Source organism: Pinus tabuliformis, chromosome 1_2 (assembly GCF_031772625.1).
Source record: "Pinus tabuliformis cultivar Carrire ecotype Pingquan chromosome 1_2, CPIR1, whole genome shotgun sequence".
Taxonomy (NCBI): Eukaryota; Viridiplantae; Streptophyta; class Pinopsida; order Pinales; family Pinaceae; genus Pinus; species Pinus tabuliformis.
This window is the reverse complement of record NC_142298.1, coordinates 1,147,190,362-1,147,262,450: the sequence shown is the minus strand read 5'-3', so window position 1 is coordinate 1,147,262,450 and position 72,089 is coordinate 1,147,190,362. Positions and strand designations below refer to the sequence as shown.

The following is a 72,089-nucleotide window of genomic DNA, read 5'->3' as shown; positions in this document are numbered from 1 at the left end:
TACTTTATTCTTCTCTCTACAACAAAATTTAGGTTTGTGTTGTTTTTGTTTGATCTCTTTCTATTTCTTGTGAATTTCAACGTTTCCAAGTTAGGATAACATGTAGGTTTTAACTTTTCATAGCATCTTGCAAGGTTTGACATTGTTGAGTAATATGTTTAAATACTTCATGAACTAAACAATACTACATTTTGTTTCCCAATTCTGAACACACAGTACTATAATTTATTTACCTTGCTTCATGTGCTTCTTCTTACTTCTCCATTTCACCATTTTCCATGCCATTATATTTGATGTTGCAACATTCTCTCTATCATCATCTTCATCTTACTTTTTATTCTTCCTTTCTGAATGATTCTCTTCTGCTACTTCATTCTTTTGCTTTCTCTTGCTTTGGATGCATCAAAATTTCTTCCTTGTATTTGGCCTTTTTACACTTTTCTTTCATAACTAAATTTTTCTTCATTATTTTTGCTTTCTCAAGTCTAGGGGTCCATTCTCTTTGTCATCATCTTTTTCTCACACCATCTTTTTTCTACATCTTTCTTTCACTTTCCTCTATTGTCATATTTTATCATGCAGTTTACTTCTTTATCTCTTCATCTGTCTACTTCATTCAGGGAGTCATCTTCTTCTTTATTTTTCTTTCATCTTCTTTGTTCATGTTTCTTGTGGTTTCTTTGTTATCTTTTCTTCATGGTGTTTGAATCTTTTTCACACTTCTACATCTGCTTTTGCCATCTTCTTGCATAATTCTTCCTTTGAATTATTGTACCAACATAAATTGTTTCTTGTAGAAGGGACATATCGATCCAATAATACACCTGCAATCTTCTTCATACATTTATATGCTTACAAGAAATGTTTCTTGCTAGAGTTTATCAAGGCCCAACAAGACAACTATGACCTTGGTTTGAAAACTTAATTGATGCACCAATGCATGCATTCAACTTCATTTTACTTTATTCCAATCAATATTGTAGATTGACTTAACATTTTTAATGACTCTCCATTCTAACCTACACTTCAACTCTCATGTAATGAATTACATCATTTGTTAGGGTAACACCAATCATGCACCCTTCCTTGTTTTAATGAAATGCAACCAATGATTTTTATTTTAATTGACTTCAATTTACTTAACTAAACTTTAAACTGAATTGGGTTTTCACTCCTTAATTTCATATTTCCACCTTCACTTGAACTTCAAAGAACATGAAACTCTCATCACAAATTTTGATAATCTAGAAATATTTATGACACGACATAATTTAGACTTTAATGACTTTCATATGGCCAACTTGAGCACAAATAATCAAATCTCCATACGTTATTGATTATTTATAAATATAAGCCTTATGTACTTCCAAAACCATCATGATTATTAAAAAGATCTACTTTATGAAACTAAAAGATAAGTACCTTTATCTATGCTTTCTTTTCAACTAGGAGTAGTTGATTCCTATGACGTCTCTCCTTTTCATTATGGAACCTCCTCCTTTGACAAGATGGAATGCCTCAAAGTGAAGGCAGAATTGTTGACCAAAACAATTTAATACCATCAACATCCATGTTGCATTCTTAAATTATCTCAAAACCTTGAGGCAAACATCTTCATTCAATCATTGTCCATCTAGTGGTCCATCTCTTCAACCAAAAGTAAGCACATGCCTCCTAATCATCATATTCTGATGGAATATATAAATTTCCACACCATTATATGAGGCGATCTATGCTTCTTGATCAGCATGTGTGGCTCCTCCACCATAGTGAGACTCTCATAAATGTTGGCATTATGACAAATGTGTTGTTCTTGATGGAAACCTTCTTAATAAAGATCTCACCATGATAAGTAGTTAGGACAGATTGGAAGGTATATCAGTTCAGAGACAAAGAAATGATAAAGATGACATTGTAAGAAGTATATGTGGGTCCTGTGAAAAAAGTCTGCATACATACGCAGGTATGGTGAAGAAAATTCGCGTACATTTTCCACACCATGGTATTCTAAATACCAGGGATATTTACCATGGTATTGGCCCATAACAATGAGCGCAACAACAGATATTTAATCCTGTCAAAGAATACCATTGACATAACTACATAATTGGCCTAAGGTATTGGCTAAGGCCTAAGCTATATAAGGAGAAGGAGATCAAAGTGTTAAGTGTGCATGAATTTGGTTTTTGATGATTGGTTTGATCTGAAATAAGTATCCACCAAGGAGTATGATGATGGATCAAATCTATTAGATCTGAAATGAATATACATAATGAGTAATCTGCTTATGGTTTGATAGATCTGTGATGATGATTTTATCATATATGTATGTTATGGTGTGTGCCGAGATTTAGGTTTGATAGGTGTTTTGATGTGCATCGAAGGTTTGACTCAGTAATTACAGATATGTATGCAGGTTTGCTTCAGAAAAATCGCGTACATATGCAGATCTAATTATGGATAGTCTTGTATAAATTATGCAAAATAGACAGTTTTGTACATGGATGTCAAGTATAAAGGGCGTGTACATATGTGGAAATTATTTATAAGAGTCGTGTATATCTTCTAGGGTTTTGTAGTATGAGCTTATGATAATGGCTTATATATTCTATTATGTTTGTTGTTTTTCTCAATGAAGTCTCTTATAATTATCTATATTTGATAATATTGTTTGGCCTGAATTGATAAGTAAAGTATTGACTTGTGATGATGCTGCTAGATGATAATTTGTACTTGGTTCAGCGATTTATGATTGGATTTTTTATCTACTTGGGTGATTGATTCAATGGTACAGTGATACCGATTTAACTATCAATATTTTGAGATCTGTATGCGGGTATTCTTAAGGGGAAATGCGTACATACGCAGTATGAGTAATAATAATAGCGTATAAATTCTGACATGTGTTTAGACAGAGTTTGTAGTGACAGAATTTGGTTTCAGTGATGAACAATATATGGTCTGGTATTTTGATGAATGGGTATACAGTGATATAAGTTGGTTTGGTTGTTTGAACAAGTTATTTCTATGTTTGACATGGTCATATAGTTGATTCAATGATTAAGTGACTTGGTACAATGTTGGTTTTAGTATTTTTGTTTGATATTTGGAATGGATCCAATTTGAAACATTCTCAAAAGTGATCCACAAAGAACAAAGAACAAGGGGGTTGTAGCTCCCTTCCAGTAGAAGCTGGAAAATGAGAGAAGGTTTTAGCCTTCTGCAGGTGGGTTCCTGCATACTAGTATGAGTCTATGCCAATAAAAGTTTGTAAGAAAAATCTCTTTATAATAAAAGAAGAAGACAAAGACAACATCTGCTATGGTTTTTTCCCACATTGGGTTTCCACTTAAAATTTTGGTGTTCATGTGTTGTTAGTGTGTGATGACTTATTTTGTTCTTATTGCACATGATTATTGTTTAACTAATGTTTAATGAAGTACTAATATACTGATTCAAGTTAAAAAAATGATGAATTACTGGAAAAAGTTTGTGAACTGGATATATGCTACTTGTCTTCATCACAGATGTGTACATACATAGGTTTACTTCATAAAAATCGCGTAAATAAATCTGAATAAGAAAAGAAAAGTTTAAGTAGTTTAAAATATTAATTCACCCCCCCCCCCAAGTATTTTTCTAATAATTGGTATCAGAACAGGTCCTTCAAAAGAATCTTGATCGCTTGAAGGCAGATTCATCAAGATGAGCAACCAAGAGGGAGCAACATCAATCAGGCCACCATTATCCATCCTCCATTCCCACAGATGAAGCAAAAAAGAAAAAGTATGAGGCCAATGCAAAGGCAATCAATGCTCTATTAGGAAGCTCGACAGAATTAGAATTTGTCAAATTCATGCAACTAAATACCGCAAAGGCTATATGGGACAAGATCATCCAAAGTTATGAAGGCGACACAAAGGTAAAAAGTGCCAAACTTCAAACTCTTAAAATTCAATATGAAACTCTCATAATGCATAATGATGAAAGTATTGCAAGTTTCTTTCTTAGGGTAGATGAGATTGTTAATTCAATGAGAAATCTTGGTGACGAAATAAAAGAATCATCACTGGTTGAGAAAAACTTAAGATCTCTAACCCCAATATTCAATTCAAAATTCTCTTCCATTGAAGAAATGCAGGATTTGAAGAACCTTACTATTGAACAACTTCATGGTATTTTAACAACCTATGAAATGAGAAAAGGGGGTCCCTCAGATATCAGAGAAGTTGCATTCAAAGCCACTTCCAAAGGAAAGTAAAAGGAGGAGATCAAAGAATCAGGGTATGTATTAGATGAAGAAGAGGCAAACTTCATAAAGAAACTCCAAGTAGGCACTGGCAGATTCAGAGGTAACATTCCTTTCAAATGTTTTTCTTATGGAAGATTTGGTCACTATGCTGCTAAATGCCCTTATAAAGAAAACCATGAGAAAGGGAAAAATTCAGCAAAAGTAAATTTTAGAGGAAGGTTCGAAAACAAGAGAAGCTTCTACACACACAAAGATAGTGATGGTATTTCAAATGGCGAAGAAGGTGATTCTGATCAAGAATATCAATTACTTATGGCATTTGAAGATAAATGTATTGATGAATTTGATGATGTATTTATGGATGCCCTAGAAGAAAAGGATAATCTCATAGAAGAAATAACTCTACTTAAAATTCGTTTAGAAGAAGCTAAATTAGCATAAGATGCTTTGAAGAAACAAATCTTAGAAAAGGAGGTGCATAATGAAAAGTTAGAACTAGAAGTTGTAAGTCTAAGGAAGGAACTTGAGAAAGAAAAAAGTCTAAACCTTAGATTTGTTAAGGATCTGATACCTTAAAAGAAATCATCAAAGTACAACATTCTCCTATTAAAAACAGGTCTCGGATACAATGGAGAATCATCAAAGACTATAAAATCATCTGAAACAGGTACATGAAGCTATCTCAATGCAGTAAAACGAAGCATTCAGCAAAATTCCAGCTCTCAGAAAAGGAATAAGGGATCAAATGTTTCTCAGGTGAATCGCCCTTATCACAATCAAAGGGAAATCTACACAAGAAGGTACTTCACTCCCAGGAACTTTTACTTTAATGGTCAATGATTCGCTTGTCATAATTCTGGTCATAAGGTTTCCTAGTGTGTTGCTTATAAAACTATCACGACTAAAGAAGCTAGAAAACAAAATAATGAGAATGTGTTAATGAAATACTCTTACAATACCTTCTCGCCTCTTCAATATTAATCTGAATGTTCTCTTTGCAATAACTTGGGCGCAGAGAAACTGAATGTAGAAGAAAATACAATCTACTCCTCAAAATGAACAAAAAGCAACAACATCTATGGTATGGAAAAAGAAAACCATAGAATCTAAGAATTGTGGTTTAGATTTATATGCAGGAGATCAAGAAAATTTGTGGTACATTGACAGTGGATGTTCAAAACATATCATAGGTGATAAAGATAAGTTTATGCCCTTTAATGAAATAAACAAGGAAAATAATGTAACATTTGGAAATAATTCACCTGCTGCTATCAAAGGAAAATGAATTGTTTTGCTAAAAGAAAAGGTTAAAGATGGAAATGTTTTGTTTTTTGATGGATTAAAACATAACTTATTGAGTGTTAGTTAGATGTGTGATCAAGGGCATGAGGTGGTTTTCAGATCAAAGAATTGTGTGGCACGAAATCTCGATATAGGTAAGATCAAAATAAAGGGAACGAGAACTCCAGGTAATGTCTATCTCTTGGAAGGCAATTTAGAACATTGTTACTTTAGAAAATCAGAAGAAATTTGGCTCTGGCACAAAATATTGGGACACCTAAGCTTTAGTCAACTACATAAGTCAAGCAGAATGGGCGCAGTTCGTGACTTGCCTAACATCTCTCTACCAGAAAGTACCATATCAAAATCATGTCAATTTGGTAAGCAAACCAGGGTGCAGTTTAATTCTAAATAAGGTACTTCAAGTAAGTCACTTGAACTTATTCATATTGATTTATGTGATCCTATGAGAAAGAAGTCTCCTCGGGGGGAACAATACTGCATATTATTCATTGATGATTTTACTCATATGTGTTGGATTGGCTTATTAAAAAATAAATATGAAGCATTTGATAAATTTAAAGTCTTCAAAGCTCTAGTATAAAATGAGTTAGATTTGAAAATAAAATGTCTTAGATCTGATAGAGGAGAATTTACATCATATGATTTTTTCGACTTTTGTGAACAACTTGGCATCAAGAAGTAGTTTTCTATTGCTAAAGTTCTTCAACAAAATGGAGTGGTAGAAAGAATGAAAAGAACAATCCAACAAAGGGCATGTGCCATGCTTGATGATTCCGGAACACCTCATACCTTCTGGGGGGAAGCAGCACATACAACAATAAATATCCTCAACAAAGCTCATATTCGGGTAAACAATGACAAAAATCCTCATGAACTATGGTTTGGTAAACCTCCAACTGTCAAGCATTTTAGAGTCTTTGGAAGCAAATGTTACATAAAGAATAATGATGATAAACTTGGAAATTTTGAAGCTAGAGCTGATGAAGGAATTCTCCTTGGATACTCCTCTAGAAGCAAAGGATATAAATGCTACAATAAAAGACTTCAAAATATTGTTGAATGCATTGATGTTGTGATTGATGAAGCATCCACAGGTACCAAAAAGGAAGCACCAATAGATGACGAAGATACTCCTACAACAAGCCAAAAGGATGTTGGAGAAGGAATCAATGAAGCATTAGAAGAAGGAATTGACAATACAAAAGCATAAGAAAAGACTCCATCAAGGTATGTTCAGAAAAATCATCCAGAATCTCAAATTCTAGGTGATAAGGAAGCTGGAGTACAAACTAGAAGAACTCTTGTTGGAACTTCTAGTTATCTAGCCTTATTATCCACAATTGAACCACACAATTTAAATCAAACTAGCAAAGATGAATTTTGGGTTAAGGATATGGATGAAGAACTTGACCAAATAGAAAAGAACCATACATGGGAATTAGTATCAAGACCTCATGATAAAAATTTTATTGGGACAAAATGGGTATTCAAAAACAAACTAAATGAAAATGGAGAGGTAATTAGAAACAAAGAAAGACTTGTATGCAAAGGCTATGCCCAACAAGAAGGAATAGACTTTGAAGAAATATTTTCACCTGTAGCCAAGCTTGAAGCCATAAGAATGTTGCTTTCATTTTCAAGCTTTCATAAATTCAAAGTATATCAAATGGATGTTAAATCTGCATTTTTGAATGGGGACCTAGAAGAAGAAGTTTATATTGAGCAACATGAAGTGTTCATTCTAGGAAATGACAAAAACCTTGTTTCCAAACTCAAGAAGGAATTATATGGGCTAAAACAAGCTCCTCGTGCATGGTATTATTGCCTTAACAAATATCTTCAATAACAAGGTTTCACTAAGGGATCTGCAGATAACAATCTATATATAAAGATGGATGGTGGTAAACTTTTAATAGTTGTTTTTTTACGTAGCTGACATCATATTTGGAAGCAATGAAGATTCTACGAGCAAAATATTTTCCTCAGTCATGCAAAAATAATTTGAAATGCCATTACTTGGTGAACTAACATACTTTCTTGGTCTTCAAGTTCAGCAAGCAAAGAATGGGACCTTTCTCTCTCAGACTAAGTACCTCAAGCAAATTTTAAAGAAGTATGGAATGGAAAACTATAAACCTGTATGCACACCAATGGTAATAGGTTGTAACCTTAGTTCACATGATGATTATCCTTTAGTAAATCAACCATAATATAGATCTATGATCGAAAGCTTGCTCTACCTTACAGGGACAAGACCAGACACCATGCATGCAATTGGGATTGTTGGACGGTTTCAAATAAATCCTAAAGAAACTCATCTCCATGCAGCCAAAAGAATATTTAAGTACCTACAAGGAACTCAAGCTTATTGTCTATGGTATCCCAAAAATGCATATTTTTCTCTTCATGCTTACACTGATGCATATTGGGCAGGTAATGTTGGGTACTGGAAAAGTACTAGTGGAGGAGCATTCTACCCACTTGGTATCATGGTTCAGCGAAAAACAAAGCTACATTTCTTTATCTACTACTGAAGCATAATATGTTGTTGTTGCATCTTATTGTACTCAACTTCTATGGTTGATGCAAAAATTACAAGATCTTCAAATCACTTGTCCTCAACCTATACCTATTTTGTGTGATAACACTAGTGCCATAAATATTTCTAAAAATCTTGTCATGCACTCAAAAACCAAGCATATTGCAATCAAATATCACTTTCTAAGAGAACAGGTACATGAATAAAAGGTCAAACTGGAGTATGTTCCCTCAAAGGAACAAGTTGCAGATATATTTACAAAGCCTCTTCCACATGATTCCTTTGAATATCTTAGACAAAAACTAGGAGTGGTCTCTGCTTCATCACTTCATTAATTATTTTGATAGATCTTTCATATTTAGGGGGGAATACATATGTTGTTTTGATGTTTTCTCCCATGGTTGTTTTGATATTTATGTTTCTTATATTACTGATAGTACATATGATGTAGTAACAGTGAATAAGTACAGACATTACAGGCTCAGAGGGAGTTATGGTTATGAAAAATTCAACATTTTTATTTTTGTACACAAATATTATGAAGGATAGTCACGTATATACACAAGTTCTAATCTAAACAGTAATGTATATTTCTCTATGATGAAGAAACAGTGGAACAAATTGAGGGAAAGGCTCTGATATGCTTTAGACAGTTATTATTTGGCATTTTGGTCCTGATGTTGATTGGTGCTACTTAGAAGTGGTGTTGTCTTATGATGGTTTATGATTTTTTGCAATGTGACATTGATGCTTTGATGAACTTACTTATTGACGAAGACACTTTGATGGCCTACGTTAATGTGATCAGATTTGACAGTGAACGGTTGACACAAGTTCAGGGGGAGCTATGCTTCTAATATTGCATTGTTGGCATTATGATTTCTTTAGCATTCTGGATAGGTATATATCATGGATGATGCTAAAGATGCATATGTTGCTGAATTATTTTCACACTTAATACTTATGGTGCGAACCCTATATGGTGTATGATAGTTCCTGATGACTATAATGGCCTTATTGAGGTCTTTTGTTTTGGTTATAAATTCCATATATGTCTCTTTGATATAAAGTTCATGTAAAGACATAAGTTATAAATCATTTTAAAATTCAGTCATGTATGGACTATTATGGTCAGCTCAAGTAATCCCATCATTTTGGGGATGTGATGTAATGTTGAGCCAAATATGTAACCCCACTGTGTTGGGTGATCAATGTAAACATGAGTCATTGGTGATAGGAAATTTCATGTTGGTTGAGTCATAGAGTCATGTACTTCTTTGTGTATCTTCAGAAATTTCTGTGCTCAGGGGGAGCATGGTCAATATTCAGTGTTCATACTCAGCAGATCATATCTAAAATGCTCATGTCAACAAAGGGAGAGAAGCCTTCATTCAACATTGGTCATCCCTTTTCCCTTGATGTCAAAGGGGGAGAGAAGCTTGGTGTTTGGAGAATGATTGGTGACTTGGGAGAGAAACTTGGTATATCTACATATGTGTTTACAAGTATCTACGGGTGGTGGTGACCAAACACCAAACTGGTTTCCATCAAGTCCAAAGGGGGAGATTGTTGGAATTATGAAAAATGTGTTGTCCTTGATGGCAACCTAATTAATAAAGATTTCAACATGATAAGTAGTCAGGCCAAATTGGAAGAAATATCAGTTTAGAGATAGAGGAATGATAAAGATGATGTTTTAAGAAGTATACGTGGGTCACGTGAATAAAGGTTGCGTACATACGCAGGTATGGTGAATAAAATTCATGTACAGTTTCCGTACCATTTTATTCTAAATACCAAGGGTCTTTACCATGGTATTAGCCCCTAGTAATGAGTGTGACAACGAATATTTGATCCCGTCAAAGAATACCATTGACATAACTACAGAACTGGCCTAAGGTATTGGCTAAGGCCTAAGCTATATAAGGAGATGGATATCAAAGTGCTAAGTGTGCATGAATTGGGTTTATGATGATTGGTTTGATCTAAAATAAGTATGCACCAAGGAGTATAATGATGGATCAAATCTATAAGATCTAAAATGAATATATATAATGAATAAGTTTCTTATGGTTTGATAGCTCTGTGATGATGCTTTTATGATATATGTATGCTATGGTGTGTGCCGAGATTTGGATTTGATAGGGGTTCTGATGTGCATCGAAGGTTTAACTCAATAATTATAGATATGCACACAGGTGTGCTTCATAAAAATCGTGTACATATGCGGATCTGATTATGGATAGTCGCATATACATTCTACAGAATAAATAGTTATGTACGCGTATGTCAAGTATAAAAGGCGCGTTCATACGTGGAAATGATTTATAAGAGTTGCGTGTATATGCTAGGGTTTTGCAGTATGAGCTGATGATAATGGTTGATCCATTTTTTTATGTTTGTTGTTATTTGTCGATGAAGTCTCTTATAATTATATGTATTTGATAGTATTGTTTGGCCTGAATTGATTATGAAGTAAAGTATTGACTTATGATGATGTTGCTAGATGATAATATGTACTTGGTTCAGTGATTTATGATTGGCTTCGTATCTCCTTGGGTAATTGATTCAATGGTACGGTGATACAGATTTAGCTATCAATATTTTGAGATTTGTACGCGGGTATGCTTGAGGGGAAACGCGCACATACGTAGGTATGAGTAAGAATAGTAGCATATAAATTCTGACATGTGTTTAAACAAAGTTTTCACTGACAAAATTTGGTTTCAGTGATGAACAGTATGTGGTCTGGTATTCTGATGAATGGGTATAAAGTGAAATAAGTTGGTTTGGTTGTTTGAACGAGTTATTTCTATGCTTGACCTGGTGATATAGTTGATTCAGTGATTAAGTGACTAATTGGTACAATGTTGGTTTCAATATTGTTGTCTGATATTTGGAATGTGTCTAGTTTGAAACATTCTAAAAAGTGATCCACAAAGAATAAAGAATAAGGTGTTGTAGCTCCCTTCTAGTAGAAGATGGAAAATCAGAGAAGGTTGTAGCCTTCTGTAGGTGGGTGCCTGCGCACTGATATGAGTCTGTGTTAGTACAAGTTTGTAAGAAATTTATCTTTATAATAAAAGAAGAAGACAGAGATGAAAACATCAGTGGTTTTTTCCCACATTGGGTTTCCACCTAAAATTATGGTGTTTATGTGTTGCTTGTGTGTGATGACTTATTCTATTCTTACTACACATGATTATTGTTTAATGAACATTTAATGAAGTACTGATGTATTGGTTCAAGTTAAACAGATGATGAATTAATTGAAAAGGTTAGTGAACTGGATATATGCTACTTGTCTTCATCACAGATGTGAACATACATAGGTTTACTTCATAGCAGTTGCAAACATAAATCTGAATAAGAAAAGAAAAGTTTAAGTAGTTTAAAATATTGATGCCCCCCCCCCCCTCCAGTATTTTTCTAACAATATGTATTTTCATGTTGTCTCTAGCGATATAAAATTCCTCATTAAATCTATGGTTTGGGAGATTCTATCAAGAAGAATCATATGCACACCATGCAAAGAGTTAACTCTTCCTTCTTTCATTCTATTGGAAAGTTGCAATGCACCTTGGATTCTCCCAGCATGAATCATTATATCATATGTAATTATATTAAGTTTGTAGCCCATCTTAGTCATATTATCAAGGAGTTTGATTATCTGTGCAAATTGTTTCGCCTTACAAAGTACACTTAAAACAAAATTAAATCCCTTGGGACCAGGAGGGAAGTTGTTCATCTTCATCATCTAAAAAAACAATGCATCTTATCAATTTAGTATTTCTAATAGAAAAATATTTTTTGTGGATGAAATGTGAATGTTTTAGAGCGCAATCAATGCTCATCATATTTTATAATACAACTTCAGTTGCATTGACATGATTCTCTTTAAAAAGAGAAGTAACAAGATTTTCATAATCTCTTAGTTTAAAACTATTCATGGCAAAGATTTAAACTCCAAACTCTCCAAGGATAACACTAATAATCCTATTACACATTGACCTTTTCCTTTGCATAAAAAAAAACATGTATGAACCTCATGTGACCTTTTCTTTATGAGTTACCATAAATTTCACAACACTACATCACTTGTCAACTGGCCATAAACAAGTTTTCATCACCATATCATTGGCCACTTCTGGGTACAAGGGATAAGTTGCTAATGTTGTGTACATGAGATCATTTTATTTAAAAATACAATTTATGTAGGAACGACGTTCCCATCTCATGCCTCGATGCTATCTTTATTAGTGACTCCAGGATCCCTATCGGTCTCCAGTACTTTATTGATCTCCAACAATTAATTAAATAAAGAATTTTTCATAAAAAAAATATAAAAAAAAACCTTCTTCTTCTTCTAGTTTTGATATTGTTTGTGGGTTATTATGGTCAATCATGTAAAAATGGAAAATTATATTAGATAAACATTTCCATGTGTTTTTATTTTACAAATGGCCATAATATATAATGATAGGTATTATATGTCCATGGTTGAATACATTGAGCATTGAATGTCTCAATTTAGTGTTGATTTGGCTCTTCCTTTTTTTACATTATGGGGTATATGGAAAGGCATAAATGTTGTCATCTTTGAGGGATGTAATTATGACATTGGAAACATTTTTGCATCAATTTTTTCCTCATATAAACAATATGGGAGGAAGGTTCATAGTGCAAAGCCTCAGAGAAATATCATAATACCACATTATGCTCAATATATGGTTGGTTTCTTCAATAGGCTACACAATAGGGATGTCATGGTTGTGGTGCCCACATTGATGTCTCAAATACTATGAGGTATACTTTTTACTGTAGTTGTGGTGTGGGTTCTAATACAAGGGATGAGGTGGTTGCGCTATGGGGACTGTTATACTGTATGAGGAGGATTTATCTAGCTACTATCAGCATTTATGGTGACACCAGGGTGATTATCGATTGGATTAGAGGTCGAGCTACTTTAGCTCCACCTCTAATACAAAACTAGATGAGGCGAATACGGTGTTGAAAGACACTTTTCATAGGATCTTGTTTGCACATGCATATCGGGAATATAACACTACTGTCGATTCCCTTTCAAAGAGGGGCCTCACGCCTCCTCTTGGATGCATACACTATGAGATTATTCGCCAGGGCGAGCGAAGGAAAACTGGCACCATTCCCTTGGTATGACTATGTAATGGTTTTTTTGAACAACTCTCAGGTGATGGATGTGTTGTTTGGGTCTTTACTTATGACTAATATGTTTTTCATGATGATGGTGATATCAATTTTCTGTTAGGGTAAAACTTACAATGTTCCATCATCGCTCACAATATTTTTTAGTGTTTTAGTTACTGTATGTTTTTTGAAAGACTTTGATAGATGATGGTGAAAGGTCTGTAACAAAATTTTTTTTATGATACTTTCAATGTTGATATATCCGGTGATTGGATAGACAAGGAAATTTTGGAACTTTCAACTATGTAATGGGTTATTTATTTTTAATAGACAACCTATCAATTTTTCTTTCCCGGGAAAAAAAAGGGTGAGCATAACAATTGTGTCCCAATTAGATTTTTGGTTGAAACAATTTCCTCAACTTCCTCCACAATCTCTCCATAAATATTTTAAGCAATTTTCATCCTTAACACCACTCATTTGGGCATAATCTCTCATTCTTTTCTAGACTAATATGGTTGGTCTACTTCATCATAATCTAGACATTAATTATAATTAACGAGTAGGAGTTATTCCTTCACCCTTGATCACCCCTTATATTTATGTTAATCACTCAATGATTAAACAAGTTATTAAAATGGCACATAAGGAAAAGGTAGTGTTGAAGGGATACCAATAGGAGTATCAAACAATATCACACATTTATTATTTCTAGGTGATATATTGATTTCCTGTGAAGGCACTTGAAGAGTCACTAAAATATTCAAAGATAACATGGATTTATTTTGTAAAGCAATTGATATGGCAATTAATATGTAAAATTTCATGATGACTTTATGGGGGACATCAAAATAGGGAAAGAACCATATTCCTTAGTTATTTTGTTTTAGATGATTGATCTAGGGAAGGGTAAGAAGTATCTATATTTCTTCTTGAATCCAAATCAATATAAAACATGTGAATGGTTTTGGCTAATGACTAAAGTGGAGAAAAATTAAACACTTTGTACAAATGAGGGTTATCTAGGGGAGGTCATTTGGTATTGGTAACAATAGTTCTTGAAGAAATTTCAATGGAGGCTAATTCAAGGAATATGTTTTTTGAGTTGATGTAGTAAGAACTATGTATATAAGCCTAATACTATAGAGGATTAAGTTATAAATTACCTTAGACAACCAAATAATGTCTCAATAATATGGAGAGCTAGTATTAATGTGTCCCCTCTTATTGGTAATTGGTTTATTTGGCAAATTGGAAAAGGTGATAAAGTACAAATTGGTTTTGACCCTTGGGTTGGGAGAAAAGGTATGCACAAATTTCCATTGCATTTTATTAAGGATTTGAGGAAAAAAGGTTATTATAGTCTTTGATAGGTTGCAAACCGGGATAGTACCACAACTTGGCACCGATAGTGATTATCATGAGAAGAGGTTGATTTGGGGGTAGAATATGTTGAGGAATGGAAAAGGTAAATTTTCATCCTTAAAGACTACAATTTTAGACTCAAAGGAGAAGATGTCCAATTGATTCAATCTTTGATTCCTATGGGTGCTTATGTTCTAAAAATAGATTATATAGGACTAGTAGAGGAAGGGAGAGAAGGTCAACAACTTTGGTGGTCGAGAAATCATTTGGAAATCAAAATGATCAACAAAAACAAGATATTCATGTAGTTGAGTTTACACAATAAGGCTTCTATGTGGGAAATTCTTCAAAAAAGGAATTTTATTGGGCCAATATGGTGTTTTCAATGTTTTCTTGCAAAAAAATATTGTGTATCATAAGATTCTATAAAGTCCATATTCCAAAGAGGTTTAGAAAAAGGTGGAAAGGATGATGGGGATAAGGAATCTTCGGGAAGGAGGTAGCCTTGAGGAGGCCTTCATAACTTGGTGTAGGAGAAAGGATACTTCTAAGATTAGATCAATATGCTTTAACATAGCCTAGAGTGTATGACTTATTGGAAACCTAATTTTGTTTAAATAAAAATAAACAATGCTCCTAAAATGTGTATTTTAGGCCATAAATATTTTAGAAGCCTACACACAGGTGTAAGAAAAATCTTTATCTCATTATTAATTTGAAGTGGCAATAAATAAGGAGATTTCATGGGCTTTTATTGGTTGGTGAATCATAGGGGAGCCATACTAGGGGAGGCTCAAGAAGAAATCTATAGCCTTTATTTTAAAACTATAATTGGTCAAGAAACTAACATTTTTTGTTAACTAATGGCTCTAAAGCTAGTCTCGAAATAAGCACGGTGTAACCAAACTACTAGTTTATTGTGACACAATGTTGATTATCTAATGAATGTGCAAATAAATTACTCATAGGATCTTTACGTTATGCTTTTCATATGATGAAGTTCTCAATCTACTCACATATTTTTCACACACATCTCTATCTCATATTTATAGGGACATGGATAGATTTGTAGACATGATTTCAAAAGATTGAGTTGGGTTGGAACAAGGAACTTATACCATTACTTAAATCTAGAATCGTCATTTAATTGAATATAATCATGAAACACAACCTAATTTTCAATTACTTGAGTTTTCTATATTGGACTCTTTTGGATCTTAGGATGAATCACTGATATCATATTTCAAATATAATTTTTGTGTTTTTTGAAGATGACATAGATGTAGTTGTCCAAATACAAACTTCATCCTTTTGTATAAAATGGATTGGACATAAAAATGTCATGATAGGAGTTTAAAAAAACTCTTGAATGCCACAAGCATCTAACTATGTATTTTTTCTATCAGCATAGAAAATTTTAGGAGTGAATGTTCGCCCTTTGGCGAAATTAAGGGGTTTTGAATTTTTAGTGGGCGAATATTTTGTATCATAGTACATTTTTACAAATCAGCTCAAATAGCCCACCTTATTTTAAGGGAGAGGGTAAAAAAAGTAAATTTATCCCTTGAAATTAGGAGTTACAACCTTCCATTCGCCCATTTTCAAGAATAAGTTTTATTTAAGTGAATCCATTCTCCCATTTTCAAGAATAGGTTTTATTTAAGTGAATCCTATGGGTCAAAGGCCCAAATACCATATTTATAAAAGAGGTATGGTAAATTAATAAAAATATAAGTAAATGAGAGGTATGGTAAATAAATAAAACATTTTTTATATTTACTCCATAAGTCACCTTATATACATGCAAGGGTGTAAACAAATAAAAATATAAGTAAAGTGGAGGTATGGTAAATAAATAAAACGTCTTTTTATACTTACTCAAAAGGTATGGTAAATAAATAAAAATATAAATAAGCATGGTAAATAAATAAAACCTCTTTTAATATTTAGTCCATAACCCTCGTTCTATTTATGAAGGCTCAAGAAAGAGGTTTTATTTAAGTGAATCCTATGGGCCAAATACCATATTTGTAAAAGAGGTATGGTAAATTAATTAAAATATAAATAAACGTGGTAAACAAATAAAACATTTTTTTATATTTACTCCATAAGTCACCTTATATTTAAGGACACTCAAAAAATGCGTTATATTTAGATGAAACCTATGGGCAAAATACTATGGGACAAATACCATGGACTAGAATGTTATTAATACCATGCAAAGAAACATTATTAAACCTAATATTAGTATTAATAAAAATAAAAATGGCACATGGTATTGACCCACGGTATTCACTAAAATGGCACATGGTATTGACCCATGGTATTCACCTGGAATGTAGCCTATTTAAATGGGGGAATTAAACCAGCATAGATCCATCTTTACTCTGGATCTACTAACCCCCGAGGGGTATCAAATATCGTGATATGCAAACTAGCATAGAGTGAAAAAATATTTGATCCGATCTAGAGTAAAAATGGATGTTGTAATTTAATGTATGTTAAACATTTTAGCTTGGTTAAAATATAAAATAAAATAAAAATCAACTATTAATTTTATTAATTTTTATAAATTACTAATAGTAATTTTTAAGCTCCAGGTTTATGATAACCCATGGTATTGACCTATGGTAATACCATGGTATTCATGTGAGCATAGACTATTTAAAGGGGAAATTCTATCATCTTAGATCCATCTTAATTCTGGGTCTACCAAGTGCTCAGAGGGATAAATAGATTTCATCCCCCTAAGAGTGGTAGATGTGGAGTTAAGATGGATATAGGTTGGTGTTTATGATAATGAAGATATTAAATAGACTTAGGAAATTATATTGTAAAAACATTTAAGGTGAATGGTTAAAGCATAGACATTGGACAAGTATATTTGTATACTTCTGTTTTAAACTGAAACAAATCCAGGGCTAAAAGGAATGGATTGATTGCACTAGTCATCCTTCTATAACTTTCCAACATATGCTGGAGTAAACAGATTGTAATTTGGGTAATTTTTCTAATTGCAAACAGGAACATACTTGTGTATTGGCAGGGTGGTTACGAGGTCCCTAGAAGTGATGAATTTGAATGTTTCTTGGTTTTATATATAGTATTAGGTTTTTTCTCATTTATCCTACACCCACTAGGTTATCGATATGTAATTTCGGTAATTTTGATTTCACAAGATATTTTAAAGAAATGCAATGATTTCATTTGTGTATTCAATAAACACAAGATTTTATAATTGAGTAAAATATTTGCCATGCCTGGTGAGAAATTCGCCAAAAAAATTATATATACATATCATATTATTGATAAAATCGCCTTCCATTTTTCCTATATACCATGGAGATTCGCCCATTTATTATACATGTAAATTTAGGGGGGTTCTTAAAATTTTCCCTGTCTATCAGGTACATAGTTTGGAATAGTACATCCAAATCAGGTACTTCAAAAGTATTTTGAAAGAATAAAGAAGTAAAGAATATTTAGTAAAAAAATTGTCCAATTTGAGTAGTTTTTATAAAGATATTTGGATATAAAGTTACGAGTTTTAAAAAAACTTCAATTTATTTAGAATTTGTGTAGTTGTTTTAAAATTACAATACTTTAAACATAAAACTAGATGTATTTGAAATTGACATGGATTTTAAATATCTTAAAAAAAAAGGAGGTGGTTTTTTGGGCATGGAATATAGAATTCATCCTTAAATAGTTGCATAAAAATAATTTAGGAGAGAAGGAAGAGGAAAATGAGCAAAATTATGAAATTTCATGGAAATAAGATGAAGAAAATTCGCAAAAGAACCAAATATGAAGTGAAGGAAGTGAAAGAAACATTCAACAAAGAACTTGAGAAAAAAAGATGAAAATTGAATCCAAACAGCAAAAGTATAATCAACCCTTTAGGGAAGTTAATGCACTATATGAAGAGAGACCACTCTCAAATCAAGGTAAAAGTAAATATCATGGATAAAGAGGTGACTAAGAACGTTTGAGAAGAGCTCTATATGAAGGTTAAAGAAGTCCTAAAGATAGATAGATGAAGTTAATGTAGAAATGGAAAAAAAAATAGATGAATATGGAATAAATATGTAGGAAAATAGTATAACAATTTACTTGTAGAAGGAAAAAGGAAGAACAAGGTCACACCAAAATGGTCAAACAAGTTGATATCTAGTTTGAGGTAGTGAAGTGAAAAATTGAAGACTAGAAGAAAATACTTTGTGATATTCTCTCTAAAATAAGTGCAAATGAAGAACAAGTACAAAAGATAGGAAGAAATAACAAGCCATAAGAAAAGATTGAAGGATACATCTAAAGACAAAGAAGTAAACTCCAAACAAATTGAATAGAATCCACATCCAAACTATCAAGAAACATATACATCCACATTTTTGAAAAAAGAAGTGGAATTATAGATTTAAAGGTAGATCAATTATAAGATAAGGTATTTTAAATACTAATTGAAACAACAAATTAGCAAAGTACAATAGTTTAGGGGATGTAAGAAAAAACAAATATATGATATTAAAGTACTAAAAACAATAAATAATAAGGATCAATTATGGATGGATGGATAATCAAGCATGACATCATGTGAGCAAGAAGATGAGAAAACCTTATAACTTGGTAATTTCTAATGCTTTGAAGATGAAGCATCCCTAACCAGAAGGAAAAACTTGTATAAATAAATAATAGGTTACTATATAAGGTGAAATATTAATGATAAGTGAGAAATTGTTTTGTGTGTGTAATCGCACAAACAATTGGTTATGATTTTTATTATTATTACAAATTTTAGGGTCGTTAGAAAATGGTTTCTAATTTTTTAAAAATATGTAATTTTGTTCACTCTTATACTTTGTATTTTGCTCCATCTATACCTCTTATGTGTTTGAACCATTTCTATTTATTTATAGTAATGCAAATTGTAACACATTTTAACTCTTAGATCTCATAACAAAAGCAAATCACAATCGAAAGTGGCATATGGTCAAAAACATGTTATGTGACTGTATGAACTCTTGGGTCATATATCCAAGAGAAGTAGTTCCTTCATACGTGAGATATGATACTAATAAACTTGACTAAGGAGTTCTATCAAACCAATGTTTGGTTTATTATCTGTATCTATGCATCATTAAATCAATTGGGTTCACTTTGACCTAGATTTAAATTCAGGTTGTGATGTAAAATGGAGTTGGTAAGTAGTGCAATCTTATTCTCATCAAGTGCTTGTAAGTGTTGCATGTGGTGTAAAATATTCCAAATATTTAAAAACATTAGTTTAACTAGTTGACAATATTGCTAGGTGTCTCATTCAAAATCCTAAAATAAACACTAATTTCCCTAAATAAATATATATTTACACAAAAAAAAATCAAAATATAAATTTATAATTATTTTGAAAACAAATTTAAAATAAACTTATAATAAAAAAATTAATTAAAAAAACAAACATACAACTCACCATTTTTTTTCTTATTTTTTCTAAAATTAGTTTATTTGCTTTTAACACCTCTAAAAAAAACATATAAATACATTTTAAAAAAACAATGTATCATATTTTCAAATTTATTACAATTAGAAGATTTTATTCTTTCAATATGTAAGAAAATTCAACCTATAATAACATTTTAATAAATCAACCATATATCATATTCATATAGATTGCTGTTATTCCACCCCATTGTTCAACGACCTCTTGGAGGTCCAGGCAAAGGTTAAAGGAATTCAAATACGTGGCAAGCAAATATAAAGGAAAATTAGGAAAACATTGAAATGGGTATGGTAACAGAGGTTATGATTAGACATCATTGATACTAATGCTCCTATAACATTAGGGTACAGTTTATTTCTTGATACACAGAGGAACCAAGATGCTGCGGTGCAATGGTCACGATGATAGTTTTCACAGTGGTAGTGTTCCTGATCTAAGTTTACAAGACTGTTGTAGCAGACAACCCAGTCCTGTTGCTTCTAGAGTTCTGAATCCCGAGTGTGGCCTTTTTTTGAACTGAATATACGGTTGAGTGTTGCAGCCAACCTCACACCTCCTTTTGCAAGTTGTCTCTCAAGAATGGGCAAGCGAGAGAGGAAATAGTCATCTGCAGAGGAAGGCATTTCAGCTTTCATGGCTGCCAGAAAATACAGGAAATAAAAGAATCACATCTGAAATTCATGAATATACCTTCCAAAACACTGTCTTCCTCAGCGTCTTTGTAAGCCCACTTGCAAGCTATAACGATACTTTCATCTGCGTACCTGATGTCAGCAATTTGAATTCCAATAAATCATGATTAACCAAGCCAAAAAAAATATCAAATAAGGTGAATAATCATAAAAATAATGAAATCATAGTGATCATTCTTCAGGGTCTATGGAATTAATGTCTTAATTTAATACTGAAACGGAACTGCTTCCCTGAAAAAACCCTAAACGTATACTACAATTTGACAAACATAATATGGGAATGAATATATCTTCTCCCTAACAACTGAACAATTCAGAGAGAACCATCTTAGAAATTTTATAAAAATCAAGTCAAACAAGTTAACGTAGCAAGTAGTCTGTCGTTTTAGCAAGTCATTGCATGCATTGCATTGTGCAACTAGCTGAAAGGAGACTGTATTTGGTCACAACTCTATTCTTTTGGTTATTGTTGTTCTAATTTCTCTGTTTCCATACAATCTTCTGTATTTGCCTCATGTATTTTGTGCATACTCTTTATCTAGAAATTCCATAGGTATTCTTATGGTTGGTATCAGTTTGACTCAAACCCTCAATGGCCTGGACCCTGTTTCAGAGCAACAAATGTCATCTAAAGGCTTTGTGTTCTAAGTACCCAGATACATGTCACAAGTTCCATCCCTTTATGTAGTTATGTTTGAGCCCTAAGCTTTGGCAACTCAAAATCAAAGTTTATGCTTGAGTCTAATTGGAGGGATGTACTTCAAACCAGGATGATTCTGGTGGTTTTACAAAAAGTTTTGACAGCAATAGAAGATGGTTCGCCAAGTTCATCAAGAACCCTAGTTGGGGGAATAGTTAACAGAGTCATTAAAACAAGATCATTCGCAAATTGCAATCCAAGGATGTTGGCAGAGTTTAGTAATTTGTAAGACTTACTCTCCGGGGCAGACGACCTCATGTCCCTTGCATTTCTCCCATGTAGGTACTTCATCAGACCAGCTGCCCTGTTTTTGAAACAACACATAAATTTTATCCTTGATGACAATCATTATATATACATAAACTGCGACATTTTTCCTTTGCACAAAAAAAAATACTTCAAAATATGATGAAGAAGTAAATGAGTAATCTAGCAATTTAACTACATTTTTCAGATGAGAGAAAGGGGCACATACAGAAATATTTTTCTGAATTGCTTCTATCATAACCTCCAGATCATTGTCATAATATTCTTTCATGGCTTTCTCGATGATGTAACTGTCCCATACCTGTCGACAGTCAAGGAAACAAAATATCAGTGACATCAAAATGTGATTCAAGAGTTCAACTAAACTTTGAAATAAATCCTCAACAATTTTATTAATACATAACTAGAACACATTCTGCCTCTAGTTCTTAGCCCTGCCAGCCAACATTGTCTGGAAAATATAAATGGCTGACCATCAGAGGACGATCTGCTTTGAGAAGATGATAAAAAAAATAACACAAGGTCTTATTACAATTTCCAATCACTCTGCAAGTATAAAAGTAGTATTTGAGCACTAAACAATTTTGTTTCCAACCATCCTGCAAACCAGAAAAAGTCCTGTATACCAATTGTAAGTTTCCGGATAGTTTCATAAAATTTTCAGATTAAGTAACTAATTAGGTTTATCTTGAGTGGTTGGGATGCTTGATTGTTATCCTACCCACTATGTTCAATTCCTACGAGTGACATGTTGAGTTAATATACTTCCTATGAGTGATATGTTGAGTTAATATACTGACTATATTGTTGTAATGTCGGCTTTGAGATGGTCATGTTCAATTCCTACAAGTGATATGTTATCACTTGAGTTAATATACTGACTATATTGTTGTAATGTCGGCTTGTGCATCTCAAAGTTTTGAGGCTTCTTTAGTATTATTTGGGGCTGCCTTATAATTCCTACCAGCTACCAGCTACAGCCTAAGAGCTTCTAAAAGATACTAGAATGAACTCTGTGTTTGATTCTATCCTATCCCCTGTTTGATGTTTCTTTGTTTTTGACAGAATATGTTGCTATATTTGCTTTTTTTGAGAAGAAAGTAGCTTCTGATTTAATATCTACAACCAAGACACTTGGCTAAGGCTTAATTGCATGGGTGATCTACCTCTAATGTATAATAAAATAGCAGAATAGTTTACTGAGAAAACATGAGTAACAAGTGTGGATGATTCCGTTGCATAGGTAACAATCTATAACAACATGGCAGAATAATCATCTGTAAAAACAAGGGTAACGAGTGTGGATGTCAGAAAAATGGGGAGTGTACAAGGGTACTGCTGCTTTTTTCTATCTAGTCACAGGAAAATGATAAGCATAACAGACATCTTATACTTTTATTTGTGGGTTGCAAATTCTGTGTAGTTCAACAATGGGTCAAAACAGCTACATCAACTAATGTCTACACATTTTGAGTCTGACGGATGCAGCCATACCAACTTCTACAATGGCCAACCAATGTCTTAAAAGCTGAAAAAATAAAAATAGCTATATGAAGTCTAAAATGAGTAGTATATCAGAAAAGTTCTCTTTCAGATTGATGTTAAACACACAATGGAACAGAGTCAATTTTATTGAATCCTGAGACTTGTTACCTTGCTTGCTTAATTCCACCCTAGAAGATAGAATTGAAATAACTACAGTGACTTATAAGGAAAAGAGATGAAAAATGGAAACATTATACTTCTGAATCAAATTCCCAGGCAGAGTACTTACATGATGCAAATTACTCTTCCTCTTGTACCAGTGTAACTGTATTGTATTTCCACCTTCATCCGAGGTGAATCCCACATGTAAAGGCTGCATTTATTTTGTTCATTCATCAGTATCAAAGAACAAGCTCTCAGTAAATTGTTCATATGGAAAATTTCTAAGTAGGCAAGTCATTACCTCATGGATATCTCCCATGAAATGAGAGAGAAACAGTAAAGCTTGTGTTAAATTATCTGCAAGTTATACAACTGAGCATTAGATTCCGTTCTCATTTAAATAAGAAAACATTGAATTATAATTTATTGTGAACGCAGGTTTTTGTGATACAGAGAGAAAACTGATTGTAAGATGATGGCAATTGAAACAAAACCATACATTTTCCACTGCTGCCATAACCTTCAAGCTGAGAAGTGTAATTTTTTAAGGCACCTTCAAGGCACACATCCTTTACTCCATGTTCATCATGGCAGTCCCCTGTTCACAAACAAACAGAACATATCTTAAATTCTCTGACAAGGCTCAGATATTTTTCTGATACGCTACGCATCATCAAGATGCAATTAATCCTCTTATGCAATTCAAGGTAAACTCTGCACACTCTGATAAATAAAGTGCAAGACCAATGGGCAAGGTGAGACCATTTGACAGAAAACAAATGAAAATAACTAAATCTGGGACTGAAGTTTACAATGGATAGCAGAACTTACTCTCATAACTATAACCACACTGGTTATCTGGTGTGTTAATGTAGTGTAATGGACTGGCCCAGTGGAATCTGAATCGCATTTGATCAGGCCACGAACATAAAGAAGCAAGATCACCATCTGCATACTTCGGGAGCAATTTCTTCACTGCCTCTGCTGCTTCTTCACTTAGAAGTGGCTGCAATGGCCAATCAAAACAGTAAGTATCACAATGCCAGCGAAATTGTACAACCCATCAAATAACCATTTCTTTCGAAGTTAGAAGATGGTTTATATATGATATTATTTGAAGTAAGTTAATATAGGATTTTTTTCCACATTAAATAAATCATACAAGTCAATGGGATAGTTTTACATAAGAGATAAATCATAAAAGGGAGGTTTTTGTGAGTAGAGTATATTTGAGAGCTGTATTTTAAATCTATCAGATAAATCATTTAAATGAATAGTGTGCTTTTAATCCACCACTAAAATTTAAAATATGTTTTTGCAAATTGATAAAGAGTTATTTAGTTATTTTACATTAATTAAATTTTTTGATTTTGTTAAATTAAATTATTGAGATGAAAATATAGATAATTATCTGAATGGAAGTTTTTGTGAATAGAGTTAATCAGAGATCTTTTAAATCCATCACATAAATCATTTGAACTGCTTACTCGTTTCCAATCATAAATCATTTGAATTGCCTACTCGTTTCCAATCAGTTATTGTGCTGGTTTGAAACACATTCACATTGACAATTTAGATTATTTATGTGAAAACATGTAGGCAATCTAGATGATTTATGTGAAAGGCAAATCTCTGCATATAAATAGTTGTAATTTAATTTTTTAATATTTTAGTTTTTATGGTATATTTTCAGGTTAATTTTGCTTCTTCAAAATTAGATAGAAATTTGATAAAATCATAAGCTTGAATTATGCAGTCTGTATATTATAAATGCTCCAAAAACTTTTCAAAGTGCTAACTTTATTTAAATAACAAAAAGTGCATTTTAAATAACAAAAAATGTCAACTCACTTTAAATTATATTATTAAATTCTAGTTAAAAAATATTATATTATTAAATTCTAGCTTAAAAAATAATACTATAATATTTGTATCTATATTGGAGAAATATCCATTATTTTTTATTAATATTATAATGTGAGGAAAAGTTGTGATGATACAAAATATTTTAGTTATTGTTGTAAATAAAAGTATCTTTGTTTTCTTTAATATGACTTAATCAATTTTTTTTGTGTTTTAATAAAAATAGAAGTTAGTGCTTTTCTGGCCAGAGACAAACTTGGCTAACCTGGAATTCACACAGTTTGAATGAAAAGCTAAATGATTTTCCGAATGTTTAATTTGGAATATTGGAACATTGATTTTCCGAATGTTTAATTTGGAATATTGGAACATTGTAACTATTAGATGCTTTTGATACAATTTTTGGCTAGATGTCAATTAAAGTTGTTTAAAATGTATTTAGATTTTTGTAAATCAAATTAAAGATTCCAAAAATTATCTATAAAATTTTAGTTAAAATTAATCAAATAACTGTTTTTCAAATATTGTTTATTTTATTGTAAAAAATTAAATATAATAAAAAAATGATGAAATAGGTTATTATTATTTATATTTAATTTTTTAATTAGTAATAATTAATAATAATAAAATATTTATCAACTTAAAATAGCTTGTAATGATCATGGAAATAAAATCTCATTGAATTTGAAATTTTAGATTCAAATCTTATATTACCTCATTAAAATAAAAAAATTAAATATGCTAAAAAATAATTTTACTAAATTTAAAAATAATAATAATAATAAATATTTAATTTAAAATTTAAAAAACATACGTATGTAATTTAACGTAGCTTTGTTACACGTTAAAGTAGTTTAACGTATGGGCACTCTCAGTCCACATATGTAAAACTAATTATTTGGACCTTAGTAGGAAAGAAGTTTGAAAGGTGGTTTAAACGAATTGTATTTGCCACCAAGGGCAAAGTTAAAATCACATTTGGAGCCTCTGTAAAGAATGGGATATTATACAGTTATTTATAAGATATAAGATTACACCTTTCTCTTCGATTTATTTTTTAATGAAGATAATGTTAGGTCGGGGCAACCTTGTACTTTCGAAGATTTTAAATATTTATAAGTAAGGTATTTTGTGAAATATTGTGACGTTTGTTTAGTAAATAAGTGTATTCTTTATTAATATGAAGGTTAATTGGTCATATAATAATTATGTTTAATTAATTTTGAGAGTTAGTTTAATTTGTTAAGTTTTTATTGTTAGGTCAGTTTCTATTAATAAAGCATTTTTGTTATTAAGAAGTTAAAGGTTCAATTTTCTCAACATTTTTAGGGTGGTTGAGCCTATATGAAGTGATCTTTTTGGATGGATCTTCATAATAGAAATATTCTATAAACATAATAGTTACCAATCTGGAGTCTATAAACCACATAGAAAAAAAGCAATTATACTTAATTAAACATCCTTGCTATTTATATATAATAAAACTCAAATACCATAATTCTTATATTCCTTTTCTAATCTTTATATTAATCAAAGCATCCACAAAAGTAATGTCCCCTTACTAAACTACATAGAAAAAAAATCATGCTTAATTGTACATCCTACTATTTATATAAAATAAAACTCAATATACCATAATTCTCATAATTCTTATATTCCGTTTCTAATCCTTATATTAATCAAGGCATCCACAAAGGTAATGTCCCCTTACTAAGAGAGTGGTTTATTGGTTGCAATAATGCCCTGCTAAGATAGTAGATAATAGCTCGTTAATTGCAAGATGATTATGCTTATATTGCCTTCTTCTAGTTCCTACATGTGGTTGCTTACATTAGAAATAAGCTTCGAAACAATCCTTATATTAATCAGGGCATCCACAAAGGTAATGTAATGTCCCCTTATCTCTTTATTTAATTTAATTTCAATAAATAATATGATAAATGACTTAAAAATTTATCATTAAATCTTAACCATTCTCAAAAACTATTATATATATATATATATAAAATACGAATAGTAACTCAAATTATAAAAGTAATTATTTATTAAGATAATCAATAATATCAGTTTTATGAAAAGACAAACACCAATCTCAAGTATTAACCACCCCAGAAAACACAAAAAAAAAAAAAAAAAAAAAAGAAAGAAAAAAAAAAGGAAAAACATGAAGCTACATACAAAAATTCAAACTTCCTTGCAATAAAAAAGAAAGAAGAAATAATAATAAATACCTCAGCTATCTTGCAAGTAGAATAATGCCCTTCCTTTCCCCAAGCCTCCACACCAAGAGGAGGAGCCACACCAAGAAGGAGGAGGAGAAGCAAAATCTCCATTCCAAACAACATTAAACACCCAAACTTGCCCATTATCACTCAAACCTCTCTGCTGTTTTTCTGCAACCCTGGCAAAAAACTTGATCACCCAATCTGCAGATATAATCTCCACCCAATGAATGCTAAAAGTATTGAACAAGAACAAGATCCTTCATTTTCCTTCCTCTGCAACAGCAATTTATAAAAATTGTGGAGGAGGCTGGGAATTTGTTTAGTGCAAGTCTTCGTCACAGTTTGCTTACACCGTCTTTTGTTGCGTGAGTTTGGCACCCATTGTTAAACAATATGAGAGACCTGAGAAGTCAGTGTGCTCACGTTCTTTGAAAATGATTATCGGCTTTCCCTCTGTGAGCCCGTGCGAAAGTTCCCTCCATGAAAGCTGCTTACTGCGAATCAGTGAAGCGGGACCAGCAGCCCTCTGGGAGTTTGTACGTTAAGCATATACCGGACGTGGCTTGAATGTTCATAATTTTACGGACGTTTACAGCGCGCGAGATTCCTAGTTGCGTCCACTGAAATCAATGTATAAATTATTATTAGACTTTAGAATTTGCTTGCGATACGCCTTAGCCCACATTAAAAAAAACCTACCACGTTGTTTTGATGTGGCACAATGATTTGCTATGGTGCAGTATCTATTGGTCGTTATACGTAATAAATTAGTTATTCTTAATTATTGTTGACTTTGGGCATTTATTACTGCAAAATGTGGAAATTTCTTAGAGCGACTATAATAGGATTATCGTAGGTTAAATAAGCAGACATGTAACGTGTATTTTATTTAGCTAGGGAGTAAGTGAATGTGTGGATAATTATGGTAAGAATATATTTTAATAGTCATTATTTAAGCTAAGTAGGTAACAAGTTATGTTACAAGTTTATGAGGTATGTGTAAACAAGTAAAAAGTAATATGAGGATAAAAAGTAACATGATTATCTAGATAAAAGAGGTAAGATGTAGTGTTATAAGTTCATCAAATATCAAGTATGTGTTTACAAGTCAAATGGTTGTTTTTAAGAAGTATTATGATGTGAATGTGGTTATTAGGAATTTAATTAAGTATATAATGATAGCCATAGCCTAATAAGTAGGTCATGCAATGGAGAGTAAAGGTGCAAGTCAACGTATGAATAATTATGTATTATTCTAATAGTAATTAAATGATAGAGTAGGTAAGAAGTCATGTGATGATATTATGTGGTATGTGGGTATAAGTTAAGTGGAAGATAGAGTAGGTAAGAAGTCATGTGATGATATTATGTGGTGTGTGGGTATAAGTTAAGTGGAAAACATCTGAAAGTGATATTATATTAATCACTACTCAACATATGATCCTTTAGAACTTGAATTGTGAGCCAGCTTGAGCTCTCAATCCTTACCAATCTAACTTGTAGAATTCAAGGCTCCTTATGGAGGCCAAGAACTATTTTTTATTGTTATATTAGAGAGCATGGTTGAAGAGGAGAACCTAAAGGCCTTCCTTCATAATATTAGACATTTATACCTTGCCATAATTCTTGTGATTTGTATTTCTATTCTTGTCACACCCCTAGAGTGTTCCTCGAGTTAAGGCATGTCGAGGCCTATGGACATGTGACACCAACATGGTTCATCGTAATGGTTTGAACAACTTATAACTACTTACACTTGGACTACACCTATAACACATGCACATATGTATGAGTTAGATATATTATGTTTGCGGAATTAACATGCAATATTAACCCAAGTGCAATGTCTGATTACTTCGCTTCACTTCTACTTCACAATGTCTTAAACATTCACATGTAAATATATGCCACAATATAATGTCCCAATATAATGTCACAAATCTACATAAACATCAATGTACAATGTGTAAGAGATTATACAAGTATAAGGGAAACCTCACTAGTTCCCAGCTTCACATTATAAACTTCAATAGTTTTATGATGTTACAACATTGACAGATTTTAGCCTCTGCTTACTTTCATGTACAATAGACCCCAACTTGTGCCACAACCCTCTTGGCTTACCTGCATAGTTTACATAGTCCAAAACATTCCAAATGTGGCACTCACAGTCATGCAATAACTATCTCGACCAACTCGTATGGTCCAACTGAACTGCACCTTCATGCGCCTTAAGGCACGGTCATGCCACGACCTTGCCCTACTCGCTTGACCATTCCACCCTACATGATTCATACAAAACCTAATGTTCCCATAACACCCTCACTTAAACTCGTTCCAACAGTTAGCTAGCATGATCAGGTGAGCTAATCAATTCCACTCCTTTGTCTTGAATTGGTCTCAGTTGCCCATGTTTTATAGGGTATTTTGATTTTTCCAACGTTCAAAATTTTTGTTCATTTATATCATAATGTGGTCAAGAGGAGGGATACATTGGTCTAATCGATGTGTTAGATTAATTGGGTCGACCTCTCATAAACCTGGTTCACCAACCATTCTACTTCATATCGTTTGGGCTGAATCGTTCCACCATACGCCCAGCCCAACCATTCCACTCGTGCACCATAACCGACTCATTTCGTTCGTGTGTCTGTCTCACATGCCCTCACCCAGTTTCTTGTCTCACATGCCCTCGCTCGTCTTAGCTGTCACGCAATTCCCATCTCATGTGCCTTGCCCGACCATGTCTTGGTTTTTTCCGTGCATGACTCCACTTTGTCATAGGATGTGACAAAGTGTTGGTGAAATCCCAAAACAATGCTTCCAAAGTAACAAATTTCGTGATGTCATTCCACCTCCACAACTCAGTTTTCCTTGTCCTAGATGACCTCAGCGCACATCCTTGAGGGTCTTACATCCTCCCCCACTCTAAAGATGTCATCATTGACAATGAACCTCTACTACAATACATCCATAACCAAAGATTGCAAGAAGCTTGTCCTTTACATCTTGAACAACCTCCTCATCACATTGTCTCATTAGTAACAATAATAAGGAATAATCTCATCTACTGACATACATCCCATGTGACTCCATGAATACCCATGTAATAATTTCATGTGTTGGATCCCCTCACATCATCGACTAATTAAATAGCTAATCCAATCATAGCGCCAACTCCATAGGAACTCATGCACTCGAACATGTACACTCACCATCACATCTGTTATCACTCTGTAATTTCCCAAGGTTGTGAGAGAAACACAGAGGTAACCACGAAACAACTTTGGAAGCTGGGATCTATCCCTTCCAGCTTCAGAGAGGGATCTCCCTATATGATTTAGATTCGTTGATTTGAGATATTACGCTAGTTATGAGTTATGAGTTTGGTTTTTTCAAAGGTTTGGTTGAAACTGCAAGGACAATCCATTGGGTATGGAGTCAATGAGTCTTGGGTGATCAAATACAAGAATTGCAGAACAAATGTAATAGGGCAAGGTAGGTAGGCTTTTGGATCTTTAGAGAATTTATGTAATGAATGGGATGAAGATACTTAGATTCAATTAAACATAGAGTATACTAGGATGAATTCTATATTTAATCTCAGAGTGAAAACATAAATATTGTTTATAAGCTAGACCAGAGTGTATTTAAAGAAATTCAACCTTAATCTTCTTTAAATAATAGAGACAGAAAGAACATATGGAAAAATAGAAAAATAACAATTTTACAAGAGAGGAAACTTCACCAATTGTCTCACAGAGGAATCCTGGAACAAATTTTATGTATTAATGGAAATGATCACTTCATTACACGTACAATCTTACATCAAAGATCTGCCTTCTTCACACGAGTTCCAACCCTTTGTACTTCGAATTATGAACTATTTATACAAATTCATCAAAATATCTTGATTTAAAATATCAATATTTTCCTTACAAAATATCCGAAAATTTGTTTACAAAAATAGTACAAAAATATAGGCAAATAAAACTTTTGTAGCTCTCTGGAACTATCTTCGAGGATTCTGGTGTTGACTTGGCCTAAAAAATTGTTGATTTGTTGTTGAAGATGAACACTTGTTTTACTCAAGTAGTTGGCATAGTTGATCCCATCTGTCTTCATCTGGGGTGGAGAATTTGATTAACTTTCTGTAGGTTTCATCCACCTCGATATATTTCTGGAAGGTGGGCTTAATTACAAACAAATGTTTTATCTCATGTTTGATAAGTAAATTGAATTTCAAACCCTCCATGAAAGATTTTCCTGTGATGGTTCCCTTGATGGTAGAAAACTTTGACTTATCTCTGGCTATGGAGTATAATTTCTGTTGATAATCATCTAACTGAACCAAATTTATCTCCAATTCCTTTCAAACCTGACAACCCCTTTTGATTCAGTACATTGAATTTTTTGTGGAACTTCTGAATGTTGGCCTCCAAGTTATGGCACTTGTTTTCTAACTATAGCATCAAGTTCCTTTTTGTAAGGACTCTTCTCACCTCAAGGATTGTTTATGTCCTATCTGCAATCTCAAATTCCTCTAGTTCCTCCTTTGTCTTTGAATTTAGAATCCTTATTAGGGAAGTGGCTTCACCTGGTTTCTGTCCCAAACTTTCTTTTATTTCTTCAATAACTTCTTTTGATCTCTGCACTAATTCCTCCTGCTCAAAAATTATTTCAATGGAAGGCCAAATTTCAGTCATAGCTTCATTGATTTCCACCCAAATGTTCTCCTTTTCCTGTGCAATTGTCTAGACCATGGCAGATTCATTCTCTAACTATTCAATTCTTGGGTTAACCTATGAGTCTTTTGAAGCTCTGCTATATGTACATTATCAATCTTTAATTTATGTTCTTGGAGATTGTTTATCTGAGCTTTCAACTTTTCAATCTCCTACCCTCTGATAGACAGATCCTCCATAGTTTTGAGTAGTTCTACTAATGAGTCTATAGACTGTCCCTCTACTGTGATGGTTGTTGAAGTGGAAGCTCCTGCTGTCAATGTACCTGCAATTGGAACTATTGTGAGTGGAATGACTGCTAATTGTGTTGATTGTTCTTTCTCCTTTAGCAGTTTTTCCATTTCAGTCTCCATCTCTTTAATTTACCCATTCTATTCAACGATAATCTTGAAAATGTCTTGTTTCTCTTTCTCTAGTTGTCCAAATTCCTTGGTCTGTGGATCTTCAGTGGATGGAAGCTTGAGTGGCTTATTTAGAGCTGCAATGTTAACATTCTTTCTTCTAATAATTTCCTCTACAACTTTCACATTATTGGGATCATATCCAAGTTTGATTACTAGATCCTTTAAAGACTTAATCTTAGTGTCTTTAGCTAAAGAAGATATATTTTCTAGTTTTAGTTGGGAGTGAATGTTGTTGACCGAAGCCTGCAACCTGGAAGCTCCCATTGTTGAGTTTGTTTGTGTAAGTCCATCTGATCAATGGGATGGATTTGATCAATATTGAAGGAAAAGATGGACTTGTTGTAGCCTTATGGAGTCTTAGGGAAAGGAACCTCAGTCTAGAGGAAGACTATCTGCATCTTTCCTTTCTCTGTATCAAAGGTAGAGAGTAGTCTATGTTGTGAAGAGGCTATTTATTTCCAAAATTGAGAATAGGCGGTAGCTTTTAGCAGTTCAATTTTCTTCTTTATCTCCTTATACCTAGCAAATATAATTGGTTCAACTTCGTCATGAACCAATTCTCTTGACTGAGATGTGTCCAGTGGCTCTTGGGAGGTCGAAGATGATGGAGATCCTATGAAAATGTATTCATTCCTAGCTGAAGTATAAGGGCATGTCAAAATAATGGTGGATTGTACATTTTCTTCTTGAAACGATTCTTCCGCTGGATTGGTCTTTTGTCTCTTCTTGTAAATTTGAAACTCTTTCCCCTGAATTTCTGTGACTGAAGGGGAAACATCATCCCTTGGTATTTTTTCTTGCTTCGCCTATGGTGTTGGAGTCTATGATGTCGTTGTAGAGAGTACCTATTCTTCTGCTTCCTGCAAAGTATTCTCCTGCCATTGATCCTGATTCATATATATTTTTCTATTTTTTGTGTGGGAGTATGAATGTAGGGAGTAGTCTTCTTCTCTACTCTTAGTTTTGAAATTATTCCCAAAGGGTCATATGACCAGGTGAAGCTGAGTTTAAAATTCATCTGCTTGAGGAGAAGATTTACTTCTTTGGTTGTTGTCCTGGTATTGCAAATAAAATGCCCAACCTATGTTTTGATCTTGAATTGAGATTTCTTCTTGCCTACCACAAAGTGTAGCTCATCCATATTAATCATTTGTCTAATACATTCTAGTGAAAAAATTCTCATAGGAACAAATTTGGGCAACCGAGCTTTGTATTTCTCCACCTTTCCTTCTGCATTTGTATTCTTCTTGAACACCCATTTGCTGCCAATGGGTTTCCTTCCAGCCGGCAACTCCACCAGATCCCAAGCCTCATTTTTGTGCAAAGATGCCATTTCATCAACCATGGCCTCTTTCCAGAGTTTTCCATCCTCTGAATCTACTACTTCCTTCATAGTTCTAGGATCATCATCAGTAATAGATAAAGCAAAATTTGAACAGAAAGCAGATGGACTATACCTTTCTGATTGCCTTCTTTCTCAAATTGATCTTCTCACACTCGGAGTTTGTGGCTCTTCATCTTCTGATTCCTCCTCTGCTGTAGAGTCTGATTCTTCCTCCTTTAGCTCAAACTCTATCTTCTCAGATTCCTTTAGTTGGACTTCATGTTTAATAATATCTTTCACCTCTCTGAACACCACATCTCGGCTGTACACAACCTTCCTTGTTACTAGGTTCGAAAGCTTATAACCCTTTAAACCATCCTTATACCCAATAAAGATGCACTTTTCAGATTTACTATCCAACTTGGTTCATTTCTCCTTTGGAACATGTACATATGCATCACATCCAAATACCCTGAGATGTGAAAGAGAGGGTTTCTTACCAGTCCATACCTCTTGTGGAGTTTTATCCTCCAACGCTGATGAAGGTGATTTGTTCACCAGGTAACATGTTGTCTCCACTGCCTTTGCCCAGAATTCCTATCCTAATCCGGCACCATTGACCATGCTTCTTGCCCTTTCCATCAACGTCTTGTTCATTCATTCTGCAACTCCATTTTGCTGAGGTGTATATGGACCAGTCTTCTGTTGTGCTATACCACACTTCCTACAGAATTTTTCAAATTCCTTGTTGCAAAACTCTCCACCGTTATCTGTCCTCAACACCTTTATCTTCTTCTCTGTCTGATTTTCCACGAGAGCCTTAAATTCTTTAAATCTGTCAAAGACTTCAGATTTCTTCTTAAGGAAATATATCTATGTATTCCTTGAGAAGTCATCTATAAATGATACATAGTACACAGACTTACCCAGTGATGGAACCTTCATAGGTCCAAACACATCACTATGCACAAGCTCTAATATCTATTTCACCCTCTTACCACCAGAGGGGAAACTCACCCGATTCTGCTTCCCATATACACAATTTTCATAGAAATCAAAATCCAGAGAGCTATTACTCATACCTTCTACCATACCTTAATCATGAAATATTCGAAGGCCCTTCTCTCCAATATGTCCAAGCCTTTGATGCCACAGCATGGTCTTCTCTCCAGAGACCACTAGATTTTCTTCTCCACTTTCAGGAACCACAGAATTGTTGCACCCATCAACAACAGTGCTACCTTGCAGCTTGTACAGAGTTCCAATCCGAACTCCCTGCATCAATACTAGTGCTCCTCGAACCATCTTACAGGTATTCTTCTCAAACACTATTTTTACACCTGCATCATCCAGCTTGCTAACAGAAATCAGATTTCTGGCTAATGCAGGAATATGAAGAACACACGGAAGTGTTCTAACCCTTCCACCTTGCAGCTTCAACTTTACTTTTCCACGACCAATGATTCTAGCCTTCCTGTCATCCCCCAAGAAGACATCACCACCATCATATTTCTCATACTCGTAGAACCACTCTCTATGGGGAGTGAAGTGAAATAATGCACCTGAGTTAATCAACCATGCCTCATGATCTACATGTGTACTTGAAGAAGCCAAGTACACATCCCCACCTTCATTTGAGGTGGTTTTTGCCTCTGCAGAAGGAGCATCATCAGATCCCTTTCCTTTGTCAAGAGCTTTAGATTTACAGTCCCTTTTGTAGTGCCCTTCCTTTCCGCATTTCCAACAGACCACCTTTACAGGTTTTCCGGGAGATTCAGATCTCCCTCTAAATTTAGATCTCCCACTCGATGACTTATTTTTGTTTATGTTCTGGGACCGTCCTTGTACAGACAAGGCATCACCATTCTGGCTCTCCATATTTTTCCGCCTCATCTCCTACGTCAGCAAGGCTGAGACTATTTCATCAAACTGCAAGGCAGTTGCATTGCTACCTATTGCAATAACCAGACTATCCCACGAATCTAGTAGAGAACACAACAAACTAATGCACTTCTCTTCATCTGAAATTTTAATATCAACATATGCTAACTGACTTACCACAGTATTAAATGCATTTAGATGCTCTGTCACTGAGTCTCCATCTTTCATCCTCAGGTTATACAACTTTTTCCGTAGGAACAATTTATTCACCAGAGACTTAGATTGGTACAAAGTCCCTAACTTGTCCCACAAAGCCTTCTCCGTATCTTCCCCTGATACATTCAGCAATATTGAATCTGAGACACACAATTGTATTGTGCTCTATGACTTCCGATCGAACTTCTTCCATCTTCATCGGACAATCCCATTGGTTTAGTACTCGGAGTACCGCGATCAACTGATCTTTATCCACCAACAGATCCTCCATCTTGAGTTTCCACAACTCAAAACTCTGACCATTAAATTTCTCGATCTCTATCTTTCCAATACTCGCCATCTTCTTTCACCACCAGAATCGATCTCGCAGATCTCCCACTGAACAAAGTCTACCACAGGCCCGAGCGAAACCCCTTAGCAACAAAGGCGTCCCCTTGAAGCCAAAACAACTCTGATACCAAATGTAGGTTTTAACCCCGTACATAAATTACCTACATACGAATTCTAAAACACAGAAAATAAACAATGTGAGAGCATAACACATAAAACACATATACACAGAGATTTCCCTTGGATCCAAAAACCGGGACTACCAGCTTGATTTTTCATTATGTTCCTTTCAATTTTATAAGACATATTTATACATGCTAAAGCATCCAATACCATGGACTGAAAACCATTGCATCCAAAACCATGGACCGAAAACCATCGCGTCCAAAAAAATGTGTAAAAATCATGCACAAAACCATAGGTGGGTCCACCCATAAAGTGGGGTTACGGGTATGCCTCAAACCCCTTGTGATCCCCCCCCCCCGCTACATAATTGGCGCAACAAAGGGTGGGCTCCGCCCCCCTCTAACCCCCGGTTAACTATGTGGGCTAGTCGTGGAAAGAATATAACACAACCCAACAAGTACCATATGGTGGGGGCAGATTGGAGTGGAGCGAGAAAGGACGTACCACTTGGCAGTAGTGGAGTGGAGAGGAAAGCGCGAAGTCAATGGTTATAATAAGGTGGGAAGAGGGGAAAAGTGGATTTTGGAAGGGGGGTGAGTGGTAAGCAATTTTAGGTGGGGGGCGGGGAGGGGGGTCTAAATTCAGCCAAGGAGTGCCACGTCGCAAAAATGGTAAATGGGGAATCCACTTTTCGGATCCCCCCCTTGATTAACTATCGGAGGGACGTGGGTGTCCAAAGTGATCTCCCGTCGTTGATCTGGGCTGGTTAGATCATGACCCTCATTTGTAGCCCGACGCTTATTATAAAATGACAAAAAATTTCGTATCAAATCTAAATTTATTAATCTTTAATTAATCGTGCTTAAATCCTGCAATTAATTAATTAAATAACTTTATTAAAACTAATTTAATCATGCTTAAATGGTGCCATTAAATAATAAAACACATTTATTTAAATTAAATGCGACATTTAGACTAGTTGCACATATTTTTATTTTTCTAATGGGTATTTCATCATATATTTTTTTGTTTTTTCAATATATATGTTTTTCTTAATTAAAGTGGCATTGGAACTGGCTCACTTATTGGGGCTATTTTCTTTTTTTCATATTTTTTATTTCTTTTGTTTTTTACACACACACACACACACATATATATATATATATATATATATATATATATATATATATCATTTTTTGTATATCCCCTTTCGTTTTCCTTTTCTTTTTCTTTTTTTCTATTTTTTATTTTTCTTTTCTTGGAAATAATTTGCAAAATGAAACATTATTTACAATATCTCATAACATAAAAATCAACAAATAATCATCAATTTATCCTATAAATTATAGGACCCTAACAACATCCTCATCTCAAAATATCTCCTCCTCATCCTATTCCTGATCATCAACATGAAGTACCCTCCATGGCACCTCCCGCATCTCCAGACTCACCACCGTGAGAAACTAATAGTGAACCCATCTTCATGAGTTCAATGAGAGGCTGAAGTGGGGTATCCTCTTGGACTACCTCTCCAAACTCCAAATCCTCCATCTCTCCTCAATGAACATGTACTCCTCGATCCTAGAAATGGTACAAATCTACCCAGTATGAACCCTCCATATATGTCTGTAACGTATCTCAATAAAGGGGGATAGGAACCAATCCTATCCTCACTCTTCTCAATCAACTTATCCAACTCTGGATAATTAGGCCAACCATCTACCTCCTTGGTCTCACTAGAATCCTCAGGCTCTCTGTTGGTATGTTTATGCCACGATCCATCATCTTGAACCTCATCCAACAATGTATTCCTGCAATCTCCATCATCTTGGTCTAGGTCTTCACACATACTCATATTATAACCATCAACATCATCTACATACTAGACATCTCCTCTACCATCATGAGATGTATAAATCTCAACATCAACCTTCTCACACACAATCATGGAAGTCTTAACATGTGCCATCTAAGGTCTTTTTTACATCCTCATAATTCCATCTACCAAGTCGACTATCATCCTCAAATGTTGAATGAGTATGGACTCCATACCATCCAATATCTCACAAATCTCTCCATATGGTTGTCCTCCCTCCATACAGATAGTTTCCATCCTACGTTCATCTACCATGGCTCCAATAGTTGGAAAAACCATTGATTCCTCTCCTGAAAGAATGAATAATCTCCCTATATGAGGTGCTAGTATAACTCTCTATCCAACCATAAACATGATGCCCAATACAATTTTGTATCCATCCATCCTGATAATTGTGAAGTCAAGCTTCCTTTCCCCACTGCCATTCTATATTGGAACATCACAAACTTATCCAAGAAATCTCATGCCCTTAGAATTCACAGCTTTGAAAGATGTAAGGACAGAATGGAACAATTTGCAAGCCCAATATCCTAGCCACATATTACCTTATAAAGTTATGAGTAGCCATACTATTTACCATAGCCATCGACTGACTCCCATTGACATCAATATTCATATAGTGTAACTTAGTCCTCTCCAAATCATGTTTTGGAGTAGACTCCTTCAAATAATTTGCACCCAAGACCTACATCACTCCCATAAACGTATCAGAAATATTCTTTTCTCTCTCTTCCTTCTCAGTTTGTTGTATAACAACCACTTTTTAATTCAACGGATTGTTCTTCACCATGTATTCCTCTCCTTATAACAAACATGAAAGGGACTTCCTCTCCTTCTTACCACTTTTCTTCAATCCATCCTCCTTTTAAGATATCTCTCTCCTTATCTGACTTCTTCCTCTTCTTCTCACCATGCTCCTTCCCTTATGGATTTCCTACTACATAGAGATCCAAAAGCTTATCTACATCAACAATAACTTCTTCAAGAGTCTACATGTTCTATCTCTTCACTTCCATCTGAGCCCAAGGTTGTATACCTATCAAGATTGAAAAACCTGTCCTTCTCATCCATATCCACAATCTCCAAAATAAGACTCGAATACTCCCAAATGCAAGCTTGTACACTTCATGTCTTCTTCAAAAACTTCAACCTTCTCCTTGCATCCCAAGTTTGATCTTGTGGTCCAAAGTGAGAATATAATGCTTCCTTTGACTTCGGCCATATGGTAAGGTCATATTACATTTGACTTGAGGCAATATTATTTTCCCTTCTTCTCCACCATAACTTTTCATTCCCTATTAACAATGAGGTAGCAACCTTCATCTTGAACTCATTTGAGCACTTTTTGAGTTTATCCAAGTACTGATCTACATCCCAACATAAATTCTCAACTACTTTCGTACTTCTTGTACCATCATACGATTTTGGTTCGTTCACCTTCACCCTTACTGAAGCATTAGACGAACTTTACTCGATTGCCTTCCTTAACACTGCAATCGTCTTTGTTTGAACTTCCATAACTGAAGTAAGACTCTTAATATTCTCCTCCAATCAACTCAATCTATCATAAGTATCTTCGATACTGAAAATCTTATCACCATACTACTCAAATCTCTCAAGTACTTGAGAAAGTAACCCAACCCATCCCAGGTTTTGAACTTGACTGTGATCTCCGACGTACTTCAGATGAGACTCCATCTCACATGGATAAATCCTCGCTAGATTTTCTCTAAGCTCCACTTTGATACCAATTGTCATGCCCCCAAAGCGTCCCTCGAGTTAAGGCACGTCAAGCCTATAGACGTGTGGCACCAATGTGGTTTGTCATAATGGCTTGACTAACTTACAACAACTTACATCTTGACTATGCCTCTAGTACTTACACTTATGTACGAGTTAGATACATTGTGTTTGCAGAATTAACATGAAATCTTAACCCAAGTAAAATTCCCAATTACTTCAATTCACCTCTACTTTACAATTTCTTGAGCATTCACATGTAAAGATATGCCACAATATAATGTCACAAAGCTACATAAATGTCAATGTACAATTTGCCCCAGATTATACAAGTACAAGGGAAACCTCACTGGTTCCCAACTTCACATTAGAAACTTCAACTGTTTTACAATATTACAACATCCACAAATTTCAACCTTTTCTTACTTTCATCAATAGACCCTAACACATGCCACAACCTTCTTCGCTTTCTCGCACAATTCACATAGTCAAAAATGTGCCAATCACTTCACTCATGGTTGTACCACAACTATCTTGACCAACCTGTATGGTCCAACCAAACTACAACTTTGGTGCACCCTCATGTGCCCTCAAGGCACGATTGTGCCACAATCTTGCCTTGCCCGCTTGACCATTTCGTTCTACACAATTCATACAAAACCTAGCATGCCTAGAACACCATTTCTTGAACTTGTTCCAACATTTAACTCCCACAATTAAAGAAGCTCATATGTTCTACTTGTTTGTCTCGACTCGGTCTCGGTTGCTTCATATTCATTTGGTTCATTGGTTGTTCCATCATTCCAACCATTCCATTCATTTATATCATCATCTAATTATGCGAAGGGGCACATCAATTCAGTCAGGCCAACTTCTCGTGACCTTGTTTCGTTGATCATTCCGTTTCGTCTCACTTGAGATGACTCATTCCACTGTGCACCCAGGTCGATCATTCCAATCGTATGCGTGGGTCAAATCCTTATGTTCATGCAATTGTCTTGCATGCCCTCACCCGGTCACTCATCTGGCATGCCCTCGTCGGGTCACCCCTATTGTACACCCTCACCTGGTCATCCATATTAATCGTCATGCCTCTCTTGTCGCATGCACCCTGCCCGACCACGTTTCGATCTGTCCTGTGCATGACTCCACTTTGTTGCAAGATGTGACAAAGTATTATGAAACTCAAAAACATTGCTTCCAATGTCGCAAATGTTGCAATTTCATCCCACCTCCAGAACTTAGCTCACGTCATCCTAGATGACTTGGGTACACATCCTTGAGGGTCCTACAAATCCAAATTTTAGTATAGAATTTAGGCATAGCCATTTAGTTTCTTGTATATTAACATAATGAGAATTTATCTTACTTGAATTAGGAATTCTGCATCATTGTTTGAGCTTGACTAAAAACATTTTACATCATGATTTGAGCTTGAGTAAATTCCATCATTCTAATATGAAATTGGCACCTTTAACCTTCTTTTGCGTTAGCTTGGAGTGCATTCCTAACTTACATATTCAAGATTTTGAGAGCGACATTCCCATATCTCAAGTCTAACCTTATGTATATTCATTCATTGGTCACATAATAAAGTAATAAATAATGAGAGAATATCTAACAAGGTAAGAGGTATTAACATGATTTCCTTCTTAAACCAATGAAAACAATTGTGAATTGCCTTAAAATGGCGTGTTGAGTTAATTGGAAATGTTGTGAGGCTATGGGAGTTGAGATGGATAATTCACTAATGAAAAAAGTCGCAAGAGGAATAGAGTCACTTTGTTGTGATGTCTAGGGCATTGACACAGGGACTTCACTCAATGAGCCTCTGACATATCACGTACGTCCGTGGCATACTAATAAATACTCTTAATTTGATTACATATTGGAAAAGACCTCTAAAAATCACATTATTTAACCCCTTACCAATACAAACCCAATACACCTTCCCAACCTAAAAAATATCTACTTTCACTAGATATTGTAGCTATCCATTTTTTCATTAACATTTTTTATACCCCCTTTATATTTTTTCATTAACTTTGAGCTCCATTTTTATACCCGCCAATTGTAGAATTTTGTAGAATTTTTCTGCAAATCAGCTAGCTCTAATACCATGTAGAATTTTTTCTACAAATCAGCCAACTCCGATACCATGTAGAAATTCCCACTGTAGATCAACCTGGTAATGTAATGTACTAAAGCAAAACACTTGATCTACTTCTACAAACAATTTAGCAGAAGCTTAATCAACCATGAGCAACATCAATAAGAACAAATATAACTGATAAGAAGGAATCAATCACACATAACACAGAAGAATTTACCCAGGGAAAGCACCTTCCTAAAACCCCATCTCTGTATTATCATACAAGTGGAAATATAGTCCGGATTACACAAAGCCTTAGCTCAGAAGCTATCCATCTCTCAGTAAAATCCCTCTGCTGCTCATAGACAATCAAAGGCTTCTCTCAAACCTTCTCCTCTCCCCTCCAAGCCTCCTATTTCCTTGTGTAGTTTCCTTCGAGTCCAGTGCTGCCACCTATGTGAATTGGCCTCTTCACACACTCACTAACCTCTGATCTAACTGCACAAACTTGAAGGAGATAAATCCTCATCATGAATGAGCTTCCTTTATAGGAAAAATATTCATCCAACTGATAGTACATTGTCCCTTCTCTGATCTCAACTGGGTCTCTGACAGAACTGACATGCATTAGTTATCCATGAGGGAATGCTCAGTTATCTGAAATAATAGTTGTCAGATGCATGCAAGTATTAACAAACTATATTTCATTAATTTAACAACTTGTTAAATTAATCTAACTGAACTTGACTAAGTTAAACTAAGTCGACTGATTCTCTCATTATAGAACTGAACCTTATCTCCTTTAATCAAAGGATAAGTTCCTAAATCAAGGGAGAAAATAATTGCATGATCTCACAAAGATTTCAAGTTTAATTTTACATAATTAATTAACTCATGGAGATTAATTAATTAATATTTTAAACTGTTGTTAAGACCAAATTCATTTTTACTTCCTATAGTTAGACCAGGGGCTGTTAAATATAGGAAGGGACCCAGAAATGCTATTTTTAGAAGATTCTATTTTTAGCAGTTTCACCTCTCACCCAAGGTGGCCAAAATGCTCATTGGCCAAACTGCTATTTTTAGAAGTGCTATTTTTAGGAGTTCTATTTTTAGCACTTTCTAAATTTAGCATTTCTTGTTGCACACTTTTCAACACTCCCTCTCAACAAGAAAGTCTTCCTCTCGAACCTGATCCTGTAACTCTGGAATGTTCTGCATGCAACACATCCACCAGGTCCACTTGCTCCAACAACTCTTGGAACAAAAATCACTCCCAATTGACCACTCTGTTGGGCTAGAAACATACTCTGATGTTGAAGCTCTACCTGCTGCTGACAAGTGTTCCCTCTCTGACATCTGCGCTACTGAAACATCTCCATGCATCTCGCCCCATTGCAAACCTCTCTGTGCCACCTAGCACTGTGCAACAGTGCCTCTCGCATTGATGCAGCCTACATGCTATGCGCTGTCCTGGGATTCCCTACACTGTAGCTCTCTCTGCCGCTCCATCCGCATCTGTCTTTACCCAATCAGTCAGTTCCTGCTACTCCACATCGGGGCTCCTGTAGCAAGGTCTCATACAAGAGGTTGGGTACCTCAAGGATCTTGCCCCTCCTCTTTGGGACGATCACTCTACATCATCCCACCTTCTACCTGGAGGTATGGCTACATGTGATCCCTCAGCCCACCTGGCTCGAAGTTTCCCCCTACTGGAGGTCTCTGCATGAGTAGATGTCTCTACTCGATCTTCTCTCAACTTCCCTTGTTGTGGCTACTCCACAACCTCCTGAAGTTGCTGCACCAATCGTGGCTCCTTCACAATCGTCTGAGACTTCTTCTGGCGTTGCATGTTGAGAGGTAATTTACTCTCCCTCTCAACCACCAAGTATCTAACCTTTGCCTTGCTCATCAAGGCTTTGCATACATCTTGTACCTCAAGTGCATACAGGTTCTTGGCTAGCACACCAATCTATTTCCACTTTCTCGCCGTCACGAAATTTTCTAGAAAAAGAGCTGATTTTAAATCAGTGATATCTCCCTCATCCGAACTCCGATTCAGCCAATTTTTTTTTTGGTTTTGAGTATTTTTCCACAAGGAATCCAAATCTGCTTTTTTTTTAATATTTTGTACATAAATTTTCAGATCTGCTCTGCAAACTCTCACCCAAAAACTCAAAACTTTGAAATCTCCTCTAGTATATTGTTCTTCCTTGATCACCTGTGCTCCAATACCATGTAGAATTTTGTAGAATTTTTCTACAAATCAGCTAGCTCTGATACCATGTAGAAATTCCCACTGTAGATCAACCTGGTAATGCAATGTACTAAAGCAAAACACTTGATCTACTTCTACAAACAATTTAGCGGAAGCTTAATCAACCATGAGCAACATCAATAAGAACACATATAACTGATAAGAAGGAATCAATCACACATAACATAGAAGAATTTACCCAGGGAAAGCACCTGCCTAAAACCCTATCTCTGTATTATCATACAAGTGGAAATATGGTCCGGATTACACAAAGCCTTAGCTTGAAGCTATCCAGCTCTCTGTACAATCCCTCTGCTGCTCATACACAGTCAAAGGCTTCTCAAAAACCTTCTGCTCTGCCCTCCAAGCCTCCTATTTCCTTGTGTAGTTTCCTTCGGGTCCAGTGCTGCCACCTGTGTGAATTGGCCTCTTCACACACTCACTAACCTCTTATCTAGTTGCACAAACTTGAAGGAGATAAATCTTCATCATGGATGAGCTTCCTTTATAGGAAAAATATTCATCCAACTGATAGTACATTGTCCCTTCTCTGATCTCAACTGGGTCTCTGACAGAACTAACATGCATCAGTTATCCATGAGGGAATGATCAGTTATCTGAAATAATTGTTGTCACATGCATGCAAGCATTAACAAACTATATTTCATTAATTTAACAACTTGTTAAATTAATCTAACTGAACTTGACTAAGTTAAACTAATTCAACTGATTCTCTCATTATAGAACTGAACATTATCTCCTTTAATCAAGGGATAAATTCCTAAATCAAGGGAGAAAATTATTGCATGATCTCACAAAGACTTCAAGTTTAGTTTTCCATAATTAATTAACTCATGGAGATTAATTAATTAATGTTTTAAACTGCTATTAAGACCAAATTCGTTTTTACTTCCTATAGTTAGACCAAGGACTGCCAAAAATAGGAAGGGACCCAGAAATGTTATTTTTAGAAGTTTCTATTTTAGCAGTTTCACCTCTCACCCAAGGTGGCCAAAATGCTCATTGGCCGAATTTCTATTTTTAGAAGTGCTATTTTTAGGAGTTCTATTTTTAGCACTTTCTAAATTTAGCATTTCTTGTTGCAGACTTTTCAACACCAATATAAAAACCAATTACCCTTTATTATATGCTCAATGTGTTGTTATTTTTTCCTCAATATATATCCCCCAATATGAACACACATGGTATGATATTGCTCCCCCAACGAAGCTTCCATGGGCATTGATCTTCATGATGGTGATTCAATCATAATCCATGCATAATTTCTTTTGAATTAGTATTTGGGACAATACATTGTTTCGTTGAAAGAAACTATAGCTAGTAGTTCATGGCCAAGATGCTATAGCTAATAGGTCATGGCCATCGATGACTCATATTTAACCAAGGAATATGTGGAGTCAAAGCTCTAGTTATTATATCTCTGGAATGTTTTAAAACCTTACAGATGGGAAAGAGGATCTTTGCAAGATACTTCTAATGTGGCTCAAGACCCGCAACTCCAACATATGTGCCTATATTTGCTTCTACCCTTGTAACAATGTTGATGCCTATGTATGAGAAACCTCCTGGTCCACCACAAAGAATCCTAGGCTCAAAATTGACCACATTGGCACCATCCTACCTCTTATTGCTAACTTCCTATTTTTTCATTAGCTCTGGACAATTCTCTATATTATTTCATGTACACCTAGTAGGTCATAACGATCAATCTATACTTTGGCCGTCAATTCATACTTTACTAAAAGATGACATATTTCTCATGAAGGAAAGTATCTAAGGGTAAAAAATATAGGTATGCAAGAGGAACCAATGGTTGCTTGTTGAAGCTTTTGTCAATACCTTGGCATTGTTATCGTAATTATGTCCTTGTTGTCTTATGCCACTATTTTTAGATTCACACTCTTTTCTCATTTTGATGTAGCATGTAACATACTAGAGGCTTGATAAGGAATGACTCCTCCCAAGTTCCCATGTCACTTATAAAATGCTTGAAATACTTATGAGAAATAAATTATCCTAGACCGATATAAGCCATAGAATTAGGTTGAATAGTTGATCTCCCCAGGATGATATATGTGTCCAACCTTTGATAAAGCATCAATGATTCCATTCTATTCCTGGTATATATGGGAAAATGTTACCTCGCAGAAGAGACCGATCATCAACTTAATTATTTTCATACAATTTGAATGAAAATGAGGATAAAAGGATGACCTCTCCATGACCCATTATATAACCGCCTTTGAGTCACGAAATACATCCATCTTCTCAATGGATAACCATTTAGTGCAATATCAGACTCCCCAAAGTGCAATGATCTCATGTCGAGTGTTGGATCCCACACCGTTGTTCTAATAGAAATGCAAATATTTTCTAGGATTTAAGACAATGTATGCACCACTACCACAAATTTTTTTATTTGCAACCCCATTGAAAAATCCCATAGGGTATCTACCCCAAATATCCACAAGTTGGATGCATCTTCGAGGTCCCTTATTGCTACAAGTCTGATTTCATTGAAATATGCACAAATCTTTATGTATATGTGATTGGTATCCAGAGGAATATTTTCCAAAATACTAGCATTTCTACTCCTCCAAATTCCCCATAATATGTAGAAAGGTAGAGTTCAATATTCCTTGAAAACCTTCATCCAATCCTACATACAAGATCCCACGGATGTCAAATTCCAGTAATTTTTTTTATTTAAAGTGTTTAACATACCAATCTAAATGAAGATCACAAATGGACACTAAAGGAAAAGATGAGTCATGTCCTCGAGATCCCCCATATACAATACACATCTACCTGGTCCTTTGAAACCCCTTCAACGTAAATTATCCCATGTTAATGTCTTATTCTGCGATGCCAGCCACCCAAAACATTTTAGCTTTAGTGGGAGGCTCCAATTCCAAATTTTATTGAAACACTATCTATCCACAAAATGCTGATGAGAAATTGTGATATACCTATAAGCTTCCCTAATAGAGATCTTCCCCTGAACAATATTACCATCCCATGTGAAAATATCCTCCTTTCCCCCCAATGTAATACCAGTCATAGATAAGTTATGCATGTACATGTCTCATATGTCAACCAATTCCCCATATAAACCCAAATCCCGAGAGCTAATCTAACAAGGATTTTAAAAAATAGGATCAAATGCCACTTTCCATGGTGATTGTTGATACTAATTTTTATTAGAAAGGATTTTATTTTTTGATACTTGTGATAAGTTAATTATGTGGTTTTCATATTTGAGAGTGTTAATAGTGTGATTGAATACATAATAAAGAGCAACAATTTGTGATTGTCAAGAAGAAGGCCTTGTAGATTTGTTGAAGATGAATATTGTCAATGATAACCTACAAGGAAACAATTATATGATGGTAAGGAGGTGATATTGATAAAAGTGCAGCTAGGTGCTTTAAGTTGCAAAGTATTGTTTGTGTGGAGCTAGTCCTATAAAAGCCACATCATAAAATACATATGTTGTTCTGGAAACCAATATTGTCATGCTAGGGAAACTATAAGAAATCTATGCTTGTGATGAAAGTATGAGTTCACATATCATTGGTGCATGTGAGCACATGGCAAGATGTGGTTGCATGCATGAGGTCAATTTTTTCCTATGAACCTAATTACGTGGACGATAATACATTTGAGATATTTCCTTAAAAATGACTACCTTAGGTGTGAATACTTTAATGTTAGTTCTTAATTAATATCTTTATATTTATGAATGGGGGATTGAGTTGATTAATAGTTCCTCTTTCAATTCATCTTTTTTTTGAAAAAGTAGTTACATGTCATTGAAGTATATAAATGTAATGAATGCACATTTAATATTGAATTAAATTATATGTCTCCTTGGTTTTTATCTTGGTGGGCAAATTACCTACCCTACTCCACCTTTCTTCAAGAAAGTTATTGCATATCCCAAAGATCGTCCCCCCCACCCATAATTGTATTGGGTTATGTTAGAAGGACTTAAGATTATCATCCAATAATATTAGTAGATGCGTTAAAAATATTTATTGTCGTGCTTTTGCACTTCAACTTGGCCCACACGCCATCGTATCCCGATGTTTTTATTTATGTGCTACTCTTCCAATCGACCGGGAAAAGACATCTAGGACACGTAATATTCCTCTGCTTGTGTCGACAACATATGCTCTGATTTCAATTCACCCCGACTTCTTCCACGTTTGTTGGCTGCCACGTCTGGTTGATGCTTAGTCAGCTCAGTAACTCCCTTGTAAGTTTTTCCTTTTTTCTTTTGAAAAAGAGCCTCTGAGGCTCCGACCTGATGCTTTTTTAATGATAGTTCCATTTTGGTAGAACCTTAAGTTTTGTCTCCCGACTTCTGCCAGTTAACGTACATTGTCGATGCTTGTTTAATGATGGATTTGTCACAATTTTGTCATCTCTTGCACGACACCTCTAATATCTTTACTAGCCTTTGGATTATTGATCAATGATTAACACCTTCACTCATTCTGACTATAAAAGGAATTCTTTGTCCCCATTTCAATAGGATTGATTCTAATGCGCGTTCTAGGAATGCTCTCCCTAATAACTATAATAACTATGTACAAAAAAATTACAATAGGCCTTTCCTTTTCAGCGAGATTTACAATTAATGGCCCTGATTTTGGCCTTGGCCACACTTAGCTTCCTCAAGTTTCTCAACCCACAATTTTCTACTCTATCCATTTACATAAAATTGTTTGCATTATTATATAAATGGATTTATGAACTAATTTAGGTTTAGATCCATAATCTACTCAAAAAAATCCTTTCTCTAAACGCTCTAGATCCACTAAACCTTCAATGAATTTAACTAACCCTTAAATCTCTCTAACTTTCCAAAATGCTCTCTCGATATCTCCTACATAGTGGATTTGATGACATCAATCCTTACTTTAAATCATTTTTGTATAAGTATTCTAAAAACTTTGGAAAACACATCAGATTAAACTATTTCACTCATTTACGGAGCCAACTCCCTTAGAAAATAACAGACCCCTATTCTAATCAAAATACATTTTAACGTGAGATGCTCCTACATCAGTAGGATTATCAAATATATGTTTGGTTGTGCAACTATTTACTAGTTGTTTGGTTTTTAAGTCATCCAAATCAATGGTTTGTTTCTTTTTAAACACAAAGTGAAAACCAAAATGATAAATAAATTTAAAATTGTGTCAAGTTTTATATGCATGCTTGTATATATTAATAGTTAAATGAAACATGTGATAAAATAAAAGTGTGTAGCAATTCGTATAGTGGATATAGGATATATAGTGGATATTTGAGACAAGCACATTTTTCGAACTCTTAAAGACTATTAATGAGATACAAGTTAGAGAAATTCCACTTAATAAAAAAAAATTCTCAAATTTAACACTAGTTTGGATAAGGTTCTATTCACTGCTTACAAAAATTTTAGATCAACAAAAATTAAAAGATATAGGAAAGATGTGGAGGACCTTGAGTTAATAGTCATAAATAATTAAAGTAATGAAAATTACCTTTTACATTTGAACGTATATTTTAATAAATATTTCAAACCATTTTCAAATTTATAATTTAATATAATTATGATAGTTAAGGAATGTAAGCAATAAATTATGTACAGTATAGATACATTTCAATTCATTGTAAGTCACATTCTAAACATGGAAATGATAGCGGCATTATCATATGAACCAAAAAAAATGTCTTAGAATAAACACACATTTTAAAGATTTTCAACGAGTAAAATCCAAAGAAAAAAAAATATAACAACTTAGTATTAAGAAAATTATAGTGTTGACACAAACTCTCTAGATCCACTAAACCTTCAGGGAATCTAACTAACCCTTAAATCTCTCTAACTTTCCAAAATGCTCTCTCGATATCTCCTACATAGTGGATGTGATGACATCAATCCTTACTTTAAATCATTTTTGTATAAGTATTCTAAAAACTTTGGAAAACACATCAGATTAAACTATTTCACTCATTTAGGGAACCAACTCCCTTGGAAAATAACAGACCCCATTCTAGTCAAAATACATTTTAACGTGGGATGCTCCTACATCAGTAGGACTATCAAATATATGTTTGGTCATGCAACTATTTACTAGTTGTTTGGTTTTTAAGTCATCCAAATCAATGGCTTGTTTCTTTTTAAACACAAAGTGAAAACCAAAATGATAAATAAATTTAAAATTGTGTCAAGTTTTATATGCATGCTTGTATATATTAATAGTTAAATGAAACATGTGATAAAAAAAAGTGTGTAGCAATTTGTATAATGGATATAGGATATATAGTGGATATTTGAGACAAGCACATTTTTCAAACTCTTAAAGACTATTAATGAGATACAAGTTAGAGAAATTCCACTTAATAAAAAAAGATTTCTCAAATTTAATACTAGTTTGGATAAGGTTATATTCACTACTTACAAAAATTTTGGATCAACAAAAATTAAAAGATATAGGAAAGATGTGGAGGACCTTGAGTTAATAGTCATAAATAATTAAAGTAATGAAAATTACCTTTTACATTTGAACGTATATTTTAATAAATATTTCAAACCATTTTCAAATTTATAATTTAATATAATTATGATAGTTAAGGAATGTAACCAATAAATTATGTATAATATAGATATATTTCAATTCAATGTAAATCACATTTTGAACATGGAAATGATAGCGGCATTATCTTATGAACCAAAAATTTGTCTTAGAATAAACACACATTTTAAAGATTTTTAACGAGTAAAATCCAAAGAAAAAAAAAATATAAAAACTTAGTTTTAAGAAAAGTATAGGGTTGACACAAACCAATGAGAAAGGAGAATTGAATCAACAAAAAGCAAAAAAACAAAATGAAAAAACCATTCCTAAGATTGAAGAATAAAATCTCTAATTATCAATTAGAATAATTATTATTAAAAAATTAAAAGTATTATTTAAAAGCTAATTGATTAGTTTATAAAAAACTCTCATTAAATTAAAATATAAAAAATAATAAAAATAGAAATATAATTCTAGCGAGAAATAATTACAAAACCAACAAATAAGGAAAAAGACCATAAAAATATATAATTTTCAAATAATAAAGTAAGATTATTTCAATTTGAATACATAAGAATAAACTAGTAAACAAAAAGAAAATATTTATAATAATATATAAATATTATTAATTTTAAAATATAAAAAAAAAAAATTTATAATTTATAATATAATATGAAAGAGAAAAAGAATCCATAAGTTTTGAAGAGATGGGATCACATGGGTTATTGCTAAGTTACTAATTTTCAATTCTATTGAAATGTTATTTTTGGACATGATCTTGGTATAATCTTACCATTATTAAATTTATTAAAAAAAATAACAAAAGAAAAAAACACAAAATGTTTTAAAATAAAAATATAAATATTAGATCAAACTCATAAATGAGATATCAAAAAGTATGAAATCAATTTAGGAAAAAGACAAAAGTATGAAATCAATTTAGAAAAAAGACAAATAGTTATTCCCTCTGGAGGTTTTTCCAAAATAAAAAACTTTTCACTCAATATATGAGTACTTAATTTCACTAAGTAAAGCATGACTATCAAAGTATAAGATAATGGTAGTAAAATAAATATTTGTTTGGATTATTAAAAAAATAAATGCAATATAATTATAATTTTATATATTTATGAAAATCTAGCAAAACATGATTATGACTGGAGAAGATAATGGTGAATAAAATAAATATTTGTTTGAATTATTAAAAAAACTAAATACATTATAAAAATAATATATTTAATTGAAGATCTCAAATTTTAAATAGGTGAACATTTGTTTATATAAAATTATAAGCAAGCAGTTTATTATAAAAATATCTCACAAGCAAAACATGGTTATCAAAGTAAAAGATAATGGTGAGTACAATAAATATTTTTTTGGATAATTAAAAAAATAAAATGCATTATAAAAGTATATATTTAATTGAAAATCTCAAATTTTAAATAGGTGAATATTTTTAATATAAAATCATAAGTCTGAAAATTATCTTGATTATAAAAATATTCATTACTTGTATGGTTAGAGTGAACTCTTAGTTTATTTAATTATTGGTTTGTTTTATTTGGATTTGAAAATTTATTGAGGAGGCTTCTCTCCAAGCTTTTTGAGTATAGGAATAAAATCTTTTATATATATATATATATATATATATATATATATATATATATATATAATTGTTTTTAATTTTTAATTTGAAAAATATTGTTATTAGTAGCACTTTTTTTTAAAATTAGAATTACAACAATTTGAAACCATAATCTTAACAACTAATATCATTATAACCAAAATCTTAAAATCAATTCTTAACTTAAAAATGTAACACCATTTTATTTTATAAGATGTTAAAATTATGACTAATATGAAACCATAAACTTAACAATCAATATTATTTATAACCAAATTTTAAAATCCACAACTAATACTATTCTAACTAAAATTTTAAAATCAACTTTTAAATGTAAAAAAAAAAAATAAAAAAAAAAATCAACTTGTAAATGTAAAAAAATATTTATGGCTAATTTCATTTTTTATTTGATTTAAAATTACAATATTTTTAAAATTATAATCCAAAAATATATTACTTTACAAATAAAATCACTTTATTTATATCTATTTCATTTTTATCTTTTTATTTAAAAAAAAAATTAAATTTTTAAATTAAAAAATATTTAAAAAATCAATGTATTCCTATACGAAAAATAAAATAATAGATAAAATAAAATAAAAAACTTATAAAATTGTGGTGAAATTATAATTTTTATTATTTAAAATAAATTTTTATACCTAAATAAATTCCGTGATTCCTTCTTGTTGTATAACATTATTTTTATATTCCTTTTGTCCACTCAAAACAATGTATAAATTTATTGGACATTAAGCTTGGCTTCCGTTACGTTAGCACACATCAAAGAATACCACGTCTTGGCGTACACACAATAATGGCAGACTCTGGTTGTCATGTCATAAATTAGTTATTCTTAATCAGGATAACTCTAGCATAGACAAATTGACTTCAGCACATTTATTATTTTATAATTTATAGCCGCATTTTTTGTAATATTAAATAAAGGTAATAATTAGCATAACAGTAAATGGCGCAGAGAAGAATTATAATAAATTGTATTATTGATGTGAAGATTGTTCTTTCGAGATTTTATTTATTATTTTATAGTTTATTAAGGCATATGTATCAGAAGTAGCGGCATTAAGAAGCACAGAGCATTTTAGCTCTAGCTTTTATTCTCTTGTATGGCAAATATTATCACATTCGAAGCTGGGTAATTTATGATTTCAGGTAATTGTTGCAAAACGAGAGCAATTTAATATTGCAGATTTGGAGTTGGGTAATTTGCTACTTACAATAGATATTTATTGACCACCAAAGTTTCTGACCACTTCTCTTCTTGGATGGGCTGATCTTACTAGGAAGAACAGTCTTCCTCCTTGCCTTCCTACAGAACTCCTGCTGAAATGGTTATAGAAGGTGGTTTGAGCTTCTCTGCGATGATCATTGATCCCAGGTGGCTCAAAAAAATGTGAAGTACATCTGATCCACAGAAGTTTCATTTGTACCTGTTCGACATGCTGTCACCAACAATTGTTAACAACAACAAGAATACAGACAACAACTGGATGGCCTAAGCTCCTGCTTCGACAAAAGAACAGATTTCACATCTTGTGAACACCTCCATGCCTTACTGTTATAGACATTTTTGTGCCCTACAACTCCAAGCATGAAATGTCCATAAACCAAGGGCTCCTAAGTCCCTAAAAGTGTTGTTCTAACCCCTAACCCCTAAAGGAACAAGGTCAACAGATTATAGCTTCTCCCAGAAGTTCTCCACCAGAAACTGTTCAGAATAAGTCAAAACGGGATAATTTCAGCTGCTCCACTGGCTATGTGCGTTGCATTGCACCTAAATACACTGTGAGGGTGCGTTGCATTTCAAAAGTCCCTTCTGTGGGGTGCGATGGGCGAGAAATGACAAATGGTAGTGTCATTCCGCGAGGTGGAGAGACAATGGAAGCTTCCAGAATCTTCTCCAGTGACACTTGCCTCACTGAATTCGACCAAGGATGAGTAAGAGGCCTTCAGTCTCCAAGTGGAAGCAAGAACTGACAGAGAGAAGACACTAATCAAATCACAAGCTGACTCATCCTCCTTACAGATATCTATATATGGATCCCTCATCCCAGAGATCCAGGGGGGCTGGAATTTTGCATATTGTAAGGAATTGTTGTTGGTTTTTTGAGACAAACATGAGATTGTTGGGTGATCTATGCTTTGTTTGAGGTGAAGAGGGGCTTCTTTGCTAGGAGGTTGATGCTGGGTCAGGAACCACTGGTTGTAACTCCTCCTGGATCTTTTCTTGTTTATCAATAAAAGTTGTTTGAGTTTTCCTCCATGCTTTTGTATCATTGATGCTTGTTACATTTGTATGGTTAACCTAAATCTGATCCTACGTTGTTTATGAATATAGATCCATGTCTTTGTATAGTTTTCTTCTTCTGTGATCTTACAGGTACTTTGTGAAGCTGGGCAAGTAAGGGAGCAGGTAGCTGGAGACTATCCAAGAAGAGAAGGATTGGATCAAAGGACTAGCGCAAGACACAGGTTGGTTCTTTCTATTCCTCTCTATCTATAGTTCATAAAGGAAATACAAAAGTAGTTTTTCTCTGTTTGTTTCTAAGGCAGCTGTCACACCTTAGTGGGATAGAGCAGTTCTAAATAGACACTTTTCCCTATAACAAAATGGCGACTCCGCTGGGGAATGTCTAATTAGTTTGTTTGTTTATCATTCTTTGTTGTTTGTTTCATAAACTTATAAGTAGCTTTCGAACTGCATTTGCCATAACAAATGCAAAGTAGATAACTGTTGCTTCAATCCATTCACTGGATCTGTTTATGATTTAAACAGCTGATTCAAAAACTATCTGATTGCCCTTGTGATAGCTCTTAGATCCTCCTTAGATCTACCCCTGATTGTTGCATTACTGATTGCTTTTTACTCGGCCAAAAACCAAGGACTGAACTGCAAACTGTGACCCGGAACCCGGACAGAGTCTCGTTTCTGGCCCAGCGCAGGTACTGTTCAGAGATCCTGAATTTCAGCGCACTTCCCGAAGGGGCAACCTGCGCTGCATTTCAGATTCTCTGTGTTACAGGTGCGTTGATCAGACTGGCTCTGTGCAGTTGTGGTTCTTGCGCTTCATTCTTTCCAGTTATATCCCTGAATTTTGCTGCCTGTGATCAGTATATGTCTTTTTGAAACCTCTTTTCCTTGCTATTATTCCGCCTCCTTTGTACAAAAGAACTGTAGATGTTTTTGTGTGTTTGTTGAGTCGTTTACAGTTTTCCATTGCAAAAGTAGAATAGTCGTATTGTCGTCCTTTGATTTGAATCTATCGCAAGTGTCGATTTCGATCATAGGAGAAAGTTTGATTGCTGTTGATGGTCGATTATACTGTTACTATTGCCTTTGGTCTGAATTTGCAATTTTCTAGTGTCAAGAACGAGTGTTCATTTCAAAATCGTAAGGTGTTGTAATCATCTCTATTTTTTGATTTCGAAAAGAAGCTTGTTTATATTTGTCGCTTGAAAAGAAATTCAGATTTGTGCATCAACTTTCTTTTTAGAATCCATATACTAAGAAAGTCGAAAACAAATACATGCATGTGCATTTGCATATAGACAGTCTGTTTGGCTTGATTTAGGAAAGTGCATTTACAGTGTGCTCTTTGCTCTTTATGAAAAGATTCTGTCTTTCTTTTCCCTAGTAGCTAGGATTTTCATTGCATAAAAGAGATAAAAAGTTTGTTTATCATCTTTAGATTGCATTTTAGGAATTACATCTACATCTCGTGGTGAACCCAAAAGGCAAACTTCATAAGCAAGATCAACTTAAAATAAATTCAATGAATCTAACAACGCTTTGGAACTTAACGCACAACATTTAGAGGTCTAGGCTAGAGACGTATTCCGGCGTCGTAAAGCCTGGTAACTGTTGTTCTCACTGTTGGTTGGGTGATTCCTCCACTTTGAGACGATAAGTGCCAGTACAGACTTGTGCTCCCACGTACCGTCGAGTATATTTTGGGAGACCCCTATAGGCTTAAATCCTTTATCCATAGGAAGCCGTGTCTGCCACCCTATTGATCGCAATGCACTGAACACAGCATTCAGGAAGATTGACTGCCGTACTGTAAAAATTATTCTGCAGTTTTTCTATTGGTTTGGTACTCCCTCTACCTAGACTTCCAGAGCAGTCCCTTTCGTTCCTTTTCAGACTCCTTAACGGAAAAGGTCCATCTGAGCACTTGTCACTTCAGGCTCATTAAAAATCGAAGGAGACTAGAGTCATCTTTTGTTTTTTCTCGACTCTTAAAAACTGAAAAAAACAAGTTGTGTCAAAGCGTCTAAAATTCATTTAATTCGGAAACATACTTCCCCTTTATTTTAGTTGATCGAGTAATCCGCAATCGTGGAAGAAAGTCAATTGAAACCCCGTCGTTCGCGGAGGCTTACGAGTCAACCGTCTTTGTCTCTGAAATCGAAGCCAGTATGGACAAAGCAAACTCGTTTAACCGGTTCCAAATCTCCTATTAAAGTTAGAACAAGTGTTCCAATGACATCAGAGACTCCGGTTACTCCAAACATTTCTGGAATCCCTGCCTCTACAGAAGAAGTTCAACAGCCACAGAGGGACAGTGATACTGATCCCAATATGAGAGTAAACACTTGTGTTACCGAACCAGTTCCATCTACGATCGGTTCGGAGAGTCTTACTCTTCAAACATCTGTCACTGCCGATTCCATACCTTCTTCGGCACCAGAAATATTCTACGGACCTGACGGTCTTCCCCTTCCACCTGGTCTGATTGCCATAGAAGAAATTGTAGAAGATCCTCCAACAACTACTCCAACGCAATTTGGAGTCGGGATCACTCTATATCCTTCTTCATCAGAAGTTAGTCTACCACCAGCGGAAGCTCCTGTAGAATCGCTAGGTAATCTTTTGGATAGACTTCAAATGTCTGAACAACCGTCAACATCTAGGACTGTGTCATCTGACACAGCGACGACAGAACTCCCTGCTATCACTCCGACAATGTTCGCCGGTATACCATCTGTCCCGACTAGCTCTCAACCGCTAGAAGGAGCCCACTCAGGGGCTACTTCGACAGTGTGGTCTGTTCTTGTTTTTTCATCCGGAATAATATCCGAAAACTCTTATGTTGAGTCTCAACAAATTGATCCATTTGGAGGTCAATTTGGGCAGTCCGGCCCCCAAGGGCAAACCATTCCCTTGAGTTCTGGATTACCACCGTATGGGGGGCAGTATACCCTTTCATTATCCCCTCCGGGAGGATATCCATACGTGAGTTCACAACAACATTCAGGTTATACTGGAATTACCTCAAGCGGCTGGGTACCAATACTACCTCAATAGCCAAGAGTTGTATATTCCATGCAACAATGCTTACCTACGTCAAACATACCGACTACGCCGGCTATTGTGACGGTGTCGCAAGTTCAAGCGCTGCCTGTTGTATGCCAACCTCAGGTTTCTCAGGTTGTAATGCAACAATCCCTTGGCCCTGCGACTCAACCATAGTCGCCGACTGGTGGAATGACACAGGTTCAGACGGGTACAATTACCCCTCATATTGGTCAAACTGTTAGTATCGGTCAACAGCACATGGCTTCACAACCATGGCTAGTACAATACCAACAACCGCAATTCCAACAAGTATACCAAGGTTCTGAGCAACAAATCTTTGCTAATAGTGGGCAGCCGTACATTCAAAACAGTCAAAATCAACCATTTTATAATGGTCATGTCCACCAACCTTACCAAACATACCAGCATCAGATGCATTATGCCGGTATGCAAAGACCAACTGCTCAGGAAATCCCATCTTATCCTGGGTATGCTTCACCTAACCTGAATCAGCAGTTACCCTTTGTGGCGACTTTAGAGTTACCTGATTTAAATCGGTTAACAAACGATCCAATCGCTTATGCACCTTGGTGGCCAGCGATTCCACATAAACTTCCATCAGATATTCCTAAATTTAATGGAAATCCGGGTGAAGATCCATCGAATCACGTGATGACCTTTCATCTATGGTGTTCATCAAACACCTTAAATGATGATTCGATAAGACTTCGCCTCTTTCAGAGGACGTTAACGGGTCCGGTGGCAAAATGGTACATCGAATTGCCTAGAGCTTCGTTCGACAACTTCAGTACCTTAGCCACAACCTTTTTAACCCATTTTCAGTTACCAATAAGGTACGAAACGGGAACCAAACTTCTTACCAACTTCAAATAGACAACGGCCACTCACATATCTGATCATATACATGAGTGGCGACGTCGTCGTAAGATGGTAAAAACGTACGTCCCCGATCAGCTCTTAGCTGAATGGTTTATCAAGTCATTACTGCCTTCCATCACAGAAGATGTGGCAAAGGGGGGAGTCGTAACAGAAGAGCAAGTTATCGCTCGTGCGCAATATCTGGATTTGATTTACACTCAGTCCGGCACGCTCTACAATAAAATACCTGACGCCACTAGACTGGAATTCTCAATTCCTCCTCCACCTAAATCAAACAATGACTCTCATGCCGACGATGGCGTGATTGGCACAACAGACACGAAATCGACAAAGTCTACATCTAAGAAAGCCCGTAAGATTTTTGATCAAAATGCAAATGAAGAACTTCTTGCCTCGGAAGTAAATGCCGTGTCGACCGACAAGGGCAAACAACTGAAGCAACCAGGGGGCAAGAAGAAAAAGAAAGGGAGAAGAAAGAAGCAAGATGAGGCATCTCTTGAAAAACCTTCTGCAAACCCTTCTGGGCAAAGGAAACCCCCTGCAGGGTGTCACATATGCTATGAGGATCATCGGACGAGAGATTGTCCACATAAAGCTGAAATTAAGAAACTCTTTAAGAGTTCAAAAACCTTAGCAGTATTGACTGATCTGTTTCCAAACCCGGGAACCAAACTGGTTGCTAATCAAAATGCTTCCTGATCCCAAGTGCTTATGTTGTCTATCTCAAAGCAGCAAAATGATGCTTTGACAAGGAATAAAGATTACGGGAATCCACAGCTGTCGAATAACAAAGCTAATGAACAACCTAGTAGTTCGACAACAACTTTGACCAAAGTTGTGCCACCCATCATTCCTGAACCAATGATAAAATCGCCAAAGGGAGTAGTACACAAATCGACATCTAATCCTCGTTCAAAAGTAGCACAGAATTATAATATAATAGAGGACCTGGCCCAATCGCCGTCCGCTATGTCGACACTTTAGGTACCGCAAAATTGCCTCTCCCAAAAGCAAGATCTATTATCAGTAATAGGCAACGGATTCCAATCTTGTATCCTTTAATCACAAAGGATATGACCCTCAGTTACCAGCTCAACTAGCTTTCCTTATTCAAGTGAAAGCCCTCAACAAAACTGTTCATCGAACAATTATTGATGAGGGGGCATCTACATGTATTATGTCGATGAGTTGCTGGAAAAATTTAGGCTCACCACCCTTGTCGAGATCATCAACGACGTTAAAAGCATTTGATGGACGATCATACACTCCATACGGGATTTTAAGTAACTTGCAAGTTGAACTGGGGGGAAAAACAGTAGAAATTGATGTTGAAGTAATCGACAGAAACCTCGATTACAACATCCTACTGGGAAGGCCCTGGATATATGCCATGGCCGCAGTTGTGTCGACCTATTTCAGGAAGATTGCATTTCCCTTCCAAGGAGGAATTACAATCATCAACCAACAAACATTTCTCCCCAACAGTTCACAAGTTACGGGAAGCATTCAAATGATCCATGGAAGCAATCATTCGCTTCAAAATATTGGAGTAGGTCTCCTAAAAGACCCTGCCTTAATGTGTACTTTTTCCCTACCGCCTCCGAGTAATCTGGCGGAAGTGGCCACAGTGGAAACCTACAATATGAAATCTTCTATATCTAATGGATTCAGAAGATTCCTAAACATTTTGTCAGCATGGATCATCGCCATTTTAGAAATATTGTAGCAATCAATTTTCTTGAATTGGGGGGCAAACCCAAATCAACACTCATCGAGTGTTTGGATAGATAGGTCTAAGGAATATGGCACCTCTTCAAATCCTTCGTCGCATGTACATTCAACAGACGAAGGAATCATTCATTCAATGATAGGAGAGGCACCGTGGGAAGATTACCACCATCGCTCCCGTCTTCCAAATTACCACGAAGGTTATTCCAGCAACCTTAATCATCCTTCAGTTTTTGATTCTCTATCAAATACTGTAAATATGGTGGATTTCGAGGATGGTTCTTATCTCGTGTCGACCTCATTAAAAAATGAAACAAGGAGTCATGAGGATAGTTCTCTTACTGTGTCAACATCATTAAAAAATGAAACAAATCCCCTTTCCAAATCTCAAAGGTAAACCTTCATTCCAACCACCGAATTGAATACAATGAAGCTTGGGGGGCATGCACCTCGATTTGCATTATTATGCTGGGGGCATGCAAACTTATCACGAGCAGTGTTACTGTACGGTTCAAGCTCGTTAAAAAATAAACCCACCACGAGCAGTGTCACTGCAGGGTTCAAGCTTGTTAAAAAATAAACCCGCATCGAGCAGTTTTATCACATAGTTCAAGCTCGTTAAAAAATAAACATAAGGCATGAGCAAATGTTTCCACCCACGTTTAAGCTCGTTAAAAAATGAACTATTCCCCGGTAAATAACCATCGGGAATGTAGTACTTCAGCCATTAAAGCCTTGGTCGTGTTTGCACTGTCACCTCCACTTTTTCATTGGCCGATCATTCACCTCCATTTGATTGTTTACCCATTTTGAGGAACAGCTACGAAGAGTGATCTCACTGGCCATCCTTGTGACACTGCCGTGATTTGAAAATTCCAAACCTTACCTGGAATCAGCTGCTACCCGTTTTATCACTCGTTCCTCAAAAGACGAGTCTCCTTTAAGCTCTTTTCAACTGACTCGTAAAATATGAAAAGATTGCCGAGTCCTTGGCCTTCCAACTCGTTAAAGGGACAGGAAGTGCTATCCCTCCTCTAGATTTTAATCTTTTTGGACCTGAGGGATTATTACACAAAAAGATCAAGCGCTTGTCTTATTCGGCTCGTTAAAAGTATCGAAAGTTCATTCCTTCTGTATTGTTTTATACTTTTTCGGACTTAAGGGATTAGATGACGAAAAAGGAATTTTGGAGTTTCCTTTACGTTCCTTTTCAGACTCTCTAAAATTGAAAAGGACCGAGTTATCTTTGTCGTTAAACTCGTTAAAAAGATTAATAGCGACAAACTTGACTTTAGACGAGAATGAGTTTCACTATCTCTAGGCTCGTTAAAACGTAGAGATGGGTTTGCCCGAAGGGCAAATTATAGAACAAGCATATGTTATCCTCCTCAAGCTTGACAAAAATAAAGAGGTACTGGTCAGCAATGACTGGGGAAAAATTGGGAAGAAAACTCAAAGAAACTTTGTTGGTAGCAAGTCGCTCTTGAACATGACACTTCCACTCCGTGTCCGAGTCGGGTTGGGTTGTTTCATTCACCGGTCACATCGCCATGGTCACGCCATACCATCCACATTTGGGGTTAATGCTACCAATCCATCACATCAGTGTCGCCGATATGTTCAAGAGAAGTCATCCAGAGAAGTCACCTGTGTCTCACCCACTACCATACATTATACTCCATTCTTTCATGACCGCCACCCTGAACCTTATATCACCAGATCGTTTTCACCTCCATTAAAATCATTTGCTCTGTTCCGTGTCATTGATGTGGGATTCATTAAGGCCCTCCTGTGATGGATCGCTTCTTGTCGACATCAGCTCATTATCCAAGAAATTGATCTAGGAACACCCCATTCAGTACTTTGAAGCTTGCATGCCTCAATGGCAAGTTTCTCACTTCCGGCGACAGGTTTACATCAATGGCCTTCGACTGAAAGATTTTGCGTGGTGTTCGACGCCAAGTCCTTTATTCACACCACGTGAATTGTACTCCAGTACCTTGAGGGTCATTATTATTATCGGTGATTCCTCTCGCGCTTGTTAACAGTTTACATCATTGACTGGTAATCAAGCGATGTCTTTCCATGTTCGACTTCAGAACATTTCTCACATGGATCGACTTGTACTTCGAGTGAAGATCGGACGAGATTGAAGACCCCGGATCTAGTTTCATCCATCCGGGCTGCGATATATATTCAGGAAAATAAATACATTAAATGTACATCATTGCTACACAGATAATCATCCACTCAAAAGGATGATGGCTCTACCAGAATCATCAGTCTGCACTCAGACGATTGTCTGTCCTATGTACATGAAAATGAATTTATAAAGCTGAGCATGGGAATGTCCGCCTCAGCTAGATCATGAAAATAGTATGAAGATAATGTATTGTATTGTATCTTATTACAGGTCTCCTCCCAGCATTGAAAGAACTTCGGATCCTCATAATAAAGCATTTCACCCGACACCAAAAGGTTAACGGCCTCATACTTTAGGGGGCAACTGTTATAGACATTTTTGTGCCCTACAACTCCAAGCATGAAATTTCCATAAACCAAGGGCTCCTAAGTCCCTAAAAGTGTTGTTCTAACCCCTAAAGGAATAAGGTCAACAGATTACAGCTTCTCCCATAAGTTCTCCACCAGAAACTGCTCAGAATAAGTCAAAACAGGATCATTTCAGCTGCTCCACTGGCTAGGTGCGTTGCATTGCACCTAAATACACTGTGAGGGTGTGTTGCATTTCAAAAGTCCCTTCTGTGGGGTGCGATGGGCGAGAAATGACAAATGGCAGTGTCATTCCGCGAGGTGGAGAGACAATGGAAGCTTCCAGAATCTTCTCCAGTGACACTTGCCTCACTGAATTCGACCAAGGATGAGTAAGAGGCCTTCAGTCTCCAAGTGGAAGCAAGAACTGACAGAGAGAAGACACTAATCAAATCACAAGCTGACTCATCCTCCTTACAAATATCTATATATGGATCCCTCATCCCAGAGATCCAAGGGGGCTGGAATTTTGCATATTGTAAGGAATTTCTGTTGGTTTTTTGAGACAAACATCAGATTGTTGGGTGATCTATGCTTTGTTTGAGGTGAAGAGGGGCTTCTTTGCTGGGAGTTTGATGTTGGGTCAGGAACCATTGGTTGTAACTCCTCCTGGATCTTTTCTTGTTTATCATAAAAGCTATTTGAGTTTTCCTCCATGCTTTTGTATCATTGATGCTTGTTACATTTGTATGGTTAACTTAAATCTGATCCTAAGTTGTTTATGAATATAGATCCATGTCTTTGTATAGTTTTCTTCTTCTCTGATCTTACAGGTACTTTGTGAAGCTGAGCAAGTAAGGGAGCAGGTAGCTGGAGACTATCCAAGAAGAGAAAGATTGGATCAAAGGACTAGCGCAAGACACAGGTTAGTTCTTTCTATTCCTCTCTATCTATAGTTCATAAAGGAAATACAAAAGTAGTTTTTCTCTGTTTGTTTCTAAGGCAGCTGTCACACCTTAGTGGGATAGAGCAGTTCTACATAGACACTTTTCCCTGTAACACTTACATCTGCATACAAATGATGGACTAGGTAACAAGCCCACAAAACATGCCTTTAAGACAAATGACCCTTCAAGTCAAGCATGTAGAAAAAGACCATTTGGACTCTTTTTCAAAAGATGAAACACTTCATTATTACCTCCATCTTGGAGACCAAATCAACTTTTTCCAAGTTAATATTGCATTACATGCATGTTTACAACAAAGCAATCAACCCTTCAATTTAATTACACATACATGTTCAAATACCAGGAAAACATCAACATCCTTGTGTTCATGCACATCATGCTTATGCATGCATTTCATCCTTCAACTTTCACTTAAGCACACCATACTTTCGAAGCTGAAATGAAATATAATGTTGCAGCAACAAAGTGAGTCTCCTACTCAACTTCTCCCATTCACCTTCTTGGTAAAGTCCTGCAACTTGCATCTCATCAACAAAGAAATGCAAATAGATGCATCAATAGACATGCAACCTTAATTGGAAAAGAACTCTAGCCATTTCTTACCAATCCAGTTCCAAGGTCTTTCCTTTGTCTGCACATCAGTATCAACATGTGAATCATCCTGAGACACTTCATTCATGGAAACTTCCTTTCCATTTCTGCCATCTTCTCTTTCCACTTTCCTCAGCTTGTGTGGAAGCATTGTTGGATTCAGAGTCCAACACCTTTCAGCAAGATGCCCTTGCTTATGGCAGTAAGTGAAGCACATGTGCATCCTCTTGACAGCATGCTTTGCCTTGTCCAATGGACCTTTGGCTTTCTGCTTCTTCTCCTTCAAAAGTTTCCTGTATGTGGCCATTCTCTTCCAACATCTGGAAACATGATGGTTATCCAAACCACAAAAGGAACATGCAATTCTTCTCCCATGCTTATGTGGAAATTTACCATGCTTTGCAAAATCAAAAGGAATATGTTTAGAACCAGATTTATACCTGCCTCTTTCACCTTTATTGCCTTCATGAGGAGGTGAAGCAACTGAAGAAGTGGCTCCCTTTGGAACACCCTCAATCTCTTCAATGCTTTCAGAGTTTCCACAACTCTCTGGTTCAAGTGTGTGCTTCTGAACACCTGCATCCTGCAAGTGATGTTTCAAGCTATTGCATTCCTCCTGAACACAATCTTCACACTCTACAATGCAACTCCTTCTTGGAGCTGTTCTAATGGTCTTCATGGCAGCTTTGGAACTCTCTCCATAATATTGTCCATAGCCAAGACCCAAATGCTTAGGCCTTTCCCCAACCATTATTGGTTCAACAATACCTTGTGCATGCTTTCCCAAGCCCTTTCCTTCATAGCCCATCTTGGACATTAGCTTGGAACCTATGCCTCTAGTATGTTTTTCAAAAGAACCAATATAAGCATTCTCAGAAGAATTTGAAGACAAACTGGAATGGTTTACCTCTTCTTCAAGCTGATACTTGACCAAGGCTTCTTTGGCAACAAAGAGTTGTGACTCCAACTCATGCATCCTCTTCAGGTTCATATTTGCAATATGAAGTTGCCTCTCCATTTCTTGCAGTCTATCAAAAAGCAACTGCTTCTCTTCCTTCATGGAATTTAACTGCTCTCTAAGTATGCTTCTCTTTCTTCCATCCTCATACATTTCTCTCACCTTGTCCATCATGATGAACAAGTCTTGCATCATGTCTCCATCAAAGATTCTTTTGATGGAGAAGGAATTTGAGGATACACTTGACGAGGTTGTCATTATGCCAATGAACAAAGAACTTCAAACAAGATTAATAAAGAGCTTGTTTAAGCAATCTTTTGCAGCAAATCTCTTATGCTTCATGGATTGTTTTGAGGTCCTTTAGGATAGAAAAATGCTTTCAGCCCTTCTTCCTCCTTGTCCTTCTTGGACTGAGCTATCAATAGCTTTCCCTTCACTTCTGCAAACTCAAACAATAGTTAGTCTGCAAACAAGCATACAATCAACCTCTGACTGTTTAAACATCTTTTAGACAAGCAATCTTTGCTCTATCAATCAAGCATTCTGATATAACCTCCTTTGAAGGTGGGTTTAATCAAACCTGGCTATGATACCACCTGATCTGAAAATGGGGCACTTAGGCTTCTTGTCTAACTTACAATAACCTCTCCCATTCCCAAAGCTTAAATATTCCCAAGTCTTTATGATTAACCAATGCGGAATTAAATATGTGCATGAAAATAAGGTGTATGCTTATAGTTATTTTAACTATTTATGTGCTTTAAAATCTATTGTTTGTGCTGATATGTAAATACATGTAACAGTGCAAACAGTGTAGCAAATAATAAACACATAGGACAACAACTTAATATGGAGTTCACCCAAAACTCTTGGGCTACATCTCCTTGAGCTTTAGTCAACTCAACTAGGATCTCTAGGATTATGGCAAAGTCCTTTTACAAGCTATTTGGATCAACTCCACTGTTTTACACAGGAACAATGTGCTCAGAACACCATCTCTCCCTGGCTCTTGAAGCTCTCTGTTTCTGGCTCTCGACTATGGCTCTTGGTTCTGGCTCTTGCTTTTCTGCAACCTTCAGCTCTCTAGTTTTTCACTTGACCTCCAAGTGAATCCAAAGACTCCCTTAGCTGCTCTGCGCATTAGCTTTCACTCTCTTTGACTCTCTTTTTTCTTCTGCACTGCCTGCTTATTCTCTGTTTTAGCAACAACTCTCTCTGTCTCTGTCATTCTATGGCTTTAAAGCCAATGGGCATTGTCTGTTCATTTCCTCTTCTCGGGCTCTTTGGCTCTAGGCCTCTGTCTACTTGAATCCCCCTTCTGAGCATTAGCAATCATGGCATAACGTATTCAAGGGAGGTGGCAAATGGAAGGGACCATCCGGCCTTAGAAATCCCCAAAAATAGAATTTTCTGTTTACACAGAGAAACACTGTAAAACTTGGGAAAAATTCGCCAGATCACTGTTCATCGGATTTCAAATATTATGAATTCTTCCCTATATTCCATCGGGTCCAAATTTTAAATTGCTATCGCCTCTCCACCGTTGATCTGAGTGATCTTGATCCAAAGGTTGAGATATATTTCGGGCGGCTCATGCGTACTGGGGTTAACTCCCCAAAAAGGGTGGTTTTCTCTCTCCGGCGCCTAGCCATGTGGGAGCCAGTGTATGGGCTCGGGAGGAGCCCAGCCAAAACCACTTACTGCCTATGGCCTGCCTGAAATCTCGCTCATTTCGTGGTTTCCCTTTGTATTTGGAAAATACATTAAAACATTGAAAATCTCACAAAATGTCTTTATGGCGGACTTGAAATATTATGCATATGCATTCATAAACCCTTTCAGGTCTGGTTTCATCACATTGGGCACATTTCCTTTGCAATTTCTCTATTTGGCAGAAATGCGAAATACAAAGGAAAATGCCATTTTTCGGATTTCAAAATATATAAAATATCGCCTATAACCCTATTGGATCCAGTTGTCGCAAGCCATATTTGTATCGACCCCGCTCCTTTGTGTAGCTCCGATGCGATATTGCGATGCAGTCGATCGTAATCGCATATCACATAGACCTGGGGTCCCGCCTTAAGCCCCATGTCATCGTCGATGTCGATTCGCTGATTTTAGTGATTACATCATCGCATCAGCCCGGTCCTATCGCATGTCTCCTTCCGATAGCCTCCGCTTGTCATCGCCGATTGCGATGTGCTAATTGGATCTGGACCGTTGATCAGCCAGATCCAACGGCTCTTGTGCAAAGTTGGTTTGACCTCCGATAGGCCTGTTTTTCTCTATTTCTTCATGTTTATGCCTCTCGATAAGGGTTTCTGCTATTTTGTGAAGGTTTTCCTTTGTGCTAGTTTTTGGATTTTGAAGGCTTAGACGGCTTTTAGGACCCATTTTTAGGGGATTTTGCCCCTTTTTCCAAAGGATAAAGGGCAGCTTCATTTTATGATAACTTCCGCATCTTAAGTCCATTTTTTCCCATTCAAGTTGTAATAGATTCTGAATGAGACAATATTTGCAATGGGGCTAGTTCCAGGAACTTCCTTGGACTTTCATTTTTTCCTTTGTGAGGAACACTTAGACTTAGGAGTCTATCCAAAATCCATTTTGGATCACGCCTTCCCACTAAAAGAAATTTTGGTCTCCAAAAGACTGATATACTAATCTGAACAGTAAAGGAGAGTGACTCACCCTCTTCTTTCAGCCTCCCTACACTTGCTTTGCATAGTGCCTCTAACCAAAGTTTCTGACCACTTCCCTTCTTGGATGAGCTGGTCTCCCTAGGAAGAACGGTCTTCCTCCTTGCCTTCCTGTAGAACTCCTACTGAAATGGTTATAGAAGGTAGTTTGAGATTCTCTACCTTGATCATTAATCCAAGGTGGCTCAAACAAATGTGAAGTACATTTGCTCCACAAAACTTTCATTTGTACCTGTTTGACAAGCTGTCACCAACAATTGTTAACAACAACAAGAATACAGACAACAACTGGATGGCCTAAACTTTTGCTTCAACAAAAGAACAGATTTCACATCTTGTGAACACCTCCATGCCTTACATCTGCATACAAATGATGGACTAGGTAACAAGCCCACAAAACATGCCTTTAAGACAAATGACCCTTCAAGTCAAGCATGTAGAAAAAGACCATTTGGACTCTTTTTCAAAAGATGAAACACTTCATTATTACCTCCATCTTGGAGACCAAATCAACTTTTTCCAAGTTAATATTGCATTACATGCATGTTTACAACAAAGCAATCAACCCTTCAAGTTAATTACACATACATGTTCAAATACCAGGAAAACATCAACATCCTTGTGTTCATACACATCATGCTTATGCATGCATTTCATCCTTCAACTTTCACTTTAGCACACCATACTTTCGAAGCTGAAATGAAATATAATGTTGCAGCAATAAAGTGAGTCTCCTACTCAACTTCTCCCATTCACTTTCTTGGTAAATTCCTGCAACTTGCATCTCATCGACAAAGAAATGCAAATAGACGCATCAACAGACATGCAACCTTAATTGGAAAGAACTCTAGCCATTTCTTACCAATCTAGTTCCAAGGTCTTTCCTTTGTTTGCACATCAGTATCAACATGTGAATCATCATGAGACACTTCATTCATGGAAACTTCCTTTCCATGTCTGCCATCTTCTCTTTCCACTTTCCTCAGCTTGTGTGGAAGCATTGTTGGATTTAGAGTCCAACACCTTTCAGCAAGACGCCCTTGCTTATGGCAGTAAGTGAAGCACATGTGCATCCTCTTGACAACATGCTTTGCCTTGTCCAATGGACCTTTGGTTTTCTGCTTCTTCTCCTTCAAAAGTTTCCTGTATGTGGCCATTCTCTTCCAACATCTGGAAACATGATGGTTATCCAAACCACAAAAGGAACATGCAATTCTTCTCCCATGCATATGTGGAAATTTACCATGCTTTGAAAAATCAAAAGGAATATGTTTAGAACCAGATTTATACCTGCTTCTTTCACCTTTATTGCCTTCATGAGGAGGTGAAGCAACTGAAGAAGTGGCTCCCGTTGGAACACCCTCAATCTCTTCACTGCTTTTAGAGTTTCCACAACTCTCTGGTTCAAGTGTGTGCTCCTGAACACCTGCATCCTACAAGTGACGTTTCAAGCTATTGCATTCCTCCTGAACACAATATTCACACTCTACAATGCAACTCCTTCTTGGAGCTGTTCTAATGGTCTTCATGGTAGCTTTGGAACTCCCTCCATAAGACTGTCCATAACCAAGACCCAAATACTTAGGCCTTTCCTCAACCATTATTGGTTCAACAATACCTTGTGCATGCTTTCCCAAGCCCTTTCTTTCATAGCCCATATTGGACATTAGCTTGGAACCTATGCCTCTCGTATGTTTTTCAAAAGAACCAATATAAGCATTCTCATATGAATTTGAAGACAAACTGGAATGGTTTACCTCTTCTTCAAGCTGATACTTGACAAAGGCTTCTTTGGCAACAAAGAGTTGTGACTCCAACTCATGCATCCTCTTCAGGTTCATATTTTCAATATGAAGTTGCCTCTCCATTTCTTGCAGTCTTTCAGAAAAAAAAACTGCTTCTCTTCCTTCATGGAATTCAACTGCTCTCTAAGTATGTTGCTCTTTCTTCCATCCTCATACATTTCTCTCACCTTGTCCATCATGATGAACAAGTCTTGCTTCATGTCTCCATCAAAGATTCTTGTGATGGAGAAGGAGTTTGAGGATACACTTGAGGAGGTTGTCATTATGCCAATGAACAAAGAACTTCAAACAAGATTAACAAAGAGCTTACACTACAACAAAACATTTGCGCCATATTTAACACCATATTTTAATGAATTTTTTTTCTCAATTGGGATGGGCAACCTGGAGCTAAATCTGGATCTATTGTACAATTTTTAAAGCATCCTTTTTTGCACCAAATTTTGCATCATTTTTTACGCCAAATTTTTCATCATTTTTTGCATCATATTTTTCACCAAGATTTTCATTTGGTTTTACAATGGGTTTTGCTTCTAGTTTTGTGTCGTAATTTTCATCAAGTTTCACACCATCTTTGGCATCTGATTTGGTGCCTTTTTTTACATCTAGTTTGTGCCAGTTTTTGCATCTAGTCGTATGCCATTTTTTGCTTCTAATTTTGTACTTATTTTTACATCTATTTTTACGTCAATTTTTCTGCCTTTTTTTACACCATTTTTTCCATCCAATTTTACACCATATGTTGAATCTGATTTAATGCCAAATTTTTCATGCATTTTTGCACCATTTTTTGCATCCACTTTTTCGTTTTATTTGTCTCCCTTTTTTTATCCTATTTTGCACCATATTTTGCATCATTTGTTGCATCCAATTTAGCATCATTTTTAACACCATTTCTTGCATCCAATTTTGCATCCTTTTGAGCATCTAAATTTGCATCCTATGTTGAACCATGTGTTGCATCCACCTTTGCATCCCATTTTGTGTCTATTGTTACGTTCAATTTTGAGCCATTTTTTCGTCTACTTTTGCATTTGTTTTTGCACCAAGTTTTGAATCATTTGTTGCACCTCATTTTACATCCAATGTTGCATATCAATTTGCATCCAAATTTGATCCATTTTTATGTCTATTTTTGCACCATTTTTCTTCTTTTGTGTCCAATTTTGCACCATTTTTTATGTCCAAATTTTCATCCTTTTCGGTATCTAATTTTGCATCCTTTTTGGCATCCAAATTTGCATCCTTTTTTCTGCCACATTTTGTGTCCATATTTGCATCTCATTTTGTACCTAGATTTTAGTTTGAATTTTCATCTAGTTATGCATAATTTTTGGCATCCTTGGTTTCACCATTTTTTAGTCCCATTTTGCATCTTGTTTTGTATCTTTTCTTACATCCTTTTTGCACCCAATTTTGCATCCTAATTTTACACCATTCTTTGCATCCTCATTTTGGTGTCCATTTTTTCATCCTTGTTTGCACCCAATTTGGTATCCTTTTGTATGCCCTATTTTATTCCCTTCTTTGTGTCTAGTGTTGCACTCTTTTTTAATTTTACTTTAAAACCATTTTTGTGTCATTGTTTGCATCTTGTTTTGATGGCTAGTTTAACATCCAATTCTACTCCCAATTTTACATCCATGGTTACATCCACTTTTGGCTTCTTGTTTAGAGTTTTACTTTCATTTCCATTTATGACCCCCTCTATGGGTTCATTTTACTAATTTCATTTACATAGTGAAATATATTACAGTTTCTAAATATCATTTTGCTGTAGGATTTAATGCATGATTAGATGAACATAAAACCCTCTCAGTTTATCCCGGAAACCTAGGACAGACCGATTAAGAGAAAGGTTGTTCTAAGGCTCAGGATTCTTAGTAGATGTAGAGTATAGATTA

The 72,089-nt window shown here is 35.3% G+C and overlaps 1 protein-coding gene across 1 annotated transcript; it reads right to left on the bottom strand.

Moving 5' to 3' along the window:
- Window positions 1-20,400: 20,400 nt before the first annotated feature.
- Window positions 20,401-27,757, bottom strand: LOC149210275 (endonuclease 4-like). The gene is made up of 9 exons (XM_089394391.1): window positions 27,525-27,757; window positions 24,262-24,436; window positions 23,930-24,028; window positions 23,732-23,787; window positions 23,558-23,641; window positions 21,992-22,084; window positions 21,753-21,820; window positions 20,815-20,888; window positions 20,401-20,731 (listed from the first exon to the last, which is right to left on the bottom strand). The coding sequence occupies exons 1-9, from the start codon at window positions 27,657-27,659 to the stop codon at window positions 20,604-20,606; spliced, it is 912 nt and encodes a 303-aa protein (XP_089250517.1). The 5' UTR covers window positions 27,660-27,757; the 3' UTR covers window positions 20,401-20,603.
- Window positions 27,758-72,089: the final 44,332 nt, after the last annotated feature.

Excerpts from the sequence above, each read along its gene's own strand:
- LOC149210275 (XM_089394391.1), bottom strand. The coding sequence starts at position 27,659 with ATGGGCAAGTTTGGGTGTTTAATGTTGTTTGGAATGGAGATTTTGCTT. Across the intron at positions 23,788-23,929 it reads TTATGGCAGCAGTGGAAAAT|ATAATTTAACACAAGCTTTA; the intron begins GTATGGTTTTGT and ends TATAACTTGCAG. Across the intron at positions 21,821-21,991 it reads CAATTCAGAAAAATATTTCT|GGCAGCTGGTCTGATGAAGT; the intron begins GTATGTGCCCCT and ends TTTCAAAAACAG.